The 72089-nt window shown below is 45.6% G+C and overlaps 1 protein-coding gene across 3 annotated transcripts; it reads right to left on the minus strand.

Moving 5' to 3' along the window:
* Positions 1 to 4454: 4454 nt before the first annotated feature.
* Positions 4455 to 8486, minus strand: LOC125516132 (exosome complex component RRP45A-like). Of its 3 annotated transcripts, XM_048681608.2 has the most exons (9): positions 8264 to 8484; positions 7955 to 8164; positions 7775 to 7870; positions 7566 to 7680; positions 7234 to 7314; positions 6948 to 7136; positions 5484 to 5752; positions 5336 to 5391; positions 4455 to 4797 (listed from the first exon to the last, which is right to left on the minus strand). In XM_048681608.2, the coding sequence occupies exons 1-9, from the start codon at positions 8389 to 8391 to the stop codon at positions 4595 to 4597; spliced, it is 1347 nt and encodes a 448-aa protein (XP_048537565.1). In that variant the 5' UTR covers positions 8392 to 8484; the 3' UTR covers positions 4455 to 4594. The 3 variants fall into 3 exon arrangements, with proteins under 3 accessions (XP_048537565.1, XP_087383068.1, XP_087383067.1); XM_087526942.1 differs by lacking the exon at positions 5336 to 5391 and having other exon boundaries at positions 5587 to 5752; positions 8264 to 8486; XM_087526941.1 differs by having other exon boundaries at positions 7775 to 8164; positions 8264 to 8486.
* Between the last annotated feature and the right edge of the window lie 63603 nt (positions 8487 to 72089).

A 72089-nucleotide genomic window follows, 5' to 3' on the forward strand; every position in this document is an offset into this window, starting at 1 on the left:
ATACTTGAATAAGAATTTTTCAATGAAAGACCTCGGTGAAGCTGCTTATATATTGGGCATCAAGATCTATAGAGATAGATCAAGACGCTTAATTGGAATTTCACAAAGCACATACCTTGATAAAGTTTTGAAGAAGTTCAAAATGGATCAAGCATAGAAAGGGTTCTTGCCTGTGTCACAAGGTGTGAAGTTGAGTCAGACTCAATGCCCGACCACTGCAAAAGATAGAGAGAAAATGAAAGGCATTCCCTATGCTTCAGCCATAGGTTCTATCATGTATGCAATGCTGTCTACCAGACCTGATGTATGTCTAGCTATTAGTTTAGCAGAGAGGTACCAAAGTAATCCAGGAGTGGATCACTGGACAGCAGTCAAGAACATCCCGAAATACCTGAAAAGAACTAAGGATATGTTTCTCGTTTATGGAGGTGACAAAGAGCTCGTCGTAAACGATGAAGTCAATGCAAGCTTTGACACTGATCCGGATGACTCTAAGTCACAAACCGGATACATATTTTTTAAATGGTGGAGCTGTCAATTGTTGCAGTTCCAAACAGAGCATCGTGGCGGGATCTACATGTGAAGCGGAGTACATAGCTGCTTCGGAAGCAGCAAATGAAGAAGTCTGGATGAAGGAGTTCATATTCGATCTAGGTATCATACCTAGTGCATCGGGTCCAATGAAAATATTTTGTGACAACACTAGTGCAATTGCCTTGGCAAAGGAATCCAGATTTCACAAGAGAACCAAGCACATCAAGAGACGCTTCAATTCCATCTACGATCAAGTCAAGGAGGGAGACATAGAGATTTGCAAGATACATACAGATCTGGATGTTGCAGACCCATTGACTAATCCTCTCTCACGAGCAAAGCATGATCAACACCAAGACTCCATGGGTGTTAGAATCATTACAAAGTAATCTAGATTATTGACTCTAGTGCAAGTGGGAGACTGAAGGAAATATGCCCTAGAGGCAATAATAAAGTTGTTATTTATATTTCCTTATATCATGATAAATGTTTATTATTCATGCTAGAATTGTATTAACCGGAAACTTAGTACATGTGTGAATACATAGACACAACAGAATGTCACTAGTATGCCTCTACTAGACTAGCTCATTGAATCAATGATGGTTATGTTTCCTGACCATAGATATGAGTTGTCATTTCATTAACGGGATCACATCATTAGAGAATGATGTGATTGACTTGACCCATCCGTTAGCTTAGCACAATAATCGTTTAGTTTGTTGCTATTGCTTTCTCCATAACTTATACATGTTCCTATGACTATGAGATCATGCAACTCCCAAATACCGGAGGAACACTTAGTGTGCTATCAAACGTCACAACGTAACTGGGTGACTATAAAGATGCTCTACAGGTGTCTCCGATGGTATTTGTTGAGTTGGCATAGATCGAGATTAGGATTAGGATTTGTCACTCCGAGTATAGGAGAGGTATCTCTGGGCCCTCTCGGTAATGCACATCACTATAAGCCTTGCAAGCAATGTGACCAATGAGTTAGTTACGGGATGATGCATTACAGAACGAGTAAAGAGACTTGCTGGTAACGAGATTGAACTAGGTATTAAGATACCGACGATCAAATCTCGGGCAAGTAACATATCGATGACAAAGGGAACTGCATAATCACATAAGGTGTTCCTCTGGTATTCAGGAGCTGCATAATCACATAGTCAAAGGAATATGTATAAGTCATGAAGAAAGCAATAGCAATAAAACTAACGATCATTATGCTAAACAAACGGATGGGTCTTGTCCACCACATCATTCTCCTAATGATGTGATCTCGTTCATCAAATGACAACACATGTCTATGGTTAGGAAACTTAACCATCTTTGATTAACGAGCTAGTCAAGTAGAGGCATACTAGGGACACTTTGTTTTGTCTATGTATTCACACATGTACTAAGTTTCCAGTTAATACAATTCTAGCATGAATAATAAACAATTATCATGATATAAGGAAATATAAATAACAACTTTATTATTGCCTCTAGGGCATATTTCCTTCAGGACACGTGTCGGTTCCTTAGTGACCTAGGGTCATTTCAGACATATCATGTCAGATTGCCTCCTGGCTATAAATAGCCCACCCCTACACCATAAATTGGAGTCTGCTCAGAGTTAGTGGACGGTTTTTGTCGTTTGAGAGCAACCCACCTCCGAAGCCTTTGAGAGAGAATCCTTGCGATGACAAAACCCAAAACACCCAAAGCCCAAAGAGTGTTGGCATCACTGAAGTCTTTCTGTCCGCTAAAGACTTATTACACTTGAAGACTGTGTATCTTCCAGTCGGTTAGGCGTCGCATCCTGAGGATCCAAGAGTCATTGTGGATCGCCGGTGAACAAAGTCTGTGAAGGTTCGGAAGTCTACCTTGAAGACTTGCCGGAGTGATTGGGCGAGGACTAAGTGTCCTTAGCTCAAGAGGAATAAGGTGAAGACGCGGTCTTCTGAGTTCAATCTCAGGCTCCCTAACCAGACGTATAGTTGTCATAGCAACTGGAACTGGTCTACCAAATCTTTGTCTTCGTCAAGCATCTGGTTCTATCTCTTCACTCACTACTAACTATTTAGCTTCGTGAAGTCATTGCTTGCTTGCACTGTTTGACTTCACTGTGTGAAGACACTCTTCTTTGTTTGCATATTTGGCTTCATACTGTCTTCCTATTCTGATCCACTCTACTTAGCCGCTATCTGTCTTTGCACTTACTCTATACTATCTCCTTGACTATGGCATAGCTAGTGTAGTTTATCTTCCGATGCATACTGTGTAGGTGTTATTTGCTTGCTTGTCTTCAAAGACATTTCATGTCTTGAAGACTTTCATAAAAACCGCCTATTCAACCCCTCCCCCTCTAGTCGATAACTAGCACTTTCAACAAGTATGTAGCGGTCCAAATATCACCGCAAGATCTATCATGAGTAATTGGGCGAGTTTCAAGGAACTTAGTTCATGGAGAACAAGGCGAAGACTTGTGTGTCTTCACAGTTGTGGCTCAACCTCTCCAACCCAGACATAGAACTGTATCAGCAATTTGAACTGGGGTAACAAATCTCTATGTCTTCGCCAAACAACAAAATATAATTCCTAGCTCAACTATACTTTCTATAATCCGTTGAGTTCTGAAGAATTTCCCCTTCCTCCTCTCTTTGTGATTGTTGCAAAGACTATTGAGTACTTTCATTCTATTCCGCTTAGATTTTCGCTAAGTGTTGTGCATTGTTCATTCTGTGAAGACTTCCCTATGCACTTAGACTATTTGATTTACTCGCATCTAAGCATGTTTGTCTTTTGTTCCTGTGATATCATGTTTTCCATTGTTCTGTTTACTTGATAATTCTGTTGCTTGCCCTTTAGTACATCTAGTTGTTCTACTATATTTTCTCTGAACTGCTTTACTGCCGGTTATTCTTCGCATTGCCAAAGTATTTCGAATTTTAGAAGAAATTGTTTAAATATCCCATTTACCCCTCCCCCTCCCCCCCCCCCTCCGCTGGTCAATACTTTTGATCCTATAGACTATAGAGGTTGTTTGCACCCGCCGGACTAGTGCCCTTCACCGCCACGCCTCCAACACCGCACTTCATTCTCACAAATGTCGGAGACATGGTCGGGACGCAGGCAATTGTAGCAGAAGCTGCATACCCCTGCGTCTCCTTGGGGATCTTCGACATCTGTCATGCCATGGGTAGCGGATGTTGTTGTCGGTACTTCTTGCGTTGCACATCCCGCCATGTCGCTTTGGGAGGAGCAGAGGGGTCACCAACCTCTTGTGGTCGGTCGAGGACCACCAACACGAACCGTAGCTACGGAGCAAGCACGACCAAGGCCGAAGGACACTCTGGCACAACTTGAGAGCGTGAGGGAGGGGAGCCTACGGCCGACGCTGAGAGCATGACATGCTCGACTTCATGGCTAGACGAAGCCATGCAATGGCGGGGCGAAGAGGGAGGGGACGACAGGACCGGAGTGGTCTCCATCAAAATCTCGTGGCCGCCGACGGCAGTTGGATGGCGGGCCTCTCACACTCTCCTTGATGACAACCTCAACGATGCTTTCCTTCTCATCGGGATGTGTATCTTCGTAGGCCAGTGTTGCCTGGTGTGGGCTATTATGACATTCTTCACCCAATTTCGCACCAGTTAATCAGGCAACTCTACTTCTTCTAAAGAGCTCAGTCAAACTTTGCCTTTGTTTCCAAAAGAAAAATACTCCCTCCGTCCCAAAATAAGTCAGTGAGACTCTGACTTATTTTGGAACGGACGGAGTACACAAGACAATCCACAAGAACCCAATGATGACCCGCCACCCTTAATGAAGGTCCTCAATCAGGAAAGCTTTGCCTAGAGAGATGTCTCATGGACTGCCTACAGAGCACACATGTTAATATGTAACTGAAAACTACAGGAATGGTGGCGTAGCAAAAGAGAGCACTATTAGTCGTTGCTTAAAATATCATAATGTAATGCTGTAGCATGTGCACCGTCAATACAATAAGAAAGCTAACTAATTGTGTCTACAACCATCATGGAATTAAGACCTGTAGGTTACAGTCAATCTAACTATTGCCATGTTGTTTCTTCTTCCTTCTGTGTTTTGGTTTGACAGCATCTATTAGACTCTTCGGTGATCTGCTTTCCTTGACCTCATCTGACTCTCCAGCCGTTCCAGAATTCAACACGCTTTTCACCTCTGGATTAGATTCAGTCAACATTGGCTTGGTATCCTCATGCTTGCCGTCATTTGGTATAGCTGGCGGATCTGCATATTCCAAGGAAATTTCCAGAATTGAGAAGGATGGGTATGTGTGTCATATCAAAGAATCGTTTTTGTCCAGTTAGGTGAACAATAGTTTTCTACAGTAAAAAGATGCAATAGTTCTGCTGACGGTTTAACTTTTAAAAAAATCTCCATGGTCTGAATAGAGAATGTAACATGCCTTTGTTTGGTACATTCTCTCGGAAACAGGCATGTTCAACAAAAAAGAACCAACTAGAAGGATATTGGTCGACTGGAACAAGACAGACATATATACATATCAAAAAATGAAAAAGAATCATGTCATGTTAATGATTTTATTGGCTCACTTCGCCATGGAGAATAACTCCGCCAAAGCATGCTTAGCATATGTAACACATGTTTCAGCACTTTTATAGAGCATATTTCATGGCTAGTGAGGACTATAATTGAAAGCTGAAGCATGAACCCAATGTTCGGGAAATTCATTGTAGGTAGTAAGCACTCAGATCATGCAACTAGAAAAAAAATGAAAATAACAGGTGAACAAAATTCACAGTACCAGGAAACTGAGAGATTCTGAGGGAGCTTAACGAAACTCCTTTGGAGTATGGATCCCTACATTGCAAAAATCAGGGTGGTTGGCAAAACTTATATCAAGCAACTATTTAATGCACAAATTTAGAAAGGTGCAGCACTCCAGTAGCTACCAATTTGATGGGCCACCAACGAATGTGGATGTTTGTTTGTGTTTAACGGTTCGGTCCACAGTCAAGGGAGGAATCCTTTTTATATTTTGATGATCATCATCACCTTTGATTATCTGCTGACCATCATTGGGTGCCTTCGAGGCTTGGTTTTCCAATGCACTATGAGTGCTCTCCTCCATAGTTACATCAGGAACGTTAACTTTTTTAGCCACTAATGCTGGAGTACGCTTTACTTTCTGCAATGCCTTTTCAGTAGTGTAATCATCGACCTGAAAAAAAAATAAGAATAACATGGGTTTGATCCTTAGAATAACATGCATATATGATCGTCAAAATAGAACGAGGTTCAGAAAGTCACAGAATTTCTAGGCACCTGGCTCATTCAGAGAGCCACTCAACACACATGCTGATGGATTGATCCAGGGTTTGATTTGCTACTTTGAGACAAACCACCAAGAGGCCAAAATAGGGGTCAATTTGGTAGCAGATGGGTGTGGTAACCAGGCCCATGGCACCAATGATATTGCCATGCTAAGAAGCACCGATATGGAGATACGGACACGGGGATACGGCAGGGTATATAAATATTTAGAAAGATAAATATCATGTAATAAGATTAAATGATAATTTTTCAACGAGAGATTTTTAAAGTTGAGAGTACTGGATACATGTTGTCTCAGTTTCATTAATGAAGGACTTTGAGCAGGTGGATACGTAATAAGGCCCAGTTTCAGAAACCCTAGACTAAGTCAGTTCCTCCACCTGTACCCATTCTCATTCTGCCTCCCTTTGCTCTAGCTGCCCGAGCGCTGCAGAACAGGAGATAACGACTGCGCCAGCGCATGTACCTTCTTGCTCGTCAGTAGCTTCTGTCAACATCTTCCTCTCCGCTTGAATCTTCCTCCCTGGCGGCCACAGTCTCCATCTTTCTCCCTGCCCAGAGCTTCTTCCTTGTTGGCAGCCACCTTCCCATCTTCATCCCAGCCTGGATCTTCTTCTCGCCAATGGCCACCGTTCCCATCTCCCTCCCTGCCCATTATCACAGCCATATCTGCCCAGTGTCCCAGCCTATCCCTATTTATTTTAATTATTTAATATTGGAAAAAGAGGATACTTGGGGATACACGTATCTCCACATATCCCAGTGATCCCTGTATTCCATATGTACCACAACAGGACACGACCAATGTCACCATATCGGTGCTTTCTAGTGGCCACATGGCTGACCAGCACAATGTCAACTTTCTATTTTCCAATCATCTTTTTGTTTCCCTTTTTATGCTACACAGGGATCTTCAGCATGGAACTTTGTGGGTGGCTTTTGGCTTAGTGTTTTGATCTTCAATTATAGAGTTCATGAACCGCATTCCCGATTCAGAACCCCTGCTATAGTTTCATATTTCATAGAACATTAAAGCAGATATCCAAATCGTAATGCCATATTAGTGATGCAACTTGACTCACCTCTCTCTTTATTTTGCTTGTTATATCAGCAGCTTTAACCGAAGCAATCCTTAAACACTGCATGATAACACTTGACATGACACCCTCTCCACCAGCTTTCTGAATGGCACAGACATCACCATTCGAGTTAATCGTAGCTGTCATCCTTCCTCCCATAACAGCTTCTTCCTTGTACGTTGGATCGATAACCTACATACAGAAATATAGCCAAAGACTGTCAGAAGAAGAGAGCAACAGGATGATTGCTAATAACACGCCTTTCATGTTCAGAAATATTTAAATATACCATGACATTACCGTCACCAAAATATGCAAAGGTGACAGCTATGGGGAGATGATGAATTGTTAGGGGAAGTGGGTCCCTGACCTGTAAAATACAATAAAGATAGAACATAAGATAAATTCGATGGCAGTGCAAACGACAGGACCAGCATCTGATAGTTAATAATTGGGTTGTTTTTGTGAGTACATATACAGGAAGCTCTGCAAGTCATGTATATTCGGTACTTCTCATTATAGCGACACAGCAAACTGGAGAATTTGGTGCTTTGTAGGTCCGGCTAGAACTTCGAGGAATGTGTAAGCAAGAGAATATACAATATAACCTTATATGCCTACCTCAGAGTCATGTACTGTAACTTGCTGACCATCATCCCCACCAACCGTACATTCAGGCCTCCGGAATGTAGACAAAGCTGCCAATGCAGCGATGTTAGCTGCATCAATGAGATTCCTGAGAGAAACGTCCATATCATTTCACGCGGTTAGCGCTCTACCCAGAAGTATTAACTCATTAATTACATCAGTAGGAAATATACAACCCATACCCCTCATTGTCCAAAATGTGAAGGTCAACACGCACCGACCAGACATGCTTCCCTGCAACAACACACAGGGATTCCATATCCACGGCTCTGCTCTCCCTGCGACACCACCGAGAATACTCATTAAACTCCAAACTTAAACTCTTTGACAAAAAAAGAACTACCAAACAGCCATCTGGAGACCTTAGGCCACGATCAATGACGCGGCCCAACTCAATCGCTGCTTCCCCAGGTCGCCCTGGCTCAAAGGCAGGGTCAGCCATGGGCGAGAACTCGGTGAATATGGCCAGCGTGCCCTCGTTAGGCCTGTCCTTGTACGGCTGGACCAATTGGGCAGTCACATAACCCATCACACGCGTTTCGCCGAGCTCCACCTCCGCCGAGCCATCCTCCCTACAGATTCCAACAGCAACTTCAGCCAAACATTGATGCGCGGGCAAAGAAGTTCCCTAGCTCAAACGAAGGGATGGGGAGGGGATTGAGTCAAGGTACCTTCCGAATGCGATTTTGAGCTTGCGGAAATCGAAGGGGCGGCGGCCGTCGACGCGGAGGTCCGACTGGAGGGCTTGCTCGATGAACTCCCGCTCGTTCACCGTCGGGCGCCACCGCGGATCCATCATCTCGTTGCTCGCCGGCGGCGGGAGCTAGGGTTTTAGACGCGGCCGAGGCGGGGGCGGGGGTGTTTCTGCCCTTTTTGAGTGAATCTCTACTCCTAATCCACGAATTGGTTGAATAGTCCCCCCACTTTCAACCGGTTTATTTTCAACCGGTTTTTTCTTCGTCCCACCTTCCACCAGCCCCTCCCATTGGTTTTTCTCTTTTCTTGTCTGACCGGCAATACCCAACGTATTTATGGTAATTAATCATAATTAATCCACGTATAGTAATAAATCAATCCAGGTATGGTAAGGTCATAATTCAGGAAATTTTGAATATGGTAATTATATGGTAATAAATTTAAATTACCCCAAAGGCTATCAATCCAGGTATGGTAAGGCCATAACTCGGGAAATATCGAATATGGTAATAAATTTAAATTACCACCATGTATGGTAAGGCTATCCACGTATAGTAATAAATCATATAGTAATAAATCATAATTAATCCATGTATAGTAATAAATCAATCCAAGTATGGTAAGGTCATAACTCAGGAAATTTTGAATATGGTAATTATATGGTAATAAATTTAAATTACCCCAAAGGCTATCAATCCAGGTATGGTAAGGCCATAAATCGGGAAATATCAAATATGGTAATAAATTTAAATTACCCCAAAGGCTATCAATCCAGGTATGGTAAGGCCATAACTCGGGAAATATCAAATATGGTAATAAATTTAAATTATCACCAGGTATGGTAAGGCTATCCACGTATAGTAATAAATCATATAGTAATAAATCATAATTAATCCACATATAGTAATAAATCAATCCAGGTATGGTAAAGTCATAACTCGGGAAATTTTGAATATGGTAATTATATGGTAATAAATTTAAATTACCCCAAAGGCTATCAATCCAGGTATGGTAAGGCCATAACTCGGGAAATATCGAATATGGTAATAAATTTAAATTACCACCAGGTATGGTGAGGCTATCGATCCAGGTATGGCAGGCCCTCACCTGATCACCTATCACAATCTCCAGCCCCACGCACGCACCAAAGAACCCACCCGGCACCAAACGCAGCTCCTCTCGATCCCCTCGAGTAAACGCCGCCACCGTCGTGCGATCTTCCTGACACAGACGCCGTCGCCGCCTCCTTCCCACCTACGGCGTCCCCCACGTCCATGGTGACGGCGCTCGCGTCCTACACTGACCCTCCGCCTCATATAGGTTGGTCGTTGATGGAGTGGGATGTGTCGCTGCGGTTTGGGGAGGCGCAATCACGATCTGGTTGGGATCTCAGTGTGGACTCGTTCTCTACGATGAAGGATGGCGCTGCCTCCCTGGCAAATGGGATCGGAGGAAGGGGCTCTACATCGTGAATGTCGGCGAGGCAGCGGCCGAAGGCGAGCCCGACGGTGAGCACGGGTGTTCGTCCCATGAAATAGGCGGCCACGGAGGGCGGATCTGAGGCCACCCCAATCGCCGGTGGCCCTTCCTCCCATCGCTCATCGCCTCCATTCTCTCTCTCCTCTAAATCTTTGTCGCCCCTGCCTGATTCTGGCTGACGCCATCCGGCTCTCGCATCGACCACCACCAGCACGACTGCGGACGAGGCGCAACCGCAGACGCCGCCGCCGCCATCCTCATCCACCTCCTCCACCATCCTTCCCAGCCGTCATCGGGGGCACCCGCCATCTCGCTCTAGCCCACCCGCTCCCTCCTATCCCCTCCCCCTGCCTGCCAGCCCCGTGATCCATCGCACAGATGGCAGGTACTACAGCGACCTCCTCCCCAGCGGATCCGGCCTCCTCCGATGGAGATCCATCCTGGGCACCGCCTTATTCTCATGCGTGCACGTCTATATCAACGTCTCATTCCACCTCACCTGAGCCTTTACCTTCCCACCTCTGCTTCAGATCCACATCACTTTGCAAGGTATGTGCTTGATTGTTTCGAACTGGATCGATGGATTATGCAAGGTACTTTGGGTGTCGTCATTGACGGCAATTGTCACGCCATGCTACCATCGGAGGGGTCCCTCATCGATGATTAGGGTCTTCCGAACTGCACGAGCTCCATTGAGAAGGATGTTTTTAATTCTGGTTTTGCCTACATGCTTTCTTTGCCCGTATCTACTTAGCTAATGTCTTCTTATAGATAGTAGCTGCTGAAGTGGTGATCAAAGTTGTTCACTATAAGGAAACAACCATGATAACAAAAGTGTATATTCCCTGACCTTTGACCTGAAGTACTTTTTAATTAGAAACTTGCAACAGCCAGGCATTGAAATTAGCAACAGCTTCGTATGTACTGAACTAATTTGCAGCAACACGTACTGAACTAAGTTAGGTTATGCTCATCGTTCCAACATGCTTAGTGATAACCACCTAGCAAGCTGATCAAACATGAAAAAATTGAAGTGCTACTACTAATCATACTATTCTAAATGTGAAAATCTATTTAATTGTCTCTTCTCTAATTGTACACTTGCATAAATCTCAGATCTTGGAAATTACAGTATAACCATAAAAATCATGCTTTGACTCCTATAGGGCCTTTTGCACTTTAATATGACTAATAATTTGCCTTAATATCACAGATTGTATTACTACCTTTCTAAGTGAATGACATTCAAGAAGGTCATTGAAATCCTTCTGGTATTGGAGTGTAGGAAAGTTGAGACTATAAAACCAAAAGGTTATATTTACGTTTATTAGAGAAGGTTCTTTACTTTTTATAGGAAAACACAAAATGTTGCGATGTAGAGTCTAGGTGGTGGGCCTCCTTGATCCACTTGGTGGATGAGGGCGACTCCGGTCCTGGCACCCATAGTGCCAGTGATCCAAAAATCATAGGGCCTGGATATAGCTCTAGCGGACGTATGCGGCTTGCGCATCGAGCTTGGTCGTCTCGAGCATGGAGATAGGCGAGTTGTAGACCAAGAGCTGGTACAGAGATAGGCGAGTTGTAGACAAGAGATGGTGGGCAGCAAGAAACGCATGCACACCAAAGAACAAATCTGAGTCACATGCCTACTTCTATTGGTTTCTACAAAGAGCGGCTAGCTTAGATCTTAGACAAGTCGGTCACTGTCGAGGTCGCCAAGGTGATCTTACAGCACCGCCGTGGGGATTTCTCATGATTTTATGTAGGCAAGCCGCAAGCGGTGGTGGTGATTGGCTGGGTGGTGTCGCTGCCTTGGGAAGAGACGAAGTGATGGTAAAAGTAAGCAGGATCCGATGATTCTTCCGTGGGGATAGCCAAAGTCAAGATGTCGACTACAGACTCGTCGCAGACTTGCAGTGAACCTGGATGCGGCGAGCCTAATTTGTGAATCGATGGCGGGTCTTGACTTTGTTAGGCCGGGATTGGATGGTTGCAGAGGGTGGTGTGCTTGGTTGGGTTCCCATGGAAGAATGTGGCCTCCTCGTGGATCTGGTCATGCCCATCCTAGAGAACATTGTGTCCCTAGCTCCCTCGAGGAGCAAGGACAGTGCAAGCGGCAGCAGGGGTAGGGGTAGATGTGGGGAGGGATGTCGGCGGCTGCTCGAGGTCATCATGATGAAACCCTTGACGTCCCATCTTTATCAATGGAAGTGGAAGAGCACGAAGTCGAGATTGGATAGGAGTTTGAGTTCTTTTTGGCACCGATCGGTTCCCCACTTTAGAGATGTATTTTTTTGCGTGCGAGCAAACAGTGGGTTGATTCTAAAAGGGATAGGCACTTTTCAACAGAAGTGCATGACAGACCAAAAATATGACCTCATTTTATTCGTTTGATAGATATCGTATTATTCGTTGTTGTTCGTTCGGTGAAATTTCCTAATATTTGATTGTTGTGTTTCTAATTAGAGCATCCCATAATCACCCAATATGAGGGGATGATAAATGAAAGATATTTATTATAAATTTTGAAGAGCCCGTGGCAACGCACGGGTGTTATACTAGTTTGGGTAAATGTTTGGTTAGTGCCGAAATGTGTGCTGCCCAAATTTTGGTACTACTCTTTTTTCTTTTGATAGAACGTCAGCTTTATGAAACACTTAGACAAAATAACAAAGGGTCTCCTGAATACATTTCGGAGTAGAATGGAAAACAACAACACTAGACAAATTTATAAGACTTGGCTAACAGATGAGCAGTTATATTCACTTGCCGACGAACATATTTGAACATCACAGTCACGAAGCTCCTTAAAGCAAACTTTATATCATTGACCATAGTACCAATGGAGGAACGGTTGGGGAACACAGTAATTTCAAAAAATTCCTACGCACACGCAAGATCATGGTGATGCATAGCAACAAGAGGGGAGAGTATCGTCTACGTACCCTCGTAGACCATAAACGGAAGCGTTATGACAACACGGTTGATGTAGTCGTACGTCTTAACGATCGACCGATCTAGTACCGAAGATACGGCACCTTCGCGATCTGCACACGTTCGGCTCGGTGACGTCCCGTGAACTCATGATTCAGTAGAGCTTCGAGGGAGAGCTTCATCAGCACGACGGCGTGATGACGGTGATTATGTTGCTACCGGAATAGGGCTTCGCCTAAGAACCGCTAGGATATTACCGAGGTGGATTATGATGGAGGGGGGCACCGCACACGGCTAAAGATCAATGATCAACTTGTGTGTCTATGGGGTGCCCCCTCCCCCGTATATAAAGGAGTGGAGGAGGGGGAGGGTCAGCCCTCTTATGGCGCACCCCATGGGGAGTCCAACTCCCACCGGGAGTAGGATCCCCCACCCCCTTTCCATGTAGTAGGAGTAGGAGAAGGAAGGGGGAAAGAGGGAGAAGGAAAGAGGGGCGCCCGCCCCCCACCCCCCTCCTAGTCCAATTCGGACCAGAGGGGGAGGGGCGCGCGGCCTGCCCTGGCAGCCCCTCCCCTCTTTCCACTAAGGCCCATAAGGCCCATTAAACTCCCCGGGGGGGTCCGGTAACCCCCCGGTACTCCGGTAGATGCCCGAACTTCACTCGGAACCCTTCCGATGTCCAAACATAGTCACCCAATATATCGATCTTTATGTCTCGACCATTTCGAGACTCCTCGTCATGTTCGTGATCAAATCCGGGACTCCGAACTACCTTCAGTACATCAAAACACATAAACTCATAATACCGATTGTCACCGAACGTTAAGCGTGCGGACCCTACGGGTTTGAGAACTATGTAGACATGACCGAGACTCATCTCCGGTCAATAACCAATAGCGGAACCTAGATGCTCATATTGGTTCCTACATATTCTATGAAGGTCTTTATCGATCAAACCGCATAACAACATACGTTATTCCCTTTGACATCGGTATGTTACTTGCCCGAGATTCGATCGTCGGTATCTCAATACCTAGTTCAATCTCGTTACCGGCAAGTCTCTTTACTCGTTCTGTAATGCTACATCCCGTAACTAACTCATTAGCTACATTGCTTGCAAGGCTTATTGTGATGTACATTACCGAGAGGGCCTAGAGATACCTCTCCGATAATCGGAGTGACAAATCCTAATCTTGATCTATGCCAACTTAACAAACACCATCGGAGACACCTGTAGAGAACCTTTATAATCACCCAGTTACGTTGTGATGTTTGATAGCACACAAAGTGTTCCTCCGGTATTCGGGAGTTGCATGATCTCATAGTCATAGGAACATGTATAGTTATGGAGAAAGCAATAGCAATAAACTAAACGATCATCGTGCTAAGCTAACGGATGGGTCAAGTCAATCACATCATTCTCTAATGATGTGATCCCGTTAATCAAATGACAACTCATGTCTATGGTTAGGAAACATAACCATCATTGATTCAACGAGCTAGTCAAGTAGAGGCAAACTAGTGACACTCTGTTGTGTCTATGTATTCACACATGTACTAAGTTTCCGGTTAATACAATTCTAGCATGAATAATAAACATTTATCATGATATAATGAAATATAAATAACAACTTTATTATTGCCTCTAGGGCATATTTCCTCCAGTCTCCCACTTGCACTAGAGTCGATAATCTAGATTACATTGTAATGATTCTAACACCCATGGAGTCTTGGTGCTGATCATGCTTTGCTCATGAGAGAGGCTTAGTCAACGGGTCTGCAACATTCAGATCCGTATGTATCTTGCAAATCTCTATGTCTCCTTCCTTGACTTGATCGCGGATGGAATTGAAGCGTCTCTTGATGTGCCTGGTTCTCTTGTGAAATCTGGATTCCTTTGCCAAGGCAATTGCTCCAGTATTGTCACAAAAGATTTTCATTGGACCCGATGCACTAGGTATGACACCTAGATCGGATATGAACTCCTTCATCCAGACTCCTTCATTTGCTGCTTCCGAAGCAGCTATGTATTCCGTTCCGCTTCACACGTAGATCCCGCCATGACGCTCTGCTTGGAACTGCACCAACTGACAGCTCCACCATTTAATAAAAACATGTATCCGGTTCGTGACTTAGAGTCATCCGGATAAGTGTCAAAGCTTGCATCGACGTAACCGTTTACGACGAGCTCTTTGTCACCTCCATATACGAGAAACATATCCTTAGTCCTTTTCAGGTATTTTAGGATGTTCTTGACCGCTGTCCAGTGATCCACTCCTGGATTACTTTGATACCTCCCTGCTAAACTGATAGCAAGGCACACATCAGGTCTGGTACACAGCATTGCATACATGATAGAGCCTATGGCTGAAGCATAGGGAATGCCTTTCATTTTCTCTCTATCTTTTGCAGTGGTCGGGCATTGAGTCTGGCTCAACTTCACACCTTGTAATACAGGCAAGAACCCTTTCTTTGCCTGATCCATTTTGAACTTCTTCAAAACTTTATCAAGGTATGTGCTTTGTGAATGTCCAATCAAGCGTCTTGATCTATCTCTATAAATCTTGATGTCCAATATATAAGCAGCTTCATCGAGGTCTTTCATTGAAAAATTCTTATTCAAGTATCCTTTTATGCTATTCAGAAATTCAGTATCATTTCCGATCAATCATATGTCATCTACATATAATATCAGAAATGCTACGGAACTCCCACTCACTTTCTTGTAAATATAGGCTTCTCCAAAAGTCTGTATAAAACCATATGCTTTGATCACACTATCAAAGCGTATATTCCAACTCCGAGAGGCTTTGCACCAGTCCATAAATGGATTGCTGGAGCTTGCACACTTTGTTAGCACCTTTTGGATCGACAAAACCTTCTGGTTGCATCATATACAACTCTTCTTTAAGATATCCATTAAGGAATGCACTTTTGACATCCATTTGCCAAATTTCATAATCATAAAATGCGGCAATTGCTAACATGATTCGGACGGACTTAAGCATCGCTATGGGTGAGAAGGTCTCATCGTAGTAAACTCCTTGAAGTTGTCGAAAACCTTTCACAACAAGTCGAGCTTTGTAGACAGTAACATTACCGTCAGCGTCAGTCTTCTTCTTGAAGATCTATTTATTCTCTATGGCCTGCCGATCATCGAGCAAGTCAACCAAAGTTCGTAGGTTCCATGGCTTCAAGCCATTTTGCGGAATCTGGGCTCATCATCGCTTCCTCATAGTTCGTAGGTTCGTCATGGTCAAGTAACATGACTTCCAGAACAGGATTACCGTACCACTCTGGTGCGGATCTTACTCTAGTTGACCTATGAGGTTTAATAGTAACTTGATCAGAAGTTTCATGATCATCATCATTAGCTTCCTCACTCACTGGTGTAGGAATCACTGGAACTGATTTCAGTGATGAACTACTTTCCAATAAGGGAGAAGGTACAATTACCTCGTCAAGTTCTACTTTCCTCCCACTCACTTTTTTGAGAGAAACTCCTTCTCTAGAAAGGATCCATTCTTAGCAACGGATATCTTGCCTTCGGATCTGTGATAGAAGGTGTACCCAACAGTCTCTTTTGGGTATCCTATGAAAACACATTTCTCCGATTTGGGTTCGATCTTATCATGTTGAAGCTTTTTCATATAAGCATCACAACCTCAAAGTTTAAGAAATGACAACTTGGGTTTCTTGCCAAACCACAGTTCATAAGGTGTCGTCTCGACGGATTTAGATGCTGCCCTATTTAAAGTGAATGTAGCTGTCTCTAAAGCGTAACCCCGAAACGATAGCGGTAAATTAGTGAGAGACATCATAGATCGCACCATATCTAGTAAAGTACGATTCTGACGTTCAGACACACCATTACGCTATGGTGTTCCAGGTGGCGTGAGTTGTGAAACTATTCTGCTTTGTTTCAAATAAGTCCAAACTCATAACTCAAATATTCGCCTCCACGATCAGATCGTAGAAACTTGATTTTCTTGTTATGATGATTTCCACTTCACTCTGAAACTCTTTGAACTTTTCAAATGTTTCAGACTTATGTTTCATCAAGTAGATATACCCATATCTGCTCAAATCATCTGTGAAGGTGAGCAAATAACGATATCCACCGCGAGCTTCAATGTTCATTGGACCACATACATCAGTATGTATGATTTCCAATAACTCTGTTGCTCGCTCCATTGTTCTGAAGAACGGATTTTTAGTCATCTTGCCCATGAGGCATAATTCACAAGTACCAAATGATTCATAATCAAGTGATTCCAAAAGTCCATTAGAATTGAGTTTCTTCATGCGCTTTACACCAATATGACCTAAACGGCAGTGCCACAAATAAGTTGCATTATCATTATCAACTCTGCATCTTTTGGCTTCAATACTATGAACATGTGTATCATTACTATCAAGATTTTGTAAAAATAGACCACTCATCAAGGGTGCATGACCATAAAAGATATTACTCATATAAATAGAACAACCATTATTCTCTGATTTAAATGAATAACTGTCTCACATTAAACAAGATCCAGATATAATGTTCATGCTCAACGCTGGCACCAAATAACAATTATTCAGGTCTAAAACTAACCCCGAAGGTAGATGTAGAGGTAGCGTGCCGACGGCGATCACATTGACTTTGGAACCATTTCCCACGCGCATCGTCACCTCGTCCTTAGCCAATCTTCGCTTAATCCGTAGCCCATGTTTTGGGTTGCAAATGTTAGCAACTGAACCAGTATCAAATACCCAGGCACTACTGCGAGCATTAGTAAGGTACACATCAATAACATGTATATCAAATATACCTTTCACTTTGCCATCCTTCCTCTCCGCCAAATACTTGGGGCAGTTCCGCTTCCAGTGACCAGTTCCTTTGCAGTAGAAGCACTCAGTCTCAGGTTTAGGTCCAGAATTGGGTTTCTTCACTTGAGCAGCAACTGGCTTGCTGTTCCTTTTGAAGTTCCCCTTCTTCCCTTTACCCTTTTTCTTGAAACTGGTGGTCTTGTTGACCATCAACACTTGATGCTCCTTCTTGATTTCTACCTCCGCAGCCTTTAGCATTGCGAAGAGCTTAGGAATCGTCTTATCCATCCCTTGCATATTATAGTTCATCACAAAGCTCTTGTAGCTTGGTGGCAGTGATTGAAGAACTCTGGCAATGACACTATCCTCAGGAAGATTAACTCCCAGTTGAGTCAAGTGGACGTGATATCCAGACATTCTGAGTATATGTTCACTGATAGAACTATTCTCCTCCATCTTGCAGTTGTAGAACTTATTGGAGACTTCATATCTCTCAATCCGGGTATTTGCTTGAAATATTAACTTCAACTCCTAGAACATCTCATATGCTCCATGACGTTCAAAACGTCGTTGAAGTCCCAGTTCTAAGCCGTAAAGCATGGCACACTGAACTATCGAGTAGTCATCAGCTTTGCTCTGCCAGGTGTTCATAACATCTGGCGTTGCTCCTGCAGCGGGTTTGTCACCTAGCGGTGCTTCCAGGACGTAATTCTTCTGTGTAGCAATGAGGATAATCCTCAAGTTACGGACCCAGTCCGTGTAGTTTCTACCATCATCTTTCAACTTAGCTTTCTCTAGGAACGCATTAAAATTCAACGGAACAACAGCACGGGCCATCTATCTACAACAACATAGACATGCAAAATACTATCAGGTACTAAGTTCATGATAAATTAAAGTTCAATTAATCAAATTACTTAAGAACTCCCACTTAGATAGACATCTCTTGAATCATCTAAGTGATCACGTGATCCATATCAACTAAACCATGTCTGATCATCACGTGAGATGGAGTAGTTTTTAATGGTGAACATCACTATGTTGATCATATCTACTATATGATTCACGCTCGACCTTCCGGTCTACAGTGTTCTGAGGCCATATCTGCATATGCTAGGCTCGTCAAATTTAACCCGAGTATTCCATGTGTGCAAAACTGGCTTGCACCCGTTGTATGTGAACATAGAGCTTACCACACCCGATCATCACATGGTGTCTTGGCACGACGAACTGTAGCAACGGTGCATACTCAGGGAGAACACTTATAACTTGAAATTTAGTGAGAGATCATCTTATAATGCTACCGTCGAACTAAGCAAAATAAGATACATAAAGGATAAACATCACATGCAATCAATATAAGTGATATGATATGGCCATCATCATCTTGTGCCTTCGATCTCCATCTCCAAAGCACCGTCATGATCACCATCGTCACCGGCTTGGCACCTTGATCTCCATTGAAGCATCGTTGTCGTCTCGCCAACTATTGCTACTACAACTATCGCTACCGCTTAGTGATAAAGTAAAGCAATTACATGGCGATTGCATTTCATACAATAAAGCGACAACCATATGGCTCCTGTCAGTTGCCGGTAACTGTGTTACAAAACATGATCATCTCATACAATAAAATTTAGCATCATGTCTTGACCATATCACATCACAACATGCCCTGCAAAAACAAGTTAGACGTCCTCTACTTTGTTGTTGCAAGTTTTAGGTGGCTGCTACGGGCTGAGCAAGAACCGTTCTTACCTACGCATCAAAAACCACAACGCGGTATAGTGCTTGCTTTTTGATCTTCAGAAAGAACCATGTTCATTGAATCCGATTCAACTAAAGTTGGAGAAACTGACACCCACCAGCCACCTATGTGCGAAGCACACCGGTAGAACCAGTCTCGCGTAAGCATACGCGTAATGTCGGTCTGGGCCGCTTCATCCAACAATACCGCCGAATCAAGAATCAACTAGTGACGACAAGCAATATGTATATACCCACGGCCACAACTCTTTTGTGTTCTACTCGTGCATATAACATCTACGCATAAACCTGGCTCGGATGCCAATGTTGGGGAACGCAGTCATTTCAAAAAAAATCCTACGCACACGCAAGGTCATGGTGATGCATAGCAACGAGAGGGGAGAGTATCATCTACGTACCCTCGTAGACTGTAAGTGGAAGCGTTATGACAACGCGGTTGATGTAGTCATACGTCTTCACGATCGACCGATCTAGTACCGAAGATACGACACCTCCGCGATCTGCACACGTTCGGCTCGGGGACGTCCTGCGAACTCACGATCCAGTAGAGCTTTGAGGGAGAGCTTCATCAGCACGACGGTGTGATGACGGTGATGATGTTGCTACCGGAACAGGGCTCCGCCTAAGCACCGATACGATATTACCGAGGTGGATTATGATGGAGGGGGTACCGCAAACGGCTAAAGATCAATGATCAACTTGTGTGTCTATGGGGTGCCCCCTCCCCGTATATAAAGGAGTGGAGGAGGGGGAGGGACGACCCTCCTATAGCGCGCCCCATGGGGAGTCCTACTCCCACCGAGAGTAGGATTCCCCCCTTTCCATGTAGTAGGAGTAGGAGAAGGAAGGAGGAAATAGGGAGAAGGAAAGGGGGGCGCTGCCCCCCTTCCTAGTCCAATTCGGACCAGAGGGGGAGGGGCGCACGGCCTGCCCTCGCAGCCCTCCTCTCTTTCCACTAAGGCCCATAAGGCCCATTAAACTCCCCGGGGGGTTCCGGTAACCCCCCGGTACTCCGGTATATGCCCGAACTTCACTTGGAACCCTTCCGATGTCCAAACATAGTCATCCAATATATCGATCTTTATGTCTAGACCATTTCGAGACTCCTTGTCATGTCTGTGATCAAATCCGGGACTCCGAACTACCTTCGGTACATCAAAACACATAAACTCATAATACCGAATGTTAAGCGCGTGGACCCTGCGGGTTTGAGAACTATGTAGACATGACCGAGACTCATCTCCGGCCAATAACCAATAGCGGAACCTGGATGCTCATATTGGTTCCTACATATTCTACGAAGATCTTTATCGGTCAAACCGCATAACAACATACGTTATTCCCTTTGTCATCGGTATGTTACTTGCCCGAGATTCGATCATCGGTATCTCAATACCTAGTTCAATCTCATTATTGATAAGTCTCTTTACTCGTTCCGTAATGCTACATCCCGTAACTAACTCATTAGCTACATTGCTTGCAAGGCTTATTGTGATGTACATTACCGAGAGGGCCCAAAGATACCTCTCCGACAATCGGAGTGACAAATCCTAATCTTGATCCATGCCAACTCAACAAACACCATCGGAGACACCTGTAGAGCACCTTTATAATCACTCAGTTACGTTGTGATGTTTGATAGCACACAAAGTGTTCCTCCGGTATTTGGGAGTTGCATAATCTCATAGTCATAGGAACATGTATAGTTATGGAGAAAGCAATAGGAATAAACTAAACGATCATCGTGCTAAGCTAACGGATGGGTCAAGTCAATGACATCATTCTCTAATGATGTGATCCCATTAATCATGTGACAACTCATGTCTAGGTTAGGAAACATAACCATCATTGATTCAACGAGCTAGTCAAGTAGAGGCAAACTAGTGACACTCTGTTTTGTCTAGGTATTCACACATGTACTAAGTTTCCGGTTAATACAATTCTAGCATGAATAATAAACATTTATCATGATATAAGGAAATATAAATAACAACTTTATTATTGCCTCCAGGGCCTATTTCCTTCAGGAACGGTCAGAGATACTTGAAATAATTCTAGTAACTAGAGACTGGCAATCTGAGGCAAATATCACTTTGGAGAATTGTTCTTCTCGGACCAGATACACAGCTCTTCGTAAAGCCAGAGCCTCTGCAAGTTCAGGCTCCAATGGCCCATGGATAGGTTCAGTACATGCTACCATACGTGCTCCTTCATGGTTCAGGGCCAACACACCAGCCCCTGACATATTAATTTGTGAAAAAATTGCAACGTCTGAATTGATGACAATCACACCTGGCAGCGGCGGAGCCCACATAGTATTAGATGAGGAAGACTCGCGCGTGATAACAGGTACATGATTGAAAAGGTGCTGCAAAATGAGGTTAGTGTAAGCACGAATTTTCTCCATCATATGACGAGGATTAGGAATTTCCGGTGAGTGTCGCGCGTCGTTACGTGCTTCCCAGATATACCAAAAGGACACATCCAATATTGTGATTTCCTTGTCCGAAGATCTGACAAGGAATTCAAATAGCCATTGCTTAGTATTTCTGAAAGTGAAAAGACATAGTTGGATATCTGACCACTCCTTGATCGCATCCCATACGACCCTTGCAGGTGGACAGAATAGAAATGCATGCTCCACACTCTCCAGACGACCACAAAAACAACAACATGCAACATCGGGGATATGTCAAGACAATCTTGAGCAAAACGCCACAGGACAACTTTCATTTTATTGGGAGCGTTTACAAACCAAATGGCCTTCCAGTTCTTCTCCTTAACAGCTATATTCGAGGATAGACCAGAGCCACTTTTGCTGCGTGTTTCAAGAAAATGAGCCGACCACGCCATATTATATGCAGATCGTACTGTGAAAGATCGTGGATGTCACCTAGAGGGGGAGGGGTGAATAGGCGTTTTAAAATAATTACGGTTTAGGCTTGAACAAATGCGGAATAAACCTAGCGGTTAATTTGTTAAGTACAAAACCTACAACAACTAGGCTCACCTATGTGCACCAACAACTTATGCTAAGCAAGATAAACTACTAGGTGATAGCAAGATATATGACAAGAAACAATATGGCTATCACAAAGTAAAGTGCATAAGTAAAGAGCTCGGGTAAGAGATCACCGAGGCACGCGGAGACGACGATGTATCCCGAAGTTCACACCCTTGCGGATGCTAATCTCCGTTTGGAGCAGTGTGGAGGCACAATGCTCCCCAAGAAGCCACTAGGGCCACCGTAATCTCCTCACGCCCTTGCACAATGCAAGATGCCGTGATTCCACTAAGGGGCCCTTGAGGGCGGTCACCGAACCCGTACAAATGGCAACCCTTGGGGGCGGCCACCGAACTCGTACACTTTGGCAACCCTTGGGGGCGGTCACCGAAACCCATCAAATTGCTCGGGGCGATCTCCACAACCTAATTGGAGACCCCGACGCTTGCCCGGAGCTTTACACCACAATGATTGAGCTCCGAACACCACCACCCGTCTAGGGTGCCCAAGCACCCAAGAGGAACAAGCTCAAGGGTACCAAACACCCAAGAGTAATAAGCTTCTCAACTTGTAACTTGCACGTATCACCATGGAGAACTCAAACTGATGCACAAATGCAATGGCAAGGGCACACGGAGTGCCCAAGTCCTTCTCTCTCAAATCCCACCAAAGCAACTAATGCTAGGGAGGAAGGTGAGAGGAAGAACAACAAGGAGAACACCGAGAACTCCAAGATCTAGATCCAAGGTGTTGGGGATATTACCACCGGGCGTAAACCGGCTAGGAGAGGCCGGATTATCCCCATAATGGTTGCTTTATTCAAAGGCCCATGAAGACAAGGATGGTGGCACTTTAGGAAGGCCTAAGGCCCATAGGCAGGTTAAGGCCTATAGACATAAACCGGCATGAATATGTAACTTGTATTGTAAGTTATAAGGAATAGAGACCGAGTCGGACACGTTTATGATCCGGCCTCGGGACTCTGTAAACCGGCGGGTGTCAACCTATGTATATAAAGGGACGACCCGGCAGCGGTTTAGGGACAACACACAACAACTCGAGAGCCAGGCAAAGTGGATTCGCTCCCTGGTCATCGGGACCCTAGCAATACCAACACAACTAGACGTAGGCTTTTACCTTCATCGAAGGGGCCGAACTAGTATAAAAACCCTAGTGTCCCTTGTCCGGTTTAGCCCCTTTAAGCTAACCCGTAGCGATGGCTCCACGACTAAGTCCTTTCACGAGGACATCTGCCGTGACAAAACCACGACAGTTGGCGCCCACCGTGGGGCTATCGCACGATGGTTTCGAGTTCTTGAAGGGCAGCTTCGAAGGACTCAAGGGATACGCTGTGGGCCGGATGACTAAGAGTCATCGCGGCAAGCTCTACATCGATGACGCAGGATGGGGTCCCAAGGCTGGTTCAATTGAATACGGGTACCGAGTCCCCTTTGGTGGAATTCACGTCCTCATCGGCAAGATCGGCGAACCGGGCCCTGAGCCGGACATCTGCACCAACACCATCGAGACGGCTCAGCATGCAAGCTCTGCCCCGGTTCAGCCTGCTGTAAAGCATGTCTTCGTAGGTGTCATCCACGGAGCGGAATATGAGGATGGATCGGCATCTGGTGGCGAAACTGTTGTCTGCTCTGATGATGAGTCTTCAACCGGAGAGACCGAGTCGCTATACCAGTTACAGGATGGCAGGATTAGTGGAGGTTCCGATTGCAACAGTATTCCAGACCCCCTTGATCTGCCAAACCGGGTCGCGGTCTTCATGGCCGGTACACAACCAGCACAGCCCTCTTCTACCGCTGCGGCAATGATCTCCGATTCAGCAACAACAACGCAAGCAGGGGCAGGGGGCTCTGCGCCGCCTCTAGCTCAGTCTGATTTGTTCGATGCTTTAGCAACGTTGCTGGCAGCAGAAGTGGATGCAGCAAACCGAGATCAGCACAACACGGAGATCGCAAAGGTGAAAGATCAGATAACTCAGGCTAAAGCGGACCTGGCAGTAGAGAACGCCAGGATAGCTACAGAACGGGCCGAGTTAGAGGCTCAGGCCTACCGGCTTAGGCTGGATCAAAGCGCCTCAGATGATGTCATGTGGAGGAGATACCAGTCGCACCTCTCGCCGGGTTATGAGCCAAGAAACCTCTTCAACACGCCAGGAGTGGGGACCAGTAACCAGCCAGTGATAAACCGGACGGAGGCACTGGCAACAGGAGCGCCGGCTCAGCCGCGCACGATGGACCCGCCTCGTCAGAACAACATTCTGTACGTTCCGATGCCCCCGGGGCATTACTCCAACCCGTTGGATAACATTGTGGCCGCTGCTTCACGATTGGTAGCCCTCCTGATTGACGGCGAGTCACCAGTGGCGGTTGAGACACGACGGGCCAGAGAGCTCCTTCAAATAGCTTTAACCCAGCAGCAGGCTTATTCGCATAGTCGCGAGAGGATTCATTCCACCCCCCGTCCAAGTCGGAGCTACAACAGGCACATTGAGGATGAACCGGCCGTGTCAAGCAGTGTGCGTCACCGTAACTCGCCGCGAGGGCATAACCCGACGGGTGGGGGTGCTAATGCACAGGATGTGGTGGATCATGGTCGTGCACGTCGAGAAGCTGAGTTAGTAGTGCAGCATGCGGCTCGTCAGCTTACTCCGGTTCGTCCTACTGCTTCAGTGGAGCCAGGTGTGGTCTTCAGTTCTTTAGGGGTGCCGTGTCTCACCCCCGCTTTACGTAATGTGAGACTACCCAAGGATTTTAAGGGCCCTCGTAAGGTACCCAATTACACTGCCGATTTACCCCCTGAGTCATGGGTTGAGAGTTATGAGATGGCAATGGAGATGCTGGATGTGGATGAAGTGGTGTGTGCTAAGTATTTCACCATGATGTTGGAGGGGACAACTCGTACTTGGCTAAAGAGCTTACCAGCTAACTCCGCCGGGTCATGGGCCGAGTTAAAAAACCGGTTTATCCAGAATTTTAAGGATACTTGTAAGCAGCCTATGTTGATTGTGGACCTGGCCGCTTGTGTTCAAGAGGATGGGGAGTCTACAACCCATTGGGTGAAGCGAGTCTCAGCTATTTTGCATTCGTCAGACCGCATCAACGCGAACACAATAGTTTTGACGTTGGAAGGCAATTGCCGGTTTATGCCATTAAAACTGAAGTTGGGAAGGCTCAAACGTCACTGCAATGACATGTCAACCCTTATGGATGCTTTGGTGAAGTATGCCGATTCAGATAGTACTAAAGACCTTGAGTCCGAGGATGACAAGCCGGGGAAGGGGAAAAAGAACGGCAATGCCAAGGGGCAGCAACATAATCCGGCAGGTCACGGGAACAACGGTAAGCGCAAGGCAGACAATAGGTTAGACTTTGTGGCTAACACCAATGCCCAGGATAACGGTTAGCATCGCAAGGGTAAACCACCCCAACGGTGTGGAGGGTCAGGTCCTAATCTTGAACGACTGCTAAATCAGCCTTGCCCAAAACACGGATCGAAGGAGAGGCCAGCCTCGCATCTTTGGAAGGATTGTTTTATTATGCGGGAGTTTCAAAATTCCAATCTGTTTCAATATGACAATGGCCCACCCGGCGGTTCAGGAGGTGGATTTCATGGGCCAGGTTATGGAGGTAACAACTCCGGTTCAGGGTTCCAAGGCAATCAAACCGGACATGGTAATCAAGGCAATCAGGGTAATCAGGGAGGGTATAACCATCAGGGGAATCAGCAGCAGCAACAATCGGGTTATCAAAGTAATCCGAAGCAGTTGAATAATGGACATTATCATGTCTTCACCACTAGCTTGTGTAAACGCGATCAGAAGCTTCATGAAAAGGGCCATGAACTCTGTTGAACCGGCAGTACCTCAGTATTTGCGCTGGTCTGAACAACCAATTTTATGGAGTCGAGAGGATCACCCACCCTGGTTTGATAATCCGGGTCATCTGGCCTTAGTGGTTGCACCCCAAGTTGGGGGGTATAAGTTCACTAAGGTGCTTATGGATGGGGGAAGCAGTATCAATATCCTTTATTATGATACCTTCCGCCGTATGGGATTGGCAGATAAGAATCTTACACCGTCGAACATCGTCTTTCATGGTGTGGTGTCTGGTAAATCGGCGTATCCAGTGGGCAAGATAGCTCTAGAGGTGGCTTTTGGGGATGATCATGATTCAATATCAGAAACGTTGACTTTTGAGGTGGTGAAAATCAAGAGTCTGTATCATGCCCTGTTCGGACGACCGGCTTATGCCAGGTTCATGGCGAGGCCGTGTTATGTTTATCTACAGCTTAAGATGTCGGGCCATAAGGGAACCATCACAGTACATGGGAGCAGGAAGATTGCTTTGGAATGTGAAGAGGGTGATGCGGCTTATGCTGAGTTGGTTTGTGCCACAGAGGAGCTGAAGTTTTATAAGGACAATGTTGATCTGGCAGACATGACTTCTTTGAAAAAACCAACTTCAGAGCATGATCCGGCGTTGAAGTTTAAATCGGCTACAGACACTAAGATGGTTGATTTTGTTCCTGGCAATTCATCCAAGCAGTTCAACATCAGCGCTAACCTGGATCCCAAATAGGAAGGCGCGTTCATCGAGTTCATCCGTGAGAATCGGGACATCTTTGCATGGAAGCCTTCTGACGTGCCAGGTGTACAGAGGGAACTCGCTGAGCATACACTTAATATAGATCCTAAGTTTAAACCGGTCATGCAGTTTCTCCGCTACTTCAACGAAGAAAGGCGTAAGGCTATTGGTGAGGAGGTGGCTCGGCTGTTGGCCGCAGGGTTTATCGTGGAGGTCTTTCACCCGGAGTGGTTGGATAATCCGGTGTTGGTTCTTAAGAAAAATGGCACTTGGCGTATGTGTGTGGACTACATAGACTTGAACAAGGCTTGTCCAGCTGATCCCTTTGCCCTCCCTCGTATTGATCAGATTATTGATGCCACGGAGGGTTGTGACCGTTTGTGTTTTCTGGATGCTTATTCTGGTTATCATCAGATCAAAATGGCAGTTAAGGATCAGGAGAAGACAACTTTCACAACTCCCTTTGGAGCCTTCTGCTATGTATCTATGCCTTTTGGGCTCAAGAGTGCCCAGGCGACTTATCAGCGCTGTGTTCAGAATTGTCTTCATAAGCAGATTGGGCGCAATGTTCATGCATATGTGGATGACATTGTGGTGAAATCTAGGAAGGAGGAAACATTGATAGATGACTTGAAGGAAACCTTTGATAACCTCCGGGTTTATAAGATGATGCTTAATCCGGCCAATGTGTCTTTGGTGTTCCGGTAGGCAAGCTCTTAGGTTTTCTCGTGTCTAACAGGGGCATTGAGGCTAATCCGGAGAAGATCACGATTATCACCTCTCTGGCTAAACCGACATGTATCAATGACATTCAACGTTTAGCAGGCCGGATTGCGGCTTTGAGCCGGTTTATCAGTCGTCTCGGGGAGAAGGCTATTCCTTTATATCAGATGTTAAAGAAAACGGATGACTTTGTCTGGAGCGACGTGGCTGATAAAGCATTTGAGGATTTGAAGAGACAGCTAGCTGAACCACCTGTCCTTGCGGCTCCGGTCGATAAAGAGCCTTTACTGCTATATGTGGCTGCTAATGCCCGGGCGGTTAGTGTGGCTATTGTTGTGGAGCGTAAGGAGGCGGGAAAGGAGTATTCGGTTCAACAATCGGTTTATTATATCAGTGAGGTGCTTATCGAATCAAAGCAGAGGTATCCGCATTGGCAAAAGCTGGTGTATGGGGTTTTTATGGCAAGCCGGAAGCTCAAGCATTATTTTTAGGGTCATCCTATCACAGTGGTCAGTTCAGCCCCTTTGGGAGATATCATTCAAAACAGAGAAGCAACTGGCCAGATTGTCAAGTGGGCTATTGAGCTTGGACCTCATGGGATAAAATATACACCTCGCACAACAATCAAATCCCAAGAACTTGTGGACTTCATCAATGATTGGATAGAGTTGCAGGCACCGGAGGAAAAGCCAGATAACACATACTGGACCATTCACTTTGATGGGTCTAGACAGTTGGAGGGTTCGGGGGCTGGAGTCATATTAACTTCCCCACGAGGTGACAAGTTTTGTTATGTTCTCCATTTAATGTTCCCTTGCACTAACAATGCAGCTGAGTATGAGGCCTTACTCCATGGTCTGCGGATGGCTAAGGAGATGAACTTAAGCCGGGTTAAGTGCTTCGATGATTCGGACCTGGTGGCTCAGCAGGTATCTGGCACTTGGGATTCTAAGGATCCACTCATGCCTGCATATCGACGGGAGGTGGACATAGTGTGTAACACCCTCGATGCGACTATATCTCCCACGTGTCGAGGCACGACTTAGAGGCATAATCGCATTGAAGGCATATGTCGCAAGTTAGGCAATCTTCACAACATCCCATGTAATATAGATAATAAAAGGGGAGATAACATAGTTGGCTTACACTCGCCACGTCAATCAAGTACATAAATAACATTACATCATCCAAACACTCATGGCCCGACTACGGTGCCAAAATAAAAGATAACCCAACAAGCGACACGGTCCCGATCAACCCCAACTGGGCACCACTACTGATCATCAGGAAAGAAACATGGTAACGTTGAGAGTCCTCGTCGAACTCCCACTTGAGCTCAAACGCACTCCTGGAGCGGAATCATCAGGCCCTGCATCTGGTGTAATAGTAATCTGTGAGCCACAGGGACTCAGCAATCTCGCACCCTCGCGATCAAGACTATTTAAGCTTATAGGTAAGGCAAGGTAAATAAGTGGAGCTGCAGCAAGCGACTAGCAAGTATGGTGGCTATCCTGTTCGCAAAAGAGAGCGAGAAGAGGAGGCAAAGCGCAAGCGGGAAACTAGAGAACAACCTGCGCAAGCATTACTCCAACACCGTGTCCACTTCCCGGACTCCGCCGAGAAGAGGCCATCACGGTAACACACTCAGTTGATTCATTTTAATTAAGTTAAGGTTCAAGTTATCTACAACCGGACATTAACAAAATTCCCATCTGCCCATAACCGCGGGCACGGCTTTCGAAAGTTCAAATCCCTGCAGGGGAGTCCCAACTTAGCCCATGACAAGCTCTCACGGTCAACGAAGGAATAGACCTCCTCCCAAGACGTTCCGATCAGACTCGGTATCTCGGTTCTTCAAGACAACTCCGACAATGGTAAAACAAGTCCAGCAACACCACCCGCTGTGCCGACAAATCCCGATAGGAGCTGCACATATCTTGTTCTCAGGGCACACCGGATGAGCTAAGCGTACGGGAGCCAACGTAACCCAAGTTACCAAGGGACAGCCCCGCACGGTGCTCTAGGTTGGACCAACACTCAGAGGAGCACTGGCCCAGGGGGTTTAAAATAAGATGACCCTTGAGTCCGCGAAACCCAAGGGAAAAGGCTAGGTGGCAAATGGTAAAACCAAGGTTGGGCATTGCTGGAGGAGTTTTATTCAAGGCGGACTGTCAAGGGGTTCCCATTATAACCCAACCGCGTAAGGAACGCAAAATCCGGGAACATAACACCGATATGACGGAAACTAGGGCGGCAAGAGTGGAACAAAACACTAGGCGAGAGGCCGAGCCTTCCACCCTTTACCAAGTATATAGATGCATTAACATAACAAGATAATATAGTGATATCCCAACAAGTAAATAAATGTTTCAACAAGGAACGGTCTCCAATCTTCACCTGCAACTAGCAACACTATAAGAGGGGCTGAGCAAAGCGGTAACATAGCCAATCAACGGTTTGCTAGGACATGGTGGGTTAGAGGTTTGACATGGCAATTTGGGAGGCTTGAAAGCAAATGGTAGGCATCGTAGCATTGGCATAGCAAAAGAGCGAGCAAACTAGCATAGCAAAGATAGTAGTGATTTCGAGGGTATGATCATCTTGCCTGCACAGTTGTCAGAGTTGACTGGATCCTCGAAAGCAAACTCAACGGGCTCCTCATTAGCGAACTCGTCTCCCGGCTCTACCCAAACAAGACAAACAAGCAACAAGGACACAATCAACCACGTGCAACTCAAACAACATGATGCAAAGATGATATGCTATGCGGGATGCGATGCGGGATGCATATGCAAGATGTGACAGGAAATGCAAGAAGCTGGCCTCAACTTATAAATCCAAGTGTGCCACTGGAAAGATGAGATGAAATCGCTTGAAAACGATATAAAGAACGCCGGAATCGGAGTTACGGTTTGGAAATGGCAAGCGATTCAAATATGACACCGGTCTGCGATTTACAGCAAGTAGCCATCTAAATGCAACGAAATGAACATGCTACAGCACCCAAACATGACAACAAAATACATGGCAGGGATGCAATCAAGATGCTTAACAAAAGTCTAGCACTGAGCTATGGCCAATTTATCCATTAACAGGTTCAAACAAGCATGGCAAAAATGCAAATGGCAAACAGATCTCAGACTTAGTGAAATTAACACTTGTCTGGAATTTCAGATCAGGTAGCTCTCTTCGGAGCAACAAAACTACATGCTACAGGACCTGAACATGTCAAATTAAAGCATGGCATGGAGCTACTCAAAGAGATTAACAAAAGTCCCTTAGTGACCTTGAGCCAAAAGGGATCAGAAAATACAATTGCAAGCATGTGAACATAGCAAAAACATAATCAGGTCACAGACTTAGTGAAAACTGGAACATGCTGAAACAGATCTCAAGTAGGCATGTTTACGAGCTCGATGCACTCAATACGGAGCAAGTAATGATAAGCTAAGCATACACCCATCAATAATACACAAAATGCAAGCTAGACATGGCAAGAACAATAGCATAGCATGCACGGATCAACTACAACATTATCGGCAAAATTGCAAACAAGTTGACAATCTGCCCAGATTCACAAAGTAACAAAAGTAGAGCTCAATTGACTCAAGCTAGGGTGCTCCATAATTGAAAACAAAGACATGGATGGATAGAGCACTACAATATTAACAAAACATCCTTACTGATCATCCCCAAAAGAGGCACGGATCACTAGGAAACAGCATGAACATATGGCCATATGAGATAAACAGCTCAAGGACTTAGTGGAATTGCTAAGTCCCTGAAATCAGAATTACCAAGTGCACCACTTTGCAAGCTTGTGCTAGGCACCACGCACATCACAAAAATACATGGGTTGCACCTCTGGAAAGATGACAAAACCCTTAACAAAACATATGTAGAACTCAGGGGCATAGCATGCACACAATAATCATGGCAAAAATGACAAAAAGCTAAATGGAGCAGCAGATCTGACAATTATCTCAAGTAGCCCTCTTCTAACAGCATTTCGGGCATCAAGATGAACTCAAATGAAAATGATGTAATGGAATGAAATGATGTACTCTCTGAGATGAACATTTTGATATGCTATATGCATGAATTAGAGCTACAGATGCAAAGTTAAGGTACGACGAACATGGGCACATGGATCTAGAATTTTGGGACTTGGAAGAAAAACAACCTCCGGATCTAGGGTTTACTGTTCACGGCACGCGAACCGAGGTGGCGGCGCTGCTCGCCGGGGAAGCTCGTCGGCGTCGATGGCCGCGGTGGCCGGACCTTGAGGTGGCGGAGAGGGGCGCGGGCCCGGGCGGCGACGGAGGCCGCGGTCGAGGCGGGAGGAGCCGGGCGGAGCGGCGCGGCTGCCGGCGCCGTTGAACGCGGGCGACGGCGATGGGGTTCGGCGGCCGGAGCGGGGCGGCTTGCCGGAGCGCGAGGAACGGGGCGGCACGGGCGGCTGCGCGGAGGAGGACGGTGGGGGGGCGGCGTCGGGCCCGCGGGGGCTCTCCCCGGGCCGAGCGGGCCGATGCGGGCGCGGGTGGCGGCGGGACACGTGGCAGGCGGCGGTTGGCTGGGGCGCGGCGGCGGACATGTCCGTCGGTGGCGGGGCGATTTTAGGGTTTCAGGGGAAGAAGGAGATTCGAATTTCGGGGGGGGGGGGTTCTATTTATAGCCATAGAGGGAGCTAGGAGAGTCCAAATGAGGTGCGGTTTTCGGCCACGCGATCGTGATCGAACGCTCTAGAAGATGGAGCAGGTTTAGGTGGGTTTTGGGCCAAATTGGAGGGTGTTGGGCTGCAACACACACGAGGCCTTTTCGGTCCCTCGGTTAACCGTTGGAGTATCAAACGAAGTCCAAATGATACGAAACTTGACAGGCGGTCTACCGGTAGTAAACCAAGGCCGCTTGGCAAGTCTCGGTCCAATCTGGAAATGTTTAATCCCGAGATCTACCACTACGAAAGGATCTCGTCCCGAGATCTAGGACTAAAAGAACGCCGGGTACTCAGAACGGAGGTGGTCCTCGCGTTCCCAGGTAGCTTCACGGTCGGAATGGTGTGACCACTTGACTTTGAGAAATTTGTTTGACTTGTTGCGAGTCTTGTGTTCCGTCTCTTCAAGAATAGCAACTGGATGCTCACGATAGGAGAGATCTTCTTGGAGCTCAATGTCCTCGAAGTTGACGGTGCGGTCAGGAGTCTTGAAGCACTTTCGAAGCTGAGAGACATGGAACACGTCATGAACATTTGCAAAGTTTGAAGGAAGATCGAGTTGATAGGCGAGATTGGCTCTCTTGCTGACAATCTTGAAAGGTCCCACGTATCTAGGGGCAAGCTTCCCTTTGACACCGAAGCGACGAGTACCTTTCATAGGAGAGACACGGAGGTAAACATGATCTCCGATCTCCAAAGCCAAATCACGGTGCTTACTATCATAGTAGCTCTTCTGGCGGGATTGGGCTGCTTTGAGGTTATCACGAATGACTTTGCACATTTCCTCTGCCTCTGTGATTAAGTCATTACCCAAAAGCTGACGTTCACCGGTTTCAGACCAGTTGAGAGGGGTATGACACTTCCTGCCATACAGAATTTCAAATGGGGCCTTGCCCGAACTAGCTTGAAAACTGTTGTTGTAGGAGAATTCAGCATATGGAAGACAATCCTCCCACTTCATGCCGAAGGAGATCACACAAGCCCTGAGCATATCTTCAAGAATCTGGTTGACACGCTCGACTTAACCGCTAGTTTGAGGATGAAAAGCTGTGCTGAAGCGGATGTTGGTGCCCATGGCCTTCTGAAAAGAATCCCAAAACTTTGAGGTAAAGATGCTACCACGGTCTGAAGAAATCACTTGTGGAATACCGTGTAGAGAGACAATACGAGAGGTATAGAGTTCCGCCAATTGAGCTGCAGTGATCGACTCTTTGATAGGCAGAAAATGAGCCACTTTGGTGAGTTTGTCGATGACAACGAATATAGCATCATTGCCACGCTTGGACTTTGGAAACCCAGTCACGAAGTCCATTTCAATGTGGTCAAACTTCCATTCTGGAATGGCAAGAGGTTGGAGGAGACCAGCTGGCCTTTGGTGTTCTGCCTTCACTCTTCTGCAGACATCACATTCATTTACGAATTGAGCAATCTCGTGCTTCAATCGAGTCCACCAAAAAGCCTGCTTAAGGTCCTGATACATCTTCGTGCTCCCAGGGTGGATGGAGAGGAGAGAATTGTGAGACTCATTCAAGATCACTTTACGGAGGTCACCTTTGGGTACAACAATATGATCTTTGAAGAAGAGAGTGTCCTTGTCATCAAGGCGGTAGCACTTGTACTTGGGTTGACTCTTGGCAATCCCAATCTTCACCTTTTTCACCATAGCATCAAGAAGTTGGGCTTGGCGAATCTGGTCTTCCAAGGTAGGAGAGACTTGAAGGTTGGCGAGGAAACCTTGAGGAACAACTTGCAGATTAAGTTTGCGAAAAGCTTCACAAAGCTCGGGTTGATAAGGCTTGAGAATCAGACTGTTGCAATAAGTTTTTTGCTCAATGCGTCAGCAATCACATTGGCCTTGCCTGGAGTATACTCGATACTCGGATTATACTCTTGAATCATTTCGACCCATCGAGTTTGCCTGAGATTGAGATTAGGCTGAGTGAAGATGTACTTGAGACTCTTGTGATCAGTGAAAATGTCCACTTTTCTTCCCAATAAGAGATGTCTCCAAGTCAAAAGAGCATGCACAACTGCCGCCAACTCGAGGTCATGAGTGGGGTAGTTCTTCTCATTAGGCTTCAACTGGCGAGAGGTATAAGCAACAACTTTCTTCTCTTGCATCAATACTGCGCCAAGACCTTGGAGAGAGGCATCACAAAAGACCTCGTACGGCTTGGATTCATCAGGCGGAGTCAGAACTGGAGCAGTGATCAATTTCTCTTTCAAAGTGTTGAAAGCAATGTCACACTCCGGAGACCAAACGTACTTGACGTGCTTCTAGAGAAGATTTGAGAGAGGCTTAGCGATCTTAGAAAAGTTTTCAACGAATCTTCGGCAATAGCTTGCGAGACCGAGAAAGCTACGGAGTTGCTTCACGTTCCGAGGAGGTTCCCAATTCACAATTGCAGACACCTTCTCAGGATTCACGGCAATACCCTTGGCAGAGATGATATGACCAAGATAAAGAACCTCATCGAGCCAAAATTCATACTTGGAGAACTTGGCGTAGAACTGATGTTCCCTGAGCTTATCAAGAACCAAACGCAAGTGCTTGGAATGATCTTCCTTGTTCTTCGAGAAAACCAAAATGTCGTCGAGATAGACCAAAACAAAGTCATTGGTGTAGGCGTTGAAGATGAAGTTCATCATGCGAGAGAACGTCGGAGGAGCGTTGACGAGGCCAAAAGACATGACAGTGTATTCATAAGAACCATAGCTTGTCCTGAAAGCCGTCTTGGGAATATCTTGCTCACGGATTCGAATCTGATGATAACCCATACGGAGATCAAGCTTGGAGAATACTTGGGCACCTTTGAGTTGTTCGAACAGCTCATTGATGTTGGGAAGTGGGTATTTGTTCTTGATGGTCTTCTTGTTCAATGGACGGTAATCAACACAAAGTCGGTCCGTTCCATCCTTCTTCTTCACAAAAAGAACACCACAACCCCACGGAGAAGAACTAGGCCAGATGAGACCCATTTTCTCTTGAATATCGAGTTGCTTCTTCAGCTCCTTCAACTCTTCAGGTCCGAGCTTGTAAGGACGCTTGCACACAGGTTCCGTGCTAGGCTCAAGATCAATAACGAATTCAACTGGCCGGTGCGGAGGCATTCCTGGAAGCTCTTCTGGAAAGACGTCTTGATATTCACAAACGACTGGAATTTGCGAGATGGCATCCAGTTCACCCTTCTCATTGAGAGAAAACAGACGGATGGTATCGTCATTCGTGGCAAAGACAATTACATCCTCAGATGAATGAGTCAATTGAATCTGCCTGGCTGCACAATCAAGCTGAGCCTTGTGCTTAGAAAGCCAATCCATTCCGAGAATAAGATCAATATCCGAGTTACCAAGAACGATTGGAGAAGCTAGAAACTTGAAATCACCCAACATGATAGAAACATCTGGGACTATTGAAGTAGCCCTCATAGACTTAGCCGGAGAAACCACTCCCATAGGTTTACCCAACATTTGTGAAACGAAGTCATGCCTGGAAACAAATGATCTTGACATGAAATAATGCGATGCACCAGTGTCAAAAAGAACTTTTGCGGGAATAGAGTTAACTGATAAGTTACCCATGATGACATCTGATGAATCCTTTGCCTGAGCTGCATTCAGCAAGTTGACCTTAGCGTGCTTGGCGTTATGCTTGACCACAGCTGTACTTGCCGATCTGACAGGAGGAGGAGGAGGAAGGCGCCTCTGGTTGAAACACTTGTTGGCATAGTGAGCCTTCTGTTGGCACTTGTTGCACGTGACCTCTGAAAGCGGATGGTGATACGGAGCACTCGATCTTGGAGCTTGAGACGAAGTCTTGTTTTGAAAGCCAGGGTTGGGTGGGTGGGAAGAACCACTGCCACCTTTGCTCTTCTGCTGATACGGCTGGCGGAACGGAGGAGGAGGAAGCCAAAACTTCTGCTGCTTGGCCACTTGAGTAGAGGAAGAAGGAGTAACATCTCTGACTCGCTTCTTGGAAGCATCACACCTCAACTGAGCAGCCTCTTGCTTCAGTGCCATGTTGTAGAACTCATCGTATCTCAAGGGCTCAAAGAGAACAAGAGCGAGCTGAATTTCTTCTCTGAGACCACCCCTGAACTGGTATATCATGCTCTTCTCATCAGGGACGTCCTGCTTAGCAAAGCGGGCGAGCTTCTGAAACAACTTGTTGTAGTCATAGACAGACCAAGATCCTTGCTTCAGGTTGAGGAATTCCTCACGCTTGCTTTCAACCACGCTCTGAGGAATATGATGAGCTCGGAAATCTCGACGGAATTCATCCCAGGTAATAACACGTCCACCCCTGGAATCCTTGTACTACTGGAACCATTCTGCAGCTTGATCTTTGAGTTGGAAGGAAGCGAACTTGATGAAATCCTCAGGCCTGACGTTACTGCACTCGAAATGCTTGCACAGATCCACAAGCCAATCGTCAGCATCGGTTGCCACAACAGAATTGCTGAAAGTCTTTGGCCCGTTAGCAAGGAACTGGTTGAGCGTAGCAAAGTGATTCTGATTGTTGCCTTGGTTCCCTTGGTTGCCTTGATTGCGCTCTTGAAGAATTTGCATGATCAACTGTGTGTTTGCATTAGTTGCGGCATCACAACTTTCCATGCCTCCGGAGGAGGTGAAGGTGGTGGCGGATCAGGATTCGGAGTTGTGCGCATTGGAGGAGCCATCCTGAAGAGGTTGACATCCATTAGCACATTGATAGATAAATATTGAAGCTGAATCCAACGGAATGAAAATTGCAACATATAGTCTTGACATCCGAACAAAATGAACGAATGCATTCCTCTTGAAATGGTCACATATCCATAAATTGAGAAGCCACTTAGAATTTAGGTAGAGAAATAAATCAACAAGGTACGGATGAAGAACGAATACTTGGTAAGAAATCCCAATCTCAAACCAATATCCGTGGAAGAACTAGAGTTACTAGAATTCCCACCTATGAAACTCCCGAACCTTTCCGGTTATGCAATCAGGTGTTGGGGATACAGGGGAAGCATAATATCTCACCCAATTTTAACAAATCCTACATCCAGCTGTATCCATCCTTCAACACATAACCAAGAAACCTTCGGAAACCATCTACCTCAACCTTTGAAAAGCATCCGTTATACAAGTTATGGCGATACTCCCGAACTCCCGCCCCAGTACTGGGTGGCGTCGAGGTTATCTCACCAACGAACTGCATAAAAGAGATTTTCGATGTCGGCGTACTAAACTCAGGTATTCCAGAACTGCAACGATAAAATTATGACGATAACACCTCAGAGCTCAACTCCCCGGGACACTTCCACAAAACCCCTGACAGGAGGCACCAAGACAATGTTCTCATCATAAAACCATCGGAACGATTCCAAGATACCCGCGTGATCCTAACAAAAAAAATTTAGTGAAATTTGAGAAGAGAAGAGTCAAAACTCTACGTCAGGATGCCTTACCAGAGCGATGAGGAGACTGGGAAGTAAAAAGAATTCCTAAACTCTCCGATATATAATTCCTAAATGACCCAAAACATTTTTCTAGACACAACTCGGCTGCTAAAAACGATCAAGCAATGGGGCTCCTAAGGTCGGGGAAGGCTCTGATTACCAACTTGCAACACCCTCGATGCGACTATATCTCCCACGTGTCGAGGCACGACTTAGAGGCATAATCGCATTGAAGGCATATGTCGCAAGTTAGGCAATCTTCACAACATCCCATGTAATATAGATAATAAAAGGGGAGATAACATAGTTGGCTTACACTCGCCACGTCAATCAAGTACATAAATAACATTACATCATCCAAACACTCATGGCCCGACTACGGTGCCAAAATAAAAGATAACCCAACAAGCGACACGGTCCCGATCAACCCCAACTGGGCACCACTACTGATCATCAGGGAAAGACACGTAGTATCGTTGAGAGTCCTCGTCGAACTCCCACTTGAGCTCAAACGCACCTCCTGGAGCGGAATCATCAGGCCCTGCATCTGGTGTAATAGTAATCTGTGAGCCACAGGGACTCAGCAATCTCGCACCCTCGCGATCAAGACTATTTAAGCTTATAGGTAAGGCAAGGTAAATAAGTGGAGCTGCAGCAAGCGACTAGCAAGTATGGTGGCTATCCTGTTCGCAAAAGAGAGCGAGAAGAGGAGGCAAAGCGCGAGCGGGAAACTAGAGAACAACCTGCGCAAGCATTACTCCAACACCGTGTCCACTTCCCGGACTCCGCCGAGAAGAGGCCATCACGGTAACACACTCAGTTGATTCATTTTAATTAAGTTAAGGTTCAAGTTATCTACAACCGGACATTAACAAAATTCCCATCTGCCCATAACCGCGGGCACGGCTTTCGAAAGTTCAAATCCCTGCAGGGGAGTCCCAACTTAGCCCATGACAAGCTCTCACGGTCAACGAAGGAATAGACCTCCTCCCAAGACGTTCCGATCAGACTCGGTATCTCGGTTCTTCAAGACAACTCCGACAATGGTAAAACAAGTCCAGCAACACCACCCGCTGTGCCGACAAATCCCGATAGGAGCTGCACATATCTTGTTCTCAGGGCACACCGGATGAGCTAAGCGTACGGGAGCCAACGTAACCCAAGTTACCAAGGGACAGCCCCGCACGGTGCTCTAGGTTGGACCAACACTCAGAGGAGCACTGGCCCAGGGGGTTTAAAATAAGATGACCCTTGAGTCCGCGAAACCCAAGGGAAAAGGCTAGGTGGCAAATGGTAAAACCAAGGTTGGGCATTGCTGGAGGAGTTTTATTCAAGGCGGACTGTCAAGGGGTTCCCATTATAACCCAACCGCGTAAGGAACGCAAAATCCGGGAACATAACACCGATATGACGGAAACTAGGGCGGCAAGAGTGGAACAAAACACTAGGCGAGAGGCCGAGCCTTCCACCCTTTACCAAGTATATAGATGCATTAACATAACAAGATAATATAGTGATATCCCAACAAGTAAATAAATGTTTCAACAAGGAACGGTCTCCAATCTTCACCTGCAACTAGCAACACTATAAGAGGGGCTGAGCAAAGCGGTAACATAGCCAATCAACGGTTTGCTAGGACATGGTGGGTTAGAGGTTTGACATGGCAATTTGGGAGGCTTGAAAGCAAATGGTAGGCATCGTAGCATTGGCATAGCAAAAGAGCGAGCAAACTAGCATAGCAAAGATAGTAGTGATTTCGAGGGTATGATCATCTTGCCTGCACAGTTGTCAGAGTTGACTGGATCCTCGAAAGCAAACTCAACGGGCTCCTCATTAGCGAACTCGTCTCCCGGCTCTACCCAAACAAGACAAACAAGCAACAAGGACACAATCAACCACGTGCAACTCAAACAACATGATGCAAAGATGATATGCTATGCGGGATGCGATGCGGGATGCATATGCAAGATGTGACAGGAAATGCAAGAAGCTGGCCTCAACTTATAAATCCAAGTGTGCCACTGGAAAGATGAGATGAAATCGCTTGAAAACGATATAAAGAACGCCGGAATCGGAGTTACGGTTTGGAAATGGCAAGCGATTCAAATATGACACCGGTCTGCGATTTACAGCAAGTAGCCATCTAAATGCAACGAAATGAACATGCTACAGCACCCAAACATGACAACAAAATACATGGCAGGGATGCAATCAAGATGCTTAACAAAAGTCTAGCACTGAGCTATGGCCAATTTATCCATTAACAGGTTCAAACAAGCATGGCAAAAATGCAAATGGCAAACAGATCTCAGACTTAGTGAAATTAACACTTGTCTGGAATTTCAGATCAGGTAGCTCTCTTCGGAGCAACAAAACTACATGCTACAGGACCTGAACATGTCAAATTAAAGCATGGCATGGAGCTACTCAAAGAGATTAACAAAAGTCCCTTAGTGACCTTGAGCCAAAAGGGATCAGAAAATAAAATTGCAAGCATGTGAACATAGCAAAAACATAATCAGGTCACAGACTTAGTGAAAACTGGAACATGCTGAAACAGATCTCAAGTAGGCATGTTTACGAGCTCGATGCACTCAATACGGAGCAAGTAATGATAAGCTAAGCATACACCCATCAAGAATACACAAAATTCAAGCTAGACATGGCAAGAACAATAGCATAGCATGCACGGATCAACTACAACATCATCGGCAAAATTGCAAGCAAGTTGACAATCTGCCCAGATTCACAAAGTAACAAAAGTAGAGCTCGATTGACTCAATCTAGGGTGCTCCATAATTGCAAACAAAGACATGGATGGATAGAGAACTACAAGATTAACAAAACATCCTTACTGATCATCCCCAAAAGAGGCACGGATCACTAGGAAACAACATGAACATATGGCCATATGAGATAAACAGCTCAAGGACTTAGTGGAATTGCTAAGTCCCTGAAATCAGAATTACCAAGTGCACCACTTTGCAAGCTTGTGCTAGGAACCACACACATCACAAAAATACATGGGTTGCACCTCTGGAAAGATGACAAAACCCTTAACAAAACATATGTAGAACTCAGGGGCATAGCATGCACACAATAATCATGGCAAAAATGACAAAAAGCTAAATGGAGCAGCAGATCTGACAATTATCTCAAGTAGCCCTCTTCTAACAGCATTTTGGGCATCAAGATGAACTCAAATGAAAATGATGCAATGTAATGAAATGATGTACTCTCTGAGATGAACATTTTGATATGCTAAATGCATGAATCGGAGCTACGAATGCAAAGTTACGGTACGACGAACATGGGCACATGGATCTGGAATTTTGGGACTTAGAAGAAAAACAACCTCCGGATCTAGGGTTTACTGTTCACGGCACGCGAACCGAGGTGGCGGCGCTGCTCGCCGGGGAAGCTCGTCGGCGTCGATGGCCGCGGTGGCCGGACCTTGAGGTGGCGGAGAGGGGCGCGGGCCCGGGCGGCGACGGAGGCCGCGGTCGAGGCGGGAGGAGCCGGGGCGGCTTGCCAGAGCGCGAGGAACGGGGCGGCGCGGGCGGCTGCGCGGAGGAGGACGGCGGCGGGGGCGGCGTCAGGCCCGCGGGGGCTCTCCCCGGGCCGAGCGGGCCGGTGCTGGCGCGGGTGGCGGCGGGACACGTGGCAGGCGGCGGTTGGCTGGGGCACGGCGGCGGACGCGTCCGATCAGGCGGCGGACATGTCCGTCGGTGGCGGGGCGATTTTAGGGTTTCGGGGGAAGGAGATCCGAATTTCGGGGGGGGGTTCTATTTATAGCCATAGAGGGAGCTAGGAGAGTCCAAATGAGGTGCGGTTTTCGGCCACGCGATCGTGATCGAACGCTCTAGAAGATGGAGGAGGTTTAGATGGGTTTTGGGCCAAATTGGAGGGGTGTTGGGCTGCAACACACACGAGGCCTTTTCGGTCCCTCGGTTAACCGTTGGAGTATCAAACGAAGTCCAAATGATACGAAACTTGGCAGGCGGTCTACCGGTAGTAAACCAAGGCCGCTTGGCAAGTCTCGGTCCAATCTGGAAATGTTTAATCCCCACACACGAAAGAAAACTAGAAATGACCACCGGAGGAGAACGGAGCGCCGGAATGCAAAACGGACAACGGGGAAAATGCTCGAATGCATGAGACGAACACGTATGCAAATGCAATGCACATGATGACATGATATGAGACGCATGACAACGATAAAAACACACGGAGACAAAGACCCGAACCCGAGAAAATAAAAATAACTTAACGCCGGAAACGGCAAGAGTTGGAGTACAAATTGGGAAAGTTACATCCGGGGTGTTACATAGTGGCTGGTCATTTCAAAGGTTATTAAGTTGACCATATAGACTGGCGAAAGAATGAAGCGGTGGACGCTTTAAGTCGTCTAGGCTCTCAGCATAAACCGGTGCTACCTAATTTCTTCCTCGACGTACTTCATAATCCGTCGGTCAAGATACCAATAGAGGAGGAGTTGGCTATTCCTGAGGCCCAGTTGGTTGTGGCTTTGCATGTTATACTGTATTGGACAGTCCCGTACCTGGCTTACATGAACCAGGGCGAGTTACCGAAGGATGAAACCTTGGCCCGGTAGATAATCTGGCGATCCAAGTCAATGACCATTATCAATGGGAGTTACATCATTACAGCGTGACAGGGGCGATTCAGCGTTGTGTATCTCCTCAAGAAGGTTGTGAGATTTTGTGTGAGATCCACGAAGGAGATTATGGTCACCACACCGGTTCAAAGTCCTTGGTGTCTAAGGCTTTTCGTCACGGCTTCTATTGGTTGACGGCTCATGCTGATGCTGAGGATTTAGTAAAAAGGTGTGACGGTTGTCAGAAATTTGCATGCCGCGTTCATGTTTCGGCTCAAGAGTTGAGAATGATTCCAATTACTTGGTCGTTTGCAACTTGGGGGCTAGATATGGTTGGACCCTTTAAGAGGTCCAAGGATAAAAAGACCCACCTGTTGGTGGCGGTTGATAAGTTTACCAAGTGGGTAGAGGCAGAGCCAGTCAGTAAGTGTGATGCAGCCACAACGGTCCAATTCATCAAAAAGGTGATATTCTGGTTTTGTTTTCCACACAACATTATAACTGATAACGGTACTAATCTGTCCAAGGGTGATATGGAGGAATTTTGTCAACGTGAGCACATCCGGCTTGATGTAGCGTCAGTGGCTCACCCCAGTCTAATGGTCAAGCAAAGAGGGCAAATCAAGAAATTTTGAGAGGTACTAAACCCCGGCTTCTGGTTCCTTTAAAGCGGACGCCGGGTTGTTGGGTGGAGGAATTACCTTCCGTATTATGGAGTATCAACACCACACCAAACAGATCTACGGGTTACACGCCTTTCTTCATGGTTTACGGAGCAGAGGTGGTTCTCCCTAGTGACATCCATCATGACTCACCCCGTGTGGTGGCTTACGTTGAAGCTGAAAATGAGAAGGCACGTCAGGACTCACTGGACCTGTTAGATGAGGGGCGTGATCTCGCAGCGGCGCGGTCGGCGATTTATCAACAAGAACTCCGACGTTATCACAGCCACCGGGTTAAGTCCAGAACTTTTCAAGAAGGCGATCTAGTGCCCCGGCTCATCCAGGATCAAACTGATATACACAAGTTATCCCCACCTTGGGAAGGACCTTTTGTGGTCAGCAAAAACCTGCACAACGGGTCATACTACCTTATCGATGTTCGAGAGCACAAAGACTCACGCAAATCGGAGGAGGAGACCCAGCGGCCATGGAATATAGCTCTTCTTCGGCCTTACTATACTTGAGCCAGATGCTCTTCTTATGTACATACTTGTGACAATGTATATATTATAAAGGAAATCACTAGGGGGCTTGGTTGTATTCGAACCATAGCCACACCTCTTGATCGGCTTAAGACCAAAAAGGGAAATCACTAGGGGCTTGGTTGTATTTACACCATAGCTACACCTTTTGATAGGCTTAAGTCCAAAAGGAAATTATGTGGAACCAAAGAGAGTCTGTTGCATAAAGCACAACCCAAACATAGGTAACCACTAAGCATAGCTCAAATATTACTTGGAGGCTCCCTACTTCTCAAAGAACAACGAGCTTGCACCCTTGTAATAGGCTATCAAGCCAGGCTTGGAAGCCAGGTGTATTCACCTAAAACCCCGGGTTATCCTGCCTTTTTTAAGTAAGCCACTCCGTCCAGGTAAACCTGGTATGACCCATCGAACATTTGACAAGTCAATCTCATAGACCCTGAACTTGTCAAAGTTAAAACGGTGATTGGTTAAAGATTTAGGTCCATCTTAAAAGGCTTTGAAAAATGGTTTAACTCAGCGGCCTGGCAGCCCATGAAAAGCCTCGATTTAGGGCCTGGCAGCCCATGAAAAGCCTCGATTTAGGGCCTGGCAGCCCATGAAAAGCCTTGCATATTTCGTTTGGATTTGTTGTTTCTAAACATCTTTTGATAAAGGGATTTATGAATATTTTCTGGTAAACCGGCATTTATTACAACCCGGCATGGCTTTCAACACTCAGTTGTCAGTACATGATTAGTTCTAAACTGACAGTAAGTTGCTCCAGTCTGGTTTTGACTAGAGGTCACCAGCTTTATACGAACAAATCGGTGGTTATTATAACCCGATATGGTTTTTATATGAACCGGCAAGAGGGAAAGGAGTCATCAATACTTCAGATTGGTGTTTTCACCCTTTGTTGGGAATATAGCTACCAGGTAAGACCCGCCCAGGAGGGGCCGGGTCAACCCCAATGGAGGGTTACTAAAGAAACCCAATAATATTCAAGGTGATAGTTCATTAAGACTTGTAGAAGGCCTAAGCCCAGAGGCGGCTTAAGGCCCAATATTGTAAACCGCCGCATGTAAAGAAAGACTTGTAAAGAAAGGCATATAAAAGAAGTCACCGAGCCGGACACGTTTGATGAGCCGGCCGGGACTCTGTAGGCTGCCAGGCATAAACCCATGTATATAAGGGGACGACTCGGCGGCGGCTTAGGACAAGAAACAACAACTCGAAGCCAAGCAAAGCGGATTCGCTCCCTGATCATCAAAACCCCAGCAATTCCAACACAACTAGACGTAGGCTTTTACCTTCATCGTAAGGGGCCGAACTAGTATAAACCTCTCGTGTCCTTTGTCCTGATTAACCCCTTTAAGCTTCCTAGTTGCGATGGCCCCACGACTAAGTCATTTTGCTAGGACATCTGTCGTGACAATTCCACGACAGTTGGCGCCCACCGTGGGGCCAGCGCACGGTGGATTTGAGTTCTTGTAGGGCAACTTCGAAGGGCTCAAGGGATACGCTGTGGGCCGGATGACCAAGAGTCGTCGCGGCAAGCTCTACATCGACGACGAAGGCTGGGGACCCGAGGCCGGCTCAATTGAGTACGGGTACCGGGTCCCCTTTGGCGGAATCCATGTCTTCATCGGCCAGATCAGCGAGTCGGGCCCTGAGCCGGACGTCTGCACCAACCTCATCGAAATAGCTCAGCGCGAGATCCGCCCGGGCCCAACCTGCTGTAAGGCATGCCTTCGTGGGTTGCATCCACAGAGGTGAGTTTTCTGAAGGATCAGTGGATGGCGGTGAGACGGTCATCTGTTCCGACGATGAGTCATCCTCAGGCGAGATAGATTATTTGTATCAACTACAAGATGGCGTGCTTGGGGGCTGTTCCGATGGCAGCAGTATCTGGACCTCTCTGAGCCGCTGAATCAAACCGGAGTTTTTATGGCTGGCACTCAACCCGGGCAGAACTCTACGGCTGTGGCAGCAATAACCACCGGGTCGGCAGCATCCGGGTCAGGAGACCCCGCGCGCCCCCGGCTCAGGTACTAATGGACCTCATGGATAAGTTGACGGCTCTGTTGACTGTTGTGGTGGAGCCGGCGGATAAGGCTCAGCATGACACGGAGGTGGCACGCCTACGCGAAGAGATGGCACAGGCCAAGGAAAATTTAGCAGCGGAAGAGGTCAGGATGGCCGCAGAGCGGGCGGCTTTGGATACTCGTGCTCAGCAGCTTCAAGCGGAGACTTTCCGGCTCTCGGTGGATCTGAACGCGTCAAATGAGGTCATGAGGAGAAGGCACCAAAAAACTCAGTCACGTCTGCCTCTGACGTATGATCCTAGGAACCTTTTCCACACACCCGGGGCTGGTCAAGTAACCCTCCGGAGGCAAACTGGATCACGACACCTGGGGCTGGGGCGCCGGTTCAACCGCGAGCCATGGAACCACCTCGTATGAATACCGCTCCACCTCATTACACACCAATACCACCGGGTCACTTTTCTAACCCTTTGGAGAATCTCATTGCCGCGCCGGCTCATTTGGCGGCTCTCCCAATGGAAGGCGACTCTCCGACAGCAATTGAAACACGAAGGGTGAGAGAACTTCTTCAGACGGCTCTGGTGCAGCAGGATGCGTACTCTTATAGTCGAGACAGAATCCATTCAACCCCTCGCCCGAGCCGGAGCCCGAGCTATAGCAGGCATATGGGCTCAGCCGCTATGTTGAGCAACGCTCAACGCTGTAACCAACCGCGTAGGCATGAGCCGGCGTAGGGTGGAGCCCTTAACTTGGCGGATCAGGAGAGAATCCGTCAAGAGGCTGAGCGGGTGGCTCAACTGGCAGCTGAGCAAGCGGCTCATCGGGCTTTTCCGGTTTATCCGGCAACCTCTGTTGAGGCAGGAGTAGCCACAAGAACAGGAGGTGTCCCTTGCCTGGTGCCGGCTATACGTAATGAGCGCTTGCCAAAATACTTTAAGGGGCCTCGTAGGGTGCCTAATTACACGACCGACTTACAGCCTCGCGCATGGATTGAGAGTTATGAGATGGCGATGGAGCTGTTGGAGGTTAGCGATGCAGCAATGGCTAAGTATTTCACTATGATGTTGGATGGAACGGCTCGCACTTGGTTGAAAGGGTTTCCACCCAATTCCATTGACTCATGGGCGGAGTTAAAAGCCCGTTTCGTTTAGAACTTAAAGGACACATGTAAGCAACCTATGTCAATCGTGGACCCGACTAATTGTAAGCAAGAGGAAGGTGAGTCCACGACCCATTGGGTGCGCCGGGTCAAGGAGATAATACATTCATCTGATAAGATGGATGCCGGCTCGACGGTCTTAATGTTGGAGAAAATTGCCATTTTGAACCTCTGAAACAGAAGCTGGGGTGGCTCAAGCGTGACTGTAATGACATGAGCCAGTTGATGGCAGCCCTGGTCAAATATGCTGATTCGAACAGTACCAAGGATCCCGTGTCTGATGAAGAAAAAACTAGGAAGGGAAAGAAGAACGGCAACGACAAGGGTCACCAACATAACCCGGCGAATCAGGGAGGTAATAAACGTAAGGCTGACGAGTTTGTGGCTAACACCAATACACAGGGCAACAACCAATGACGCAAGGGTAGGCCACCTCCTTGGTTGGGTGGGTCAGGTCCCACCCTCGAGCAACTACTGAATGAACCTTGTCCAAGACACGACACCCGGGAGAAGCCAGCTACCCATCTATGGAAGGATTGTACGATCATGAAGGCATTTAAAAATTCCAACATGTTTGATGATAGCCACGGACCTGGCAGCGGTCCAGGCGGAGGCGGCTTTCATGGCCCGGGCGCTGGTTCAGGCAGAGGCGGTTTTCACGGTCAGGGCCATCCGGGTAACCAGGGTGGTTATAATTAGCAACCCGGTCAAAGTAATCAGCAGCAACAGCAGCAACAGTCCGGGTATCAGAGCAACCCAAAATAGTTGAATAGTGGGCAGTACCATGTGTTTACCACTAGTTTATGCAAGAGGGGCCAGAAGCTTCATAAGAGGGCTGTCAATGCCGTTGAGCCGGCGATTCAATGTTATTTGAGGTGGTCAGAACAACCTATTGTGTGGAGCAGGGAAGATCACCCTCCCCAGGTTGATAATTCGGGTCACTTGGCCTTGGTGGTAGCACCTCAGGTTGGTGGATATAAATTCACTAAGGTGCTCATGGATGGAGGCAGTAGCATCAACATCCTTTATTATGAGACGTTTCGTCGGATGGGGTTGACTGATAAGAGTCTTAAACAATCCAACACTATTTTTCATGGTGTTGTGCCTGGTAAGTTGGTATACCCAGTTGGTAAGATTGAAATGGAAGTAGAGTTTGGAGATGAATATGATTCCAGGGCTGAGAAGTTAACTTTTGAGGTGGTTAAGATCAAAAGCCCATATCATGCTCTGTTTGGACGGCCGGCTTATGCCAAGTTCATGGCTCGGCCGTGTTATGTGTATCTACAGCTTAAGATGCCGGGTTATAAAGGCACCATCATAGTACATGGAAGCCGGAAAATAGCCCTGGGATGTGAAGAAGGAGATGCCGCTTATGCTGAGTCTGTTTGTGCGACAGAGGAATTAAAGTTTTATAAAGATAATGTTGATCCGACAGACATGACGTCTTTGAAGAAGCCAACTACGGAGCATGAACTGGTGTTGAAATTCAAGTCATCTGATGACACCAAGATGATTGATTTTGTGCCTGGCGACTCATCCAAACAGTTCATCATCAGTGCCAACTTGGATCCAAAATATGAAAGTGCGCTCATCAAGTTCATCCGTGAGAACCGGGACATCTTTGCATGGAAACCTTCTGACATGCCGGGTGTCTCGAGAGAACTCGCTGAGCACACTCTTAATATTGATCCGAAGTTCAAGCCGGTCAGGCAGTTTCTTCGACGTTTAACGAGGAAAGGCGCAAGGCCATTGGAGAAGAGGTGGCCCGGCTCTTGGCAGCCGGGTTGATTGTTGAAGTTTTTCACCTAGAGTGGTTGGGTAACCCGGTGCTTGTAGTCAAGAAGAATGGCACCTGGCGTATGTGCGTGGATTACACTGATTTGAACAAGGCTTGTCCGACCGATCCTTTTGCTCTCCCTCGTATTGATCAGATCATTGATGCTACGGCGGGTTGCGAGCGTTTGAGTTTTTTTGTATGCATATTCAGGTTATCATTAGACCAAGATGGCAGTTAAGGACTAGGAGAAGACGACATTCATCATTCCGTTTGGAGCCTTCTGCTATGTGTCTATGCCTTTTGGACTAAAAAGTGCCTAGGCGACTTATCAACGATGTGTACAGAATTGTCTTCATAGTCAGATTGGGCGTAACGTTCATGCTTATGTCGATGACATAGTGGTGAAATCCAGAGAGAAGGAAACCTTGGTAACTGATCTGAAGGAGACCTTTGATAACCTCCGGGTCTACAAGATGATGCTTAACCCGGCCAATTGTGTTTTTGGAGTCCCAGCTAGTAAACTCTTGGGTTTTTGGTGTCTAACAGAGGTATTGAGGCTAACCCGGAGAAAATTAAGGCAATCACATCTCTGGCCAAACCGGTGTGCATCAATGACGTTCAGCGGCTGGCGGGTCGCGTCGCTGCCTTAAGCCGGTTCATAAGCCGGTTAGGGGAGAAGGCGATGCCTTTGTATCAAATGATGAAAAAGGCGGATGACTTTGTCTGGAGTGATGCTGCTAACTCTGCTTTTGAGGATCTGAAGAAACAGCTCGCTGAGCCGCTGGTTCTTGCTGCTCCGATTGAGAAAGAGCCGTTGTTATTATATGTAGCTGCTAACTCACGTGCTGTCAGTGTGGCCATTGTTGTGGAGCGCAAGGAGGCTGGCAAAGAACATCCGGTCCAACGGCCAGTTTACTACGTCAGTGAGGTGCTGATTGAATCTAAACAAAGATATCCACATTGGCAGAAGCTCGTTTATGGGGTGTTCATGGCAAGCCGTAAGCTCAAACATTACTTTCAGGGTCACCCAATCACTGTGGTTAGCTCTGCTCCTCTAGGAGACATCATTCAAAATATAGAAGCCACAGGATGAGTCGCCAAGGGGGCGATTGAACTTGGGTCTCATGGTTTGAGGTATATGCCACGTACTGCGATCAAATCTCAAGCATTAGTTGACTTCATTAACGACTGGACAAAGCTGCAGATGCCAGAGGATAAACCAGACAACACATATTGGATGATTCATTTTGATGGGTCCAGACAGTTGGAAGGCTCGGGGGCTGGAGTTGTTTTAACTTCTCCTCAAGGGGACAAGTTTTGTTATGTGCTGCGATTGATGTTTCCTTGTACTAACAACGCAGCAGAATATGAAGCCTTGCTCCATGGTCTTTGAATGGCTAAAGAGATGAGTCTGAGCCGGGTCCGGTGCCTTGGCGATTCAGATTTGGTGGCTCAACAGGTGTCAGGCAAGTGGGATTCCAAGGATTCTCTCATGGCGGCTTATCGCCGCGAGGTCGACGCTGTTGCAGGCCATTTTAAGGGTTATCAAGTGGAACACATTGACCACAGAAAGAACGAAGTAGCCGATGCCTTAAGCCGGTTGGGATCTCAGCGTAAGCCGGTACCCCCTAACACCTTTTTGGATGTTTTATATAACCCATCTGGTAAGTTGCCTACAGAGGAAGATTTGGCCATTCCTGACCCAGAGGCACAGTTAGTGGCGGGTACTCATGTTATTCCAGATTGGACAGTACCGTTCCTGGTTTACATGACCCGGGGCGAGTTGCCAGAGGACGAGACCCTGGCCCGACAAATAACCCGATGGTCCAAGTCAATGATGATTTCTGACGGAGAGTTGTATCATCGCAGCATCACTGGAGCGTTTCAGCGTTGTGTTTCTCCTGAAGAAGGTCAAGAAATACTTCGTGAGATCCATGAAGGGGATTGTGGTCATCACACCGGGTCAAAATCTCTTGTGGCCAAAGCTTTTTGTCATGGTTTTTACTGGTTAACGGCTCACGCTGATGCAAAGGATCTGGTCAGTAGGTGTGATGGATGTCAAAAATTTGCACGACGAGCGCATGTGCCGGCTCAAGAGTTGTGGATGATTCCAATCACTTGGCCGTTTGCAGTTTGGGGGCTTGACATGGTTGGACCTTTCAAAAGGTCTAAGGATAAAAAGACACATCTTTTAGTGGCAGTTGGCAAATTCACAAAATGGGTTGAGGCAGAGCCAGCGAGTAAGTGTGATGCAGCCACGGCGATTCAGTTCATGAAAAAGGTGTTTCTCGCTTTGGTTTTCCACACAGCATTATCAATGACAATGGCACTAATTTGTCCCAAGGTACCATGGAGGAGTTTTGTCAACGTGAGCATATCCGGCTCGATGTTTCTTCCGTAGCTCACCCTCAATCTAATGGTTAGGCTGAGAGAGCAAATCAGGAAATCTTAAAAGGTCTCAAGCCCCTTCTTATGGTTCCCTTACAACGGACGCTGGGTTGTTGGGTAGAGGAATTACCCTCGGTGCTGTGGAGTATCAACACCACTCCTAACAGGTCTACAGGTTATACACCTTTCTTCATGGTTTATGGAGCGGAAGCGGTGCTGCCCAGTGACATCCATCATGACTCGCCTTGTGTGGAGGCTTACGTTGAAGCTAATAATGAACAAGCCCGACAGGATGCACTTGACTTGTTAGATGAGGAGAGAGAGACTTGGTGGTGGCGATCAGCAATTTATCAACAGGACCTGCGCCGTTATCACAGCCGCCGGGTTAAGTCCAGGACCTTTCAAGAAGGTGACCTGGTGCTCCGGCTCATTCAGGATCTGTCGGATGCACACAACCTATCCCCGCCTTGGGAAGGACCTTTTGTGGTCGGTAAGAATTTAAACAACGGGTCATATTACCTCATTGACGTTCAAGGGCACAAAGACTCACGTAAGTCGGAGGAGGAGACCCGCCGGCCATGGAACATTGCTCAGCTTCGGCCATACTACACCTGAGCTACCGGCTCTTGTCATGTACATACTTTGACGTTGTATATATTATGATAAGTAATAAAGCAGGACCTCTGCCTTTTTCTCTTCAAAGATCATATATCTTTACTATTTTCACTATTTACATGACTATTAAGGAGCTGATCATATCTGAATCTAGTTTAACCTTTTTGGTCCGGCTTATGATCATATTCGAATCTAGCTGTAAACCACATGGTCACTTGGGGGCTTCCTGTTCAAACATAGGTCTTATTCGAACCAAAGAGAACATAGCTGTCGTAACCCTCTTGATCGGCTCAAAGCCAAACTCACTAGGGGGCTTCTTGATCGTATCCGAATCATAGCTTAACCCCCTTTTGGGTCCGACTTGGATCATATTCGAATCAGGGTCCTTAAAAACCTCTCAAGGTCATTTGGGGGCTTCCTGTTCAAACATAGGTCGTATTCGAACCAAAGAGAACATAGCTGTCGGTACCCTCTTGATCAGCGCAATGCCAAAGCCACTGGGGGCTATATGATCATATTCGAATCTTAGCTTAACCCCTTTAGTCTGGTTTACTGATCATATTCGAATCAAAAACCCCCAAATTTAAGTTGTTGGAAATCTGCTATTTTGTCTTACTGGTTTTTTATTGTCTTAAATTTAAATTATCAGTATGATTTTCATTTAAAGCCGGCTTGATTATTTGACAATAAGCCACCAAAGGCATGATAGTCATCAGGTGTATGGAAGCGTTGACTTCTCAAAAAGATTGGGTCATCAACCTCATCATCCGGATCATGAAAACTAGCAGTCCAGAAACACAGGTATGATAGTGTTGTTCACGAACAGGTTTTTTCAGTCTTATTTATCTTTTCAAATAAGGACATATACCGGGTGTTTTTGACCCGTCCGGTGTTAAACCACTAGGCCAGCTCTTTCATTTTTGGTAGGAGCAAAGTTAAAACATTGCAGATATAACTATAGATGTGACGCATATATATATTGACATCAGGAGCAAAGAGTCATACACGGCATATTCTGCATGATGGCATAGGCAAAATATGCAGTTTTTAAACTAACCTATTACAAGGCATTAAAGAGCCCAAAAGGTTATTGTTTTTCTCTCTTAAAACAGGTCCTAAGCTAAAAGCAGGATTGTTCAGATGGTTATGACTCCCCCCTGGCCGGTTCATCTCCCTCCACTGGTTGAAAGCCGGAATTAGACCAGTCAAAGTCGTTCAGAGCAATGAACTCAAGCTCATCATCAATGTCGGCCGGGTCAATCTCTGGGGCAAATGTATGTTGGCGAACTGGCGGGATAAGATCCGTCACTTTATAAGAGGGAGTCGCCATCTTCTTATTCTCCAAATCAAAACCCGGCTAATATTTATCGATGTTGGTATCATCTCCAAGGACGGTAGCTTGAGGTCGAACTCCCCTCACGCAGGCAATGAAGTCATCTTGCTCAAATAGAGTCTCGTCTTCCTTCACGGTAGGGTACCCCTTAGCTACATCCGCCGAGTCTAGATCTGGCAACCAGGCTTTGGAGCGGCTCAAGGCAGTCAGGGCTCCGGCTCTGGCACAGGATCGTTTGACCTCTTGAAACCTGGCGGTAAGATTGACAATTTCTGCAAAACATCGCTCAACCGATTGGGTCCTTGGTTGGCAGGAGAGATAGCAGCAAGTGCTCGTTGAGCGCCAGTATACAACTGCTCCACTAAGGTATAAACCGCCTTTAGTTTGGTCATACTATCTTGGCTCAGATTTTTGCTTCGTGGACCTACGAATACTTTTTAAACAAAGGGTCAACAGACGACTTATATTCCGGGTCAAAAGAAGGTATAAGTGATTAACACAGATAACTTACCAAAGATGGCGGAGACCATTTGAGACACCCGGTTCTTTAAGCCGGTGAGTTCCGTGGTAACCTCCTCAGGAGCCGCTTCAGCTTTTTCAGCACATTGTATCAGCAGCGTGTTTTCTTCGGCCCAGGATTTCTTCTTTGCCGTCAAGCCGGTCTTCAATTTTTCTGTCTTAGAAAGACTCAATTGGAGTTTAGAGTCAGCAGACTTGATTTATGCCTCTTGATCCGCCAGCCGGGTCTTTGCATCAGTTAATTGGGAGCCTAATTCAGATAGGGTGTTCTACAAAACATACACAGGTGTGTCAAGGCTTAAACTAAAAGTTATAAGGGTTCAAGTCTCAAGTACTATGCACCGCAATACCACTTGATACTTGGGGGCTAATGTCTGCCAAAGCAATTTTTTATGACTCTTATATATTTCAAGTCCCAAGTGCTTTACAAAGTAACAGCACTTGGCACTTGGGGGCTAATGCATGATATTCAGAAAGTTTCTCAAGATTAAGCCGGATTGCAGTACTTATTGGGACTAGTAAAAGACAGTTATAAAATTAAGTACCGGTTCATTTATGATAAATTGAGCCGGCCCTTGGGGACTACAGGCCAAGTTTATGCTACTCTATTGGACTTTCACAGGCAAAGTGTCAACCTACATCATAAAGTCTACAGATCATTCAGGATCATCATCTGAAGACTTGGGGGCTGGCAGAGTATAAGTAAGCCGGAAAACATACCTCATATTTTAGTTGTAATTGCTTGACCATCTCAATTTCCGACTCATGGCTGGAATGCACATGACTGAGATAGCCGGACAGTGTGTCACTAGCATTCAGATGAGTATAGCGAGAGATATCAAGTTGTACTTTCTGCCTTTCTAAGGCCTCCTGTTTGGCAGAATGCCTGGCCAGCACAGTTGGATTACCCGGCACAACAAATCTGCTGCCAGTGATCAGAACGTCATGATCAGAAGACGTTGGCGGGTTAGCCGAACCGGATGGTCTGGCGGTAGAGGGATTAACAACGGTATCATCAGCTGACGGCTCAGGAAGCTCCAATTGAGTATCAACAGCTGGGTCTTCTCGTGCTTCAGTTCGAGGGGGAGAAGTTGGCATGGCCGGTTCAGGTGCAAGAACTGACGGGTCTTCCGCCGGTTTAATTACCTTGGCTTTCTTGGACTTGGCTTGACCACTAAGAAAGATTTTATGAGACAGTTAGAATAATGATGCAGTTTTACAAATATAGAGGAAAGCTGATTTTTCCTTGCCCAGGAGCAGTTTTGAAAGCCAGAAATTGAGTCTGCGATGAGTCGCCAGAAGAGCGATAAACCTCCTGCAAAAAGGTAAAATAACATTAGTAATGCAAGAGAATAGACTCATTAATAAAAGCGGAAGATGAAGATAAAAGAGACCTCATTCTGGCGCTTTTGAGGAGTTTGTTATAAAATGGAAGGCGGTTCATCGTCATTCCGGGCCTGACGGCGGCTCTCATGTTGCTGCTTTTTCAAAATAAAATGAGGGTCCAAATAAGCCAAAGGGTGTGAAAACCTTACTTTCCAGGTTACCAGTCAAAGTTTCTGTCTTGGCAAATGGGCTGAGTCGGAGGAAATAGTTACCTCTTCTTCTACGACCTGACTGGCCCCCGTGTCATCCTGGCAATAGTCAGTGTCAATAAGGTTATTAAAAAAACTGACCAAGGGAGTCAAGGGCTACATCCGACTCAGAATCATCGTCAAGCTTTAACAGGTCCTCAGCAGTGCTCCTTTTCTTCTTGGACCACCAGGTCGTCTTCCTAGCAGCTATGGCGGCGGCTCTAGCCTTCTTGGCAGCTTCATGGTCATACTTGGCTTTCCAGAAGTCGGATTTGGCCTGTAAACAAATAAACAGGATAAAAGGTCATGCAAGTATTTAAAACTACTGAGGAAAAACACAAAAAGAGGAGGTCAGTGGTTTTCTCACCTCTGGTGTCGGGTTAAATTTACAGAAGGGGTTTAACCCAACTTTACTGCGGTCCTCATACTTGCCGTTCACAAGGATGGTTGACATTGAAACAATATCTTCTTCAGTTAGTTGTACAGAGTTGTAACACAGAGAGTCATCTGGGCCTCCGCCATATTCATACATCAATTTGGATCGGCGGCTTAGATGAATGACCCGCCACGAGATCCAGCAGCGGATCAAGTCAACGCCGGTTAAGCCATTCCCCAGTAAGGCGTTGATCCTTTTAATAGATGGAATAAGCTTCTTGCGTTCAACAGCAGTAAGCTTATCAGGGAGCACAAACTTGGAGTCCAGACGCTCCGCGCGGTAACCCAATAGTGGTTTCTCATTGGCTGGAGACATATCTTGGCAATAGAACCAGGTCTGATTCCAATCTTTGGGATGACTCGGTAAGACTATTAGGGGGAAAACGGCGCCCTGTCGGCACTGAGTTTTGATTCCACCAAGTTCCAAGCTAGGGCCATTGGTACACTCATTCTGGCGGTTCAGATAAAAGTACTCTCTGAAGAGTTCCACAGTCGGCTCTTCTTGAAGATACACCTCACAGAGAACTTGAAAATTGCAGATGTTGGATATGGAATTGGGTCCAATATCTTGAGGGTGAAGTTTGAAAAAATGAAGAAAGTCTCTGAAGAACTTCGAGCCCGGTGGTGTAAAACCCCGATTCATGTGGTCAGAGAAGACAATAACTTCACCGTCTTTGGGATTAGGCCGTTCCTCGTCTGGGTCAGGTGCATGATAAGACATAACATTTTTCCCTGGAGAAAATCCTATGGTGAAGAATTCCTTCAAGGTATCTTCAGTGACTGTGGAAGGGACCAGTTGCAAACAGTCGGTGCTTTTGACAGCATGATGATCAAAGGACGAACTGAAAAGAAAGTAACGTGCCGGTTCAATTCAATGGTGAAGTTAACTGATGATGGTGCAAATGAGTAATGGCAGTTTAAGTAAGGGCTAATGTCATATAAGGGAAAAGTGAGCCAGCGTAATAAGCCGCCATGACTACAGATATTTGAGAAATGCCAGAAACAGAATTGGCCAAGTGTTGAGGTAAACAAGTTTCCTAATTTCTTGATATTATTATGGATCAAATGGCCATTCAAAATGGAAAATATTCTAGACCTAAAAATATAGCACAGATGAGTTCGTGAGTTCTAATGAGGTTTTTGTACTAGAAAAAGGGATCTACTGGTATCAAGAATGGGTACAAAACAACTACCGCAAGAGTATATGTTGTTTTTGGATCAAGAAGAAGCTGCAGTGGAAGAACTATGAAGAAGCTATGATGAACTATGAAGAACACGCAGAAACCTAGAAACCCTAATGCGGATCTGAGGAGTAGGAAGGTAAAACACTTACAACCACGGATCTTCTACGGAGGGTCGTCGCCGTTCTCTGGACCGATTCAGGTTGATGCAGCGGCCAAGGTCGATGAAGACGAGGTGCTCTGCGACGGCGGCGGAGCTCGGGCAGCAGTAGGGTTGCGAGAGTAAGAAGACAAAGAGAGGGAAGAATGATAAAAGACCAGGTCGTGCCTATTTATAAGGGGGATAAGCGAACATGCAGGCGCGAAAATCGAGGAAGACCCAAATAATGATTATCCAACTAAACAGATGCCTCGATTCTCGGAAGACATTTAAGGATAAAGATCCATTGAAGATGATGTCATAGCAGGCTTTCGTGTTTTCAGAAGATGACGTCATGGCGGGTTACAGAGTTTTTACAGAGAGAGGAAGATGGATTTCATTTAAGTATTGAAGATTGACAAAGAACAAAGTTCAAGTCAACCTAGGGCCTAATGTTGGGAATATAGCTACCACGTAAGACCCGCCTAGGAGGGGCCGGGTCAACCCCAATGGTGGGTTACTAAAGAAACCCAATAATATTCAAGGTGATACTTCATTAAGACTTGTAGAAGGCCTAAACCCAGAGGCGTCTTAAGGCCCAATATTGTAAACCGCCGTATGTAAAGAAAGACTTGTAAAAAAGGCATATAAAAGAAGTCACCGAGCCGGACACGTTTGATGGGCCGGCCGGGACTCTGTAGGCTGCCAGGCGTCAACCCATGTATACAAGGGGACGACCCGGTGGCGGCTTAGGACAAGAAACAACAACTCGAAGCCAGGCAAAGCGGATTCGCTCCCTGGTCATCGAAACCCCAGCAATTCCAGCACAACTAGACGTAGGCTTTTACCTTCATCATAAGGGGCCGAACTAGTATAAACCTCTCGTGTCCTTTGTCCCGATTAACCCCTTTAAGCTTCCTAGTTGTGATGGCCCTACGACTAAGTCCTTTTGCTAGGACATCTGCCGTGACAATTCCACGACACCCTTACTATACCAACAATTGGTCAGCCAACAAAATATATCACAGGTATCATCTATTTTATATCTGGTTATTACAATCTTGGTTATCCATCCAAGTTATGTATATATTTTTTGGGCATCATGACCCGTCCAGTGGTAAACCACTAGGACACTTTCAAGTTTTTATATGCAGGAACCAGTTAAGTAAAAGCCATAATGGACGATGCATATGATAGATACCAAAGGCATGGCAAGTTCTCAGTATCAAGCAAAACAAACATGCTCGATGGCATGACAGATAAAGTGTTCACGTTATCCTATTACAAGGCGCTTTAAACAGCCCAAATTGAATAATTGTTTTAATATGAGTGGCAGACTGCAACTGATAAACCGGCCTCCGGTTTATGATTCCTCAGCTGGACGGCTTGAAGATTGAGGGTCATCTTGAGCGGTCGCATTCTCCTCATCCCTACCTAGTCACTGGAAATCAATCGTTGACCAATCGATTCCAGTTAAGGCTTGAAAAACGGCTTCTTCATGAATAAGGTTGGAAGGGTCAATGTCAGGAGCGTAAGTGTGCTTACGGATTGGCGGCACAAGATCTTCTACATTATGAATCGGCGTAGGCTGTCTTTTCCCCTCAACATCGTAAACTGGTTGATAATGAGATAGATCTGTGTCATCCGCCAATTTGCTCGCTATAGGCCGCATTTCCTTTATCAGCCTTCGGAGATCATCGTTGTTGAAATTTGTGCCATCTTCCTTCACGCTGGGGTAGCCTTGGCCGATATCTGCCGGTTCAAGATCTGGAATCCACGCCTTGGCCCAGATTAGCGCGATCAAAGCACCTGACCTTGCCTCTGATCTCTTCAGTTCATCCAACCGGGCAGGCAGCATGGCCAGCTTTTCGATGGTTTCTTTTATCAACGTTGGAGGAGGCTTGTTATAAGCTGCAGTGCAAATTTCTTGCTGGGATCCATAATACAGCTGTTCTATCAAAGTATAGGCTGCTTTAAGCTTCATCCGCATGTCGGCACCCAGATGAATGATGCGGTTTCCTATCATGGTAAAGCATCAGTAAACCGGTTATTGATAAGACATTATGAATCGGAAAAACTTCATATGAGGATACTCACCAAATACAGCAGAGGTCATGGCATTAATCTGCCGTTTTAAGCCGGTCAGTTCTTCAACCACCGGCTTCAGGGTTGCTTCTGCGTCTTCGGCCTTCTTTGTTAAACCGGCCTTCTCTGTCTCCCAGTCTGCACGCTCTTTGTTAAAGGTTTCTTTCAGCTTCTCCATAGCTGCTAAGGCATTTGTCAACTCTTCCTTGGCCTTGGAAGCTTCCGCTTGTTGAGATTTAATGTTCTCCTGAAGGTCAGTGGTTTGAGCATCCTTCTTACTCAGCTCGGCCTACAAGGGCAAGATAAATCATCAATGAGATATGTATATTTTAAGTACCAAGCGTATAAACAAGTTATGCACTTTGTACTTGGGGGCTAATGCCTATTGGCTCTATCATCAGAAATTTTTGCAAGTCCCAAGTACAATGCACGCATTATCCTTGACACTTGGGGTCTAATGTACATGTGTTCAAAGTTGAAGCATTGATTAAAGACCCAATTTACCTTGGAAAGATAAACCGGCCCTTGGGGGCTACACAGATGAAAATTACAGGAATACAACGATAAAGTACTAGTTTATTTCAAAGGATCACCTGACATATGGAGGATAAGCATGCAAGGGATGAGATATTACAAAGTCCCGAGTTATGGTTGTCATCATAAACCAGCCCTTGGGGGCTACTAGAGTTGGTATTTACAATTGGACATAAGAAAGGAAAAATTATGTCAGTACCTCATAGCGCTCCTTCATTAGATTCACCAAACTGGCTTCATAATCACGGTTTGAGTGCAGGCGGGTTAGGAAGCCAGAGTGGAGTTCTTGAGCACTGAAGTGGGCATAGCTTGATAAATAGGTGCTCCACTTGCCTTTCTCCATGGCAACATGTTCTTCTTTGGCACTATGTTTCGCCAATACAACTGGTTGGCCAGGAGAGGTGTGGCCAATACCGGTAATGATAACCTCATCTTCTTTGTCTCCAGCAGCCTTTTCTGGAGTTGATGGAATGTCAGAAGTTCTCACTAGACTAGAAGGTCTGTCATCAGTCCGAATTGGATTCGCCGGTTCATCATCTGGCACAGCAGTATTAACTTCTGCTTGTTCATCAGCATTATGATCTTGAGGGGGTGGTTCATCAAATGTGGCCTCGGTATTTGGACCCTCCGGTCCTGCAGTTTGCTCCGGTTCAATAACCACATGGTCTTTAGGCGGGTTATTCACCCGAGCCTTCTTACTGGGTCTGGCTTTGGCTCTAAACAGAACAAGATGCAAGGGTTACCATAGCATATAAAGTATGAAACATCAAAAGATCGGGTTGAAATACTTACCTAGCCACGGTTTTGAGAGGAGGGAGTTGGGTCGTTGTTGACTCGCCAGAGGATGAAGGAGGTGTCACCTAATAATTCGAATTGGACGGAATAAGAGGTTGTCGTAAATAGCCTGCCTTGGGATAAGAAGTGTCAGAAGTGGGTGGGACCTCAGATCGGCGTTTTCGAACCGGGGTGTCCGGTAAACCGATCGAAGTGACCTTTTGGGCCGCTGTGCCGGGTTGTGCGGCGAGCCTCGTGCTGCTGCTTCTTCAAAATAAATGTTGGATCCAAGTGAGCAAGAGGATGAGAAAAGCTTACTTTCCGGACTGCTTGATGGATTTTTTGTGTTGGCAGAGGATCTGAACCGGAGGAAAGGATAATTACCTCTGCATCGTCAGCTTGGCTACCTTCAACGTCCTCCTGATGAATATCATTGTCAATGAGATGCATGAAAAGTGAACCAAGTGAATAAAGTTCTACCTCTGCTTCCGGTTCATCCGGGTCGTCATCAAGCTCGAAACCGATGGGTTCAGGTGCTTTTCTCTTTGTGGTTTTCTTGACGGTTTTCGTCTTAGGACGAGAAGGCTTCACTGCTTTCTCTTGAGGTTTCTTTTTCCAGAAAGGATCGCCACCCTATTTAAAAATGAGCAGAGGGTATTCAAAGATTGCACAGTTCAAAAATATGAAGTGTAAAGCGGAAGAACAATACTTACAGCAGGCAGTTTGTTTTGCATGTAAATGGGGTTTAATCCGGTTTGGCAGCAGACAGCTTCTGATTCATTCAACATTTTCTTAACAGACTCAGTGACTTCCTCATCTATTAGCTAAATATTGATATGACGTTGGGAGTCTTCTACTTCACCAGTATACTCGCACATTAAGATGGAGCGGCGACTTAACGGCAAGATACTCCAGGATATCCAGCAACAGACGAAGTCTACACCTGTTAAACCATTGGCCATAAAGGCTCTGAGCTTGGTGAGTTGAGGTGCGTACGAGGCCCGTTCCTGGGCACTTAGTCGTTGCGGAAGCGGATGAGTATTAGCAAGCCGGTGAGCACGATAATCCGGCAGGGGGTTCTCATCTTCACGAGAGGTGTCTCTGCAATAGAACCAAGTTTGATTCCACTCTTTGGGTGACTGTGAAGTTTGGCATGAGTAAACTCAACCTCTTTCCTTTTCTGGATTGAGACACCGCCAAGTTCAGTATTGGGTCTGTCTACAAACTCAGTGTGACTTTTTAAATGAAAGAAATCCCGGAACAGCTCGATAGTTGGTTCTTCTTGAAGGTACACTTCACAAAAGACTTGAAAGTTGCATATATTGGATACCGAGTTGGGTCCAATATCTTGAGGGTGAAACTGAAAGCTGGCTAGTACATCTCGAAAAAACTTCGATCTGGGCGGTTTAAAGCCACGGCCTATGTGATCAACAAACACCACTACTTCACCCTGCTTGGGAGTAGGAGGATTCTCCGGCCCAGGAACTCGCCACCGGAATTCATTTTTCTTTGGTAAGGTACCAATCTTAACCATTCCGTTCAGTTGCTCCTCTATAACCTAGGAGGGAACCCAGTTGCAGGAATAAAACTGCTTGGCCATTACAAGTGAAAAGCTGGAAAGAAATGCCGGTTTACAATTCATTCATGGTCATGCATAAGGTACAACAGGACAAAGGAATCCAAGTATGTGAAATTGGTAAACCGGAGGCTGATACAATTATGAATGACAAAGCGATAAGCAGAAACAGAGGTATACACGTATTATTAAACCGGAGTATGACAACGGAGACAAAGGGATTGTCGGTTTACAAGGGGACTAATGGTATATAATAGATTACTCTCTACAAGGGTAAACCGCCTATGTGGATAAGGAAGATACATATCTAAGGCAAAACCGACTAAGTAAGGTAAAACAGGTTTCATAAGATTGCATTGAAATTTTGGATCTACCGTAAGTTGGGAAAAGGAAAAATATTGAGACTTAAAAAGGTTTGGTCCCAAAGTAGTTCACAAAAGGTCCAGATCAAGTTATTAGGTACTTAAGGTTTGGTTTAAATGGCCGAGATAACGAGTACCATAGCTATTGTGCGGAACACGTCAAGATCGAGCTCTGTTATCTATGGACTGACGAAGAACACGAGGAGAGCGATATGAACCCATATGAACCCTAATGGATCTACAGAGGAAGGAAGGGCTTACAGCAGCTGTTGAGGTAGCGGAGGTGCGTCGCGTCTCTTTGATACAACCAGGTCGATGCAACGGCCAACGGAGATGCAGAGGCGAAGTTCGACGATGGCGGCAGTGCTCGAGTGCAGGGACGTCGCGAGGAGGAAGAAGAAGCGAGGAGGTAAAGGGGGGAAAGAAAATGACCCTTGGCCCTATTTATAAGGTAAATGGAGAGGTGACAGACGCGAGAATCAAGGGGCCCGAAAATTGGATATATAACAGAGCGGTCGCCTCGATTGTCGGAGGCTCATTAACTGAAGGTGAGATGTATAATTTTTAAATAGCAAATGATGTCATGGCGATTTATCATGATTCTGGAGGATGACGTCACGGCGGTTTACAAGATCAAGGTGAAGATGCAAAGGAAGAGTTTTTCTAAGTGTTGAAGATTGACATGAACAAGTTCAAATCAATCTGGGGCCTAATGTTGGGGATATTAACACCGGGCGTAAACAGGCTAGGAGAGGCCGGATTATCCCCATAATGGTTGCTTTATTCAAAGGCCCATGAAGACAAGGATGGTGGCGCTTGATGTCTACTACACAACCTTCTTCTTGTAGACGTTGTTGGGCCTCCAAGTGCAGAGGTTTGTAGGACAGTAGCAAATTTCCCTCAAGTGGATGACCTAAGGTTTATCAATCTGTAGGAGGCGTAGGATGAAGATGGTCTCTCTCAAGCAACCCTGCAACCAAATAACAAAGAGTCTCTTGTGTCCCCAACACACCCAATACAATGGTAAATTGTATAGGTGCACTAGTTCGACGAAGAGATGGTGATACAAGTGGTATATGGATAGTAGATATAGGTTTTTGTAATCTGAAAATATAAAAACAGCAAGGTAACTAATGATAAAAGGGAGCATAAACAGTATTGCAATTCTAGGAAACAAGACCTAGGGTTCATACTTTCACTAGTGCAAGTTCTCTCAACAATAATAACATAATTGGATCACATAACTATCCCTCAACATGCAACAAAGAGTCACTCCAAAGTCACTAATAGCGGAGAACAAACGAAGAGATTATTGTAGGGTACGAAACCACCTCAAAGTTATTCTTTCCAATCAATCCGTTGGGCTATTCCTATAAGTGTCACAAACAGCCCTAGAGTTCGTACTAGAATAACACCTTAAGACACAAATTAACCAAAACCCTAATGTCACCTAGATACTCCAATGTCACCTCAAGTATCCGTGGGTATGATTATACGATATGCATCACACAATCTCAGATTCATCTATTCAACCAACACATAGAACCTCAAAGAGTGCCCCAAAGTTTCTACCAGAGAATCACGACGAAAACGTGTGCCAACCCCTATGCGTAGGTTCATGGGCGGAACCCGCAAGTTGATCACCAAAACATACATCAAGTGAATCATTATTCAGACTGGCTCATGCACTCACCGGAGTTACATTAGACCATGTCCCTATCCATATTCAGATTGGCAGTGATATTCCTAAATCCTCCATATTCAGGTTTGAAAATTACTAGTTTGAATTTGATGGTTTTTATGAAACTGTCATACAATGCTGGAATAAGAACCAACAGTTGATTAACTCTGCTCAAGATGTTGCTGCCAGATTCAAATGTCTTAGAATGGGACTCAAGAAATGGAGTAAGAACTTGTCCAAACTCAACACTAACATTTCTGCTTGTAATTATGTTTTAACTATGTTGGATGGCATTGAAGACCAAAGAATTCTCAGCACTATGGAAGCCAATTTCAGGACTATATTGAGGAGGCACATTTCCAAATTAATGGAAGTGAAAAGAATATATTGGAAAACAAGATTTAAAATGAGGTGTGTGAAATTGGATGATGAGAATACCGATTTTTTCCATGCCATGGCTACCCAGAGTTACAGAAAAAAACTACATTACTTCTATCAATGATGAAGATGGAAATCATGTCCAGAACCATGATCATAAGGCTGCTATCATATGGAAATCTTTCAAAGACAGACTGGGCAAGTCAATTGACCCACATATGTTATTTAAACTGGAGGAACTTATTCAACCATCTGACCTCTCTAAACTTGAAGCCCCTTTCACTATGGAGGAGATTGATCAAGTGATTAAGGATATTCCATCTGATAGAGCACCAGGACCAGATGGCTTCAATGGTGCATTCCTAAAAAAATGCTGGGATATAATTAAACAAGATATTTACACTATGATTTGGGATTTTTTTTGAAGGAAACAGTGACATTCAGAGTATCAACACTGCCTTCATTACTCTTATTCCAAAGATTTTAAATCTTGTCAATATGAATGAGAATAGACCTATATCCCTGGTCAGTCTTCCTCTAAAAATTATTACTAAGCTTATGGCCAACAAAACCCAGAAAATTATTACCTCTGTTATACATCAGAATCAATATGGGTTTATCAAAGGTAGAAATATTCAAGATTGTTTGGGTTATGCTTTTGAATATCTCCATTTATGCCATCAGTCAAAAGAACCCATCATCATTCTAAAATTAGATTTTGAAAAGGCATTTGATAAGGTGGAATACAAAACCATTACTGCTATTCTCAGAGCCAAAGGTTTTGGACCTAGATGGATCAAGTGGGTAGAAAATATTCTCCAAACTGCATCTACTTCTGTCCTACTAAATGGAGTGGCTGGGAAAAAAATCATCTGCAAGAGAGGGGTCAGACAAGGGGATCCTCATTCCCCCTTATTATACGTTATTACTGCAGATCTTCTTCAAACAATTGTTAATGCTGCCTGGACAAATGGAGAATTATCTCTTCCTATAAATCATGCATATGGTCAAGACTATCCAATCATTCAGTATGCTGATGATACTTTGTTGATTATGCCTGCCAATGAAGACCAGCTAAACCACCTCAAATACCTTCTGAATGTGTTCAGTCTGTCCACTGGTCTCTTTGTTAATTTTAGCAAATCCTCAATGATTCCCATCAATGTAAATCATCAAGAGGTCACCAGACTTGCCACAGAATTTGGATGCAAAGTGGAGAGCCTTCCCTTCACTTATCTAGGTCTACCCATGGGCACCACAAAACCATCAGTACAGGATCTCATTCTTGTCATATCTAGAATTGAGAAAAGATTAGTTGGGTTTGCTAGATTCATGAATTATTCCGGCAGACTTACATACATCAATTCAGTTGTTGCTTCAATGCCAATATTTGCCATGTGCTCTCTCAAAGTGCATATCAACGTCCTAGATCATGTTGATAAATCAAGCAGAAACTTCTTATGGTATGGAAATGATATTAATAAAGGTGGCAAATGTTTGGCAAGCTGGCAGAGTATATGCAAACCAAAAAATCAAGGGGGTCTTGGTGTCTTGAATTTGAGAGAACAAAACAAAGCCCTACTTATTAAGCATCTTTACAGATTTTATAACAAGATGGATGTACCTTGGGTTAAACTAATTTGGGAGGCCCATTATCAGAATAATGAAGCTCCTCATGCTAACAGGAACAAAGGCTCTTTCTGGTGGAGAGATTGCATGAAAATGTATGATTACTTCAGAGATATGACAACTTGTGATATTAAAACTGGGGATACCAATAAGCTATGGGAGGATAAATGGAATGGTGATATTAGGAAGCTAAAGTATCCTGAGCTACACTCATTTACTTATAATGAAAATATATCTATCAAGGAGGCCAAGGATATGGATACTTTGTATAGTTTATTTCAACTACCCCTATCCATTCAAGCACATCAGCAATTTCATCAACTTTCTGATGAATTAAATACCATCAGACACAACCAAGAGCATGACATTTGGAGTTTCAATTGGAGCAACAACAAAAACATGACCAGGATGATTTATCAATTTCTTATGAAGGGTGAAGATGCTGCTGATACTTTTAAGTGGATATGGAAATCATGTTGCCTTCCTAAACATAAATTTTTCTGCTGGCTTATGCTTAATGACAGGATAAACACATGTGACCTTTTAACTAGAAAGAGCATGCATCTTGACTCCACTACATGTGTACTATGTAATGCAGAAGACATGGAAGACAGAATGCACCTCCTCTTCACTTGCCCATTTAGTCAAGGTTTCTGGTGGGATATTGGATTTGAATGGAATTCAGATTTCGATATTCACAGTATGATCATGGATGCCAATCACAGATACAAAATCAAACATTTTATGGAAATTATGGTAGTGGGTTGTTGGAGCATTTGGAATCAAAGAAATGGGAAGATATTTGAGGGGATACCTTGCTCAATTAATGAATGCAAGTATGATTTCATCAGATCATTCAAGATTACCATGATGAGAGCTAAACCATCTCTGAAAGATGGCATGTCATCTTGATTGACAACATTTAACTTCAATAATTTAGATTACCTCTTCTTCCATTTTCATCTTTTATTGTATTTCTCCCTTTTCTGGTTGTCTCCCCAATAACCATTGTAAGACCATCTTATTTGCTTTTTTGATTTAATGAAAAATGACATACAGTAGGGTTGTTGCCCTACTTTTCTTTGGTCAAAAAAAAAGAATCACGTGATATCCCATTGTCACCACAAATACGCACGGCAAGACATACATCAAGTGTTCTCAAATCTTTAAAGACTCAATCCGATAAGATAACTTCAAAAGGGGAAACTCAATCCATTACAAGAGAGTAGAGGGGGAGAAACATCATAAGATCCAACTATAATAGCAAAGCTCGCGATACATCAAGATCGTACCACCTCAAGAACACGAGAGAGAGAGAGAGATCAAACACATAGCTACTGGTACATACCGTCAGCCCCGAGGGAGAAGTACTCCCTCCTCGTCATGGAGAGCACCGGGATGATGAAGATGGCCACCGGAGAGGGATTGCCCCCTCTGGCAGGGTGCCGGAACGGGTCTAGATTGGTTTTCGGTGGCTACGGAGGCTTCTGTCGGCGGAACTCCCGATCTATTGTGCTCCTCGATAGTTTTAGGGTATATGGATATATATAGGCGGAAGAAATACATCAGGGGAGCCACGAGGGGCCCACGAGGGTGGAGGGCGCGCCCAGGGGGTGGTCGCGCCCCCTGCCTCGTGCCTTCCTCGTTGCTTCCCTTACGTACACTCCAAGTCTTCTGGATTGCTTCCGTTCCAAAAATAAGTTCCGTGAAGTTTCAGGTCAATTGGACTCCGTTTGATTTTCCTTTTCTGCGATACTCTAAAACAAGGAAAAAACAGAAATTGGCACTCGGCTCTAGGTTAATAGGTTAGTCCCAAAAATCATATAAAATAGCATATAAATGCATGTAAAACATCCAAGGTTGATAATATAATAGCATGGAACAATCAAAAATTATAGATACGTTGGAGACGTATCAGCATCCCCAAGCTTAATTCCTGCTCGTCCTCGAGTAGGTAAATGATAATAACGGAATTTTTGATGTGGAATGCTACCTAACATATTTATCCATGTAGTTCTCTTTATTGTGGCAAGAATATTAAGATCCATAAGATTCAAGACAAAAGTTTAATATTGACATAAAAATAATAATACTTCAAGCATACTACTAAGCAATCATGTCTTCTCAAAATAACATGGCCAAAGAAAGCTATCCCTACAAAATCATATAGTCTGGCTATGCTCCATCTCCACCACACAACATATTTAAATCATGCACAACCCTGATGACAAGCCAAACAATTGTTTCATACTTTTGATGTTCTCAAACCTTTTCAATCTTCACGCAATACATGAGCGTGAGCCATGGATATAGCACTATAGGTGGAATGGAATGGTGGTTGTGGAGAAGACAAAAAGGGAGAAGATAGTCTCACATCAACTAGGCGTATCAATGAGCTATGGAGATGTCCATCAATAGATACCAATGTGAGTGAGTAGGGATTGCCATGCAACGGATGCACTAGAGCTATAAGTATATGAAAGCTCAACAAAATAAACTAAGTGGGTGTGAATCCAACTTGCTTGCTCACGAAGACTGCTACCTCTTGAGCACTGCGTTGGATTTCCCCGAAGATGAGAGGATGATGCAGCAAAGTAGCGTAAGTATTTCCCTCAGTTTTTGAGAACCAAGGTATCAATCCAGTAGGAGGCCACGCACAAGTCCCTCGTACCTACACAAAGACAATAGCTCAACGCAACCAACGCGCTTAGGGGTTGTCAATCCCTTGAAGGTCACTTACGAAAGGGCGATCTGATAGAGATGATAAATAATATTTTTGGTATTTTTAGTATAGAGATGCAAAGTTAAAAGTAAAAGGCAAAGTAAAAGCAAAGCAATAATAAAGTAATGGAGATTAATATGATGAGAAAGAGATCCGGGGGCCATAGGTTTCACTAGTGGCTTCTCTCAAGAGCATAAGTATTCTACGGTGGGTGAAAAAATTACTGTTGAGCAATTGACAGAATTGAGCATAGTTATGAGAATATCTAGGTATGATCATGTATATAGGCATCACGTCCGAGACAAGTAGACCGACTCCTGCCTGCATCTACTACTATTACTCCACTCATCGACCGCTATCCAGCATGCATCTAGAGTATTAAGTTAAAAATAGAGTAACGCCTTAAGCAAGATGACATGATGTAGAGGGATAGTTTCATGCAATATGATAAAAAAAACCATCTTGTTATCCTTAATGGCAACGATACAATACGTGTCTTGCTGCCCCTTCTGTCACTGGGAAAGGACACCGCAAGATCGAACCCAAAGCTAAGCACTTCTCCCATGGCAAGAACAACCAATCTAGTAGGCCAAACCAAACTGATAATTCAAAGAGACTTGCAAAGATAACCAATCATACATAAAAGAATTCAGAGAAGATTCAAATATTATTCATAGATAGACTTGATCATAAACCCACAATTCATCGGTCTCAACAAACACACCGCAAAAAGAAGATTTACATCGAATAGATCTCCACGAGAGAGGGGGAGAACATTGTATTGAGATCCAAAAAGAGAGAAGAAGCCATCTAGCTACTAACTATGGACCCGTAGGTCTGAAGTAAACTACTCACACTTCATCGGAGAGGCTTGGATGATGATGTAGAAGCCCTCCGTGATCGATGCCCCCTCCGGCGGAGCTCCGGAACAGGCCCCAAGATGGGATCTCGTGGATACAGAAAGTTGCGACGGTGGAATTAGGTTTTTGGCTCCGTATTTGATCATTTGGGGGTACGTGGATATATATAGGAGGAAGAAGTACGTCGGTGGAGCAACAGGGGGCCCACGAGGGTGGGGGCGCGCCTGGGGGGGGGGGGGTAGGGCGCCCCCCCCTACCTCGTGGCCTCCTGTTACGTGCCTTGACGTAGGGTCCAAGTCTCCTGAGTTGTATTCGGTGAGAAAATCACGTTCCCGAAGGTTTCATTCCGTTTGGACTCCGTTTGATATTCCATTTCTTCGAAACCCTAAAACAGGCAAAAAATAGCAATTCTGGGCCAGGCCTCTAGTTAATAGGTGTAATGCCCTGAGACCGATGTGCCAGGTGTCGTGCAGTTATTCGCTGTTGTTGCGTTGTCATTGCTTGCGTGTCATGCATTGCATATCATGTCATCATGTGCATTTCATTTGCATACATGTTCGCCTCATGCATCCGAGCATTTTTCCCGTTGTCCGTTTTGCATTCCGGCGCTCCGTTCTCCTCCGGTGGTCATTTCTACCTTATTCTCGTGTGTGGGGGTTAAACATTTCCGGATTGGACCGAGACTTGCCAAGCGGCCTTGGTTTACTACCGGTAGACCGCCTGTCAAGTTTCGTGCCATTTGGACTTCATTTGATACTCCAACGGTTAACCGAGGGACCGAGAAGGCCTCGTGTGTGTTGCAGCCCAACACCCCTCCAATTTGGCCCAAAACCCACCAAAACCCTCTCCATCATCTAGAGCGTTCGATCACGATCGCGTGGCCGAAAACCGCACCTCATTTGAACTCTCCTAGCTCCTCCTATGCCTATATATAGCCCCTTCCCGAAAATCCCGGATCCCCTCCTTCTCTAACCCTAGATCCACCCCTCGCGCCGCGCCGTCAGCTCCGGCGACCGCCGCCCCGTCGCGCCCAGCCGCCGCCGTCCTCGCCTCCACGCCGGATCTCCGCCGCCAAGTCCGTTCCCACCGCCGCGGCCGACGCCGGCGAGCTCCTCCCCCCACTCCAGTGAGCCGGAGAGCTTCTCCCCGCTCCGGCCGACTTCTCCTCCGGCGCGCTGACGACTTTTCGGCAAGCATCGGTTCCCGTGCACCGGATCTCAGATCTGAAAAACTCCTCTCGGGTTGACTTTCCGTCCCTAACCCTAGTTCATGTGCCCATGTTCATCATGTCGTAACTTTGCATCCGTAACTTCGTTTTGGGCATATAGCATATCAGAATGTTCGCTTCAGAGAGTACATCATTTCATTCCATTGCATCATTTTCATTTGAGTTCATATTGATGCCCGAAAAGCTGTTAGAAGAGTGCTACTTGAGATAATTGTCAGATCTGCTGCTCCATTTAGGTATTTTTCATTTTTGCCATGATTAATGTGTGCATGATATGTCCATGAGCTGTACATATGTTTTGTTAAGGGTTTTGCCATCTTTCCAGAGGTGCAACCCATGTATTTTTGTGATGTGTGTGGTGACTGGCACAAGCTTGCAAAGTGGTGCATTCGTTAATGCTGATTTCAGTGACTTAGCAATTCCACTAAGTCCTTGATCTGTTTATCTCATTATGCCATATGTTCATGTTGTTTTCTAGTGATCCGTGCCTCTTTTGAGGATGATCAGTAAGGATGTTTTGTTAATATTATAGTTCTCTATCCATCCATGTCTTTGTTTGCAATTATGGAGCACCCTAGCTTGAGTCAATCGAGCTCTACTTTTGTTGTTTCGTGAATCTGGATAGATTGTCTACTTGTTAGCGATTTTGCCGATGATGTTGTAGTTGATCCGTGCATGCTATGCTATTGTTCTTGTCATGTCTGGCTTGTATTTTGTGTATTCTTGATGGGTGTATGCTTAGATTGTCATGACTTGCTCTGTGGTGAGTGCATCGAACTCGTAAACATGCCTACTTGATATCTGATTTGCATGCTCCAGTTTTTCACCAAGTCTGTGACCTGATTATGTTTTTGCCATGTTCACATGCTTGCAAATGTATTTTCTGATCCCTTTTGGCTCAAGGTCACCAAGGGACTTTTGTTAAGCTCTTTGAGTAGCTCCATGCCATGCTTTACTTTGCCATGTTCAGGTCCAGTAGCATATAGTTTTCATGCTCCAAAGTGTGCTACCTGATCTGAAATTCCAGGCTTGTGTTAATTTCACAAAGTCTGAAACCTGTTATCGTTTGCATTTTTGCCATGCTTGTTTGAACCTGTTAATGAGTGAATTGGCCGTAGTTCAGTGTTCCTCTTTTGTTAAGCATCATGAATGGATCCCTGCCATGTATTTGGTTGCCATGTTTGAGTGCTATAGCATGTTCATCTTGTTGAATTTGGATGGTCACTTGCTGTATATCGCAGACCGGTGCCATATTTGAATTGCTTGCCTTTTCCAAACCGTAACTCCAATTCCGGTGATCTTTATATTGATTTTAACCGAAATCACCTCACCTTTCCAGTGGCACTCTTGGATTTCCAAGTTGAGGCCAGGTTCATGCATTCCTTGTCCAATCATGCATATGCATCGCATACCGCATCCCGCATATCATACCATGTTCATGTGTGGTTTGTTTACTATGTTGTGTGTTTCTTTCCGGTGTTTGCTTCTTCGGGTTGGTTCCGGTAATGTCGCTTTGTGAGGACCC

The sequence above is a fragment of the Triticum urartu genome, chromosome 6A, assembly GCF_056163025.1.
Source record: "Triticum urartu cultivar PI428250 chromosome 6A, HENAU_Tu73, whole genome shotgun sequence".
NCBI lineage: Eukaryota > Viridiplantae > Streptophyta > Magnoliopsida > Poales > Poaceae > Triticum > Triticum urartu.

Bases quoted from the DNA above. Each gene is read 5' to 3' on its own strand.
- LOC125516132 (XM_087526941.1), bottom strand. From the start codon at position 8,391: ATGATGGATCCGCGGTGGCGCCCGACGGTGAACGAGCGGGAGTTCATC. The intron at 8,165-8,263 runs GTACCTTGACTC...TGGAATCTGTAG, and splicing joins CTCAAAATCGCATTCGGAAG to GGAGGATGGCTCGGCGGAGG. The intron at 7,137-7,233 runs GTATATTTAAAT...TTCTGTATGTAG, and splicing joins TTGGTGACGGTAATGTCATG to GTTATCGATCCAACGTACAA.